Source organism: Martes martes (assembly GCF_963455335.1).
Source record: "Martes martes genome assembly, chromosome: 1".
Taxonomy (NCBI): domain Eukaryota; kingdom Metazoa; phylum Chordata; class Mammalia; order Carnivora; family Mustelidae; genus Martes; species Martes martes.
The window spans coordinates 157,375,457-157,445,183 of NC_137888.1; positions in this window are offsets into that span (position 1 = coordinate 157,375,457).

A 69,727-nucleotide genomic window follows, 5' to 3' on the forward strand; every position below is an offset into this window, starting at 1 on the left:
TCCTGCAGACCCAAGCCCTCAACTCAGCCTTCGGTAGAGGCCACGTCAGCGCGGGCAGCTCGGGCCGGCCGGGCCCCGTCGGCCTAACCCTAACCCTAGGCTGCTTCCTCGGACTTCCGTCCCCAGGGGCCTGGCCCGGCAGCCCTGCACTTGGGGGACTCCCGATTCACAGCGTCGGACTCTGGGTGCCCCCCCACGTGGAAACCGTGCCCTTTGGCCCCGTGGAGATCCCTCCTGGCGGCCCACACCTACATGCCCCCCCTTCCGACCCACACACCTCCGGAGGACACCCACACCAAAATCCCGCAGCCCGACGGACCGCCCGACCAACGCCCTCAACTCGGCCCTCCTCGGAGCCTCCCTGGGCACCGGCACTTCAGGCCTGCCTTGCTCCCAGGACCAAACCCTAACCCTAGGTGGCGTGTTCCGGACCCGGACCCCAGAGGCCTGCCACCCAATTCCTCCCGTGCATGGCGGCCTCCGACTGCCTTCCGGACTCAGCCTCTCAGCCAGGAACCCACGCTTGCATCGGGTGCAGTCTCCTGCCCTCGGAGTGGTGGGAAACAGCATGCTCCCTTGAGGCCATTGCCGCTCTCTTGGCCCCTGCAGGCCCCAAACCCAGGGCCCGAGGAGCCTCCTGAGTCCCGCCCTCAAGTCAGGCCCGGGGTGAGGCTACGACGGTGTTGCCAGATCAGACGTGCCTCGTCCCTCAGACCTAACCCTAACCCTAAGCCGAGCCCGAACCCTAAGCCTCAACCTGCCAAGAAGCACAGCCTGGGTGCTCAGGCTTCCGGCCGCAGAGGCCTGCTTCCCAAACTGTCCAGACGGGCGAGCCCTGAGCTTCAGCCCACAATGGCCTCTCCGCGTAGGAGGAAAGCACGCCCTTGGAGATGAGCTGAATCCGCAGAGCGGGAGCCCCCTGCATGCCTCCCTGGGGCCACATCCCCGTCAGGCGCCCACCAGGACCGGGAACCAGGAGGCTGCCGATCCTGCCGACCCAAGCCCTCAACTCAGCCTTCGGTAGAGACCACGTCACCGCGGTTAGCTCGGGCCGGCCGGGCCCCGTCGGCCTAACCCTAACCCTAGGCTGCTTCCTCGGACTTCCGTCCCCAGGGGCCTGGCCCGGCAGCCCTGCACTTGGGGGACTCCCGATTCACAGCGTCGGACTCTGGGTGCCCCCCCACGTGGAAACCGTGCCCTTTGGCCCCGTGGAGAACCCTCCTGGCGGCCCACACCTACATGCCCCCCCTTCCGACCCACACACCTCCGGAGGACACCCACACCAAAATCCCGCAGCCCGACGGACCGCCCGACCAACACCCTCAACTCGGCCCTCCTCGGAGCCTCCCTGGGCACCGGCACTTCAGGCCTGCCCTGCTCCCAGGACCAAACCCTAACCCTAGGTGGCGTGTTCCGGACCCGGACCCCAGAGGCCTGCCACCCAATTCCTCCCGTGCATGGCGGCCTCCGACTGCCGGCCGGACTCAGCCTCTCAGCCAGGAGCCCACGCTTGCATCGGGTGCAGTCTCCTGCCCTCGGTGTGGTGGGAAACAGCATGCTCCCTTGAGGCCATTGCCGCTCTCTCGGCCCCTGCAGGCCCCAAACCCAGGGCCCGAGGAGCCTCCTGAGTCCCGCCCTCAAGTCAGGCCCGGGGTGAGGCCACGACGGTGTTGCCAGATCAGACATGCCTCGTCCCTCAGACCTAACCCGAACCCTAAGCCGAGCCCGAACCCTAAGCCTCAACCTGCCCCGAAGCCCAGCCTGGGTGCTCAGGCTTCCGGCCGCAGAGGCCTGCTTCCCAAACTGTCCAGACGGGCGAGCCCTGAGCTTCAGCCCACAATGGCCTCTCCGCGTAGGAGGAAAGCACGCCCTTGGAGATGAGCTGAATCCGCAGAGCGGGAGCCCCCTGCATGCCTCCCTGGGGCCACATCCCCGTCAGGCGCCCACCAGGACCGGGAACCAGGAGGCTGCCGATCCTGCAGACCCAAGCCCTCAACTCAGCCTTCGGTAGAGGCCACGTCAGCGCGGGCAGCTCGGGCCGGCCGGGCCCCGTCGGCCTAACCCTAACCCTAGGCTGCTTCCTCGGACTTCCGTCCCCAGGGGCCTGGCCCGGCAGCCCTGCACTTGGGGGACTCCCGATTCACAGCGTCGGACTCTGGGTGCCCCCCCACGTGGAAACCGTGCCCTTTGGCCACGTGGAGATCCCTCCTGGCGGCCCACACCTACATGCCCCCCCTTCCGACCCACACACCACCGGAGGACACCCACACCAAAATCCCGCAGCCCGACGGACCGCCCGACCAACGCCCTCAACTCGGCCCTCCTCGGAGCCTCCCTGGGCACCGGCACTTCAGGCCTGCCCTGCTCCCAGGACCAAACCCTAACCCTAGGTGGCGTGTTCCGGACCCGGACCCCAGAGGCCTGCCACCCAATTCCTCCCGGGCATGGCGGCCTCCGACTGCCGGCCGGACTCAGCCTCTCAGCCAGGAGCCCACGCTTGCATCGGGTGCAGTCTCCTGCCCTCGGAGTGGTGGGAAACAGCATGCTCCCTTGAGGCCATTGCCGCTCTCTTGGCCCCTGCAGGCCCCAAACCCAGGGCCCGATGAGCCTCCTGAGTCCGGCCCTCAAGTCAGGCCCGGGGTGAGGCCACGACGGTGTTGCCAGATCAGACGTGCCTCGTCCCTCAGACCTAACCCGAACCCTAAGCCGAGCCCGAACCCTAAGCCTCAACCTGCCCCGAAGCCCAGCCTGGGTGCTCAGGCTTCCGGCCGCAGAGGCCAGCTTCCCAAACTGTCCAGACGGGCGAGCCCTGAGCTTCAGCCCACAATGGCCTCTCCGCGTAGGAGGAAAGCACGCCCATGGAGATGAGCTGAATCCGCAGAGCGGGAGCCCCCTGCATGCCTCCCTGGGGCCACATCCCCGTCAGGCGCCCACCAGGACCGGGAACCAGGAGGCTGCCGATCCTGCAGACCCAAGCCCTCAACTCAGCCTTCGGTAGAGGCCACGTCAGCGCGGGCAGCTCGGGCCGGCCGGGCCCCGTCGGCCTAACCCTAACCCTAGGCTGCTTCCTCGGACTTCCGTCCCCAGGGGCCTGGCCCGGCAGCCCTGCACTTGGGGGACTCCCGATTCACAGCGTCGGACTCTGGGTGCCCCCCCACGTGGAAACCGTGCCCTTTGGCCCCGTGGAGATCCCTCCTGGCGGCCCACACCTACATGCCCCCCCTTCCGACCCACACACCTCCGGAGGACACCCACACCAAAATCCCGCAGCCCGACGGACCGCCCGACCAACGCCCTCAACTCGGCCCTCCTCGGAGCCTCCCTGGGCACCGGCACTTCAGGCCTGCCTTGCTCCCAGGACCAAACCCTAACCCTAGGTGGCGTGTTCCGGACCCGGACCCCAGAGGCCTGCCACCCAATTCCTCCCGTGCATGGCGGCCTCCGACTGCCTTCCGGACTCAGCCTCTCAGCCAGGAACCCACGCTTGCATCGGGTGCAGTCTCCTGCCCTCGGAGTGGTGGGAAACAGCATGCTCCCTTGAGGCCATTGCCGCTCTCTTGGCCCCTGCAGGCCCCAAACCCAGGGCCCGAGGAGCCTCCTGAGTCCCGCCCTCAAGTCAGGCCCGGGGTGAGGCTACGACGGTGTTGCCAGATCAGACGTGCCTCGTCCCTCAGACCTAACCCTAACCCTAAGCCGAGCCCGAACCCTAAGCCTCAACCTGCCAAGAAGCACAGCCTGGGTGCTCAGGCTTCCGGCCGCAGAGGCCTGCTTCCCAAACTGTCCAGACGGGCGAGCCCTGAGCTTCAGCCCACAATGGCCTCTCCGCGTAGGAGGAAAGCACGCCCTTGGAGATGAGCTGAATCCGCAGAGCGGGAGCCCCCTGCATGCCTCCCTGGGGCCACATCCCCGTCAGGCGCCCACCAGGACCGGGAACCAGGAGGCTGCCGATCCTGCCGACCCAAGCCCTCAACTCAGCCTTCGGTAGAGACCACGTCACCGCGGTTAGCTCGGGCCGGCCGGGCCCCGTCGGCCTAACCCTAACCCTAGGCTGCTTCCTCGGACTTCCGTCCCCAGGGGCCTGGCCCGGCAGCCCTGCACTTGGGGGACTCCCGATTCACAGCGTCGGACTCTGGGTGCCCCCCCACGTGGAAACCGTGCCCTTTGGCCCCGTGGAGAACCCTCCTGGCGGCCCACACCTACATGCCCCCCCTTCCGACCCACACACCTCCGGAGGACACCCACACCAAAATCCCGCAGCCCGACGGACCGCCCGACCAACGCCCTCAACTCGGCCCTCCTCGGAGCCTCCCTGGGCACCGGCACTTCAGGCCTGCCCTGCTCCCAGGACCAAACCCTAACCCTAGGTGGCGTGTTCCGGACCCGGACCCCAGAGGCCTGCCACCCAATTCCTCCCGTGCATGGCGGCCTCCGACTGCCGGCCGGACTCAGCCTCTCAGCCAGGAGCCCACGCTTGCATCGGGTGCAGTCTCCTGCCCTCGGTGTGGTGGGAAACAGCATGCTCCCTTGAGGCCATTGCCGCTCTCTTGGCCCCTGCAGGCCCCAAACCCAGGGCCCGAGGAGCCTCCTGAGTCCCGCCCTCAAGTCAGGCCCGGGGTGAGGCCACGACGGTGTTGCCAGATCAGACATGCCTCGTCCCTCAGACCTAACCCGAACCCTAAGCCGAGCCTGAACCCTAAGCCTCAACCTGCCCCGAAGCCCAGCCTGGGTGCTCAGGCTTCCGGCCGCAGAGGCCTGCTTCCCAAACTGTCCAGACGGGCGAGCCCTGAGCTTCAGCCCACAATGGCCTCTCCGCGTAGGAGGAAAGCACGCCCTTGGAGATGAGCTGAATCCGCAGAGCGGGAGCCCCCTGCATGCCTCCCTGGGGCCACATCCCCGTCAGGCGCCCACCAGGACCGGGAACCAGGAGGCTGCCGATCCTGCAGACCCAAGCCCTCAACTCAGCCTTCGGTAGAGGCCACGTCAGCGCGGGCAGCTCGGGCCGGCCGGGCCCCGTCGGCCTAACCCTAACCCTAGGCTGCTTCCTCGGACTTCCGTCCCCAGGGGCCTGGCCCGGCAGCCCTGCACTTGGGGGACTCCCGATTCACAGCGTCGCACTCTGGGTGCCCCCCCACGTGAAAACCGTGCCCTTTGGCCACGTGGAGATCCCTCCTGGCGGCCCACACCTACATGCCCCCCCTTCCGACCCACACACCTCCGGAGGACACCCACACCAAAATCCCGCAGCCCGACGGACCGCCCGACCAACGCCCTCAACTCGGCCCTCCTCGGAGCCTCCCTGGGCACCGGCACTTCAGGCCTGCCCTGCTCCCAGGACCAAACCCTAACCCTAGGTGGCGTGTTCCGGACCCGGACCCCAGAGGCCTGCCACCCAATTCCTCCCGGGCATGGCGGCCTCCGACTGCCGGCCGGACTCAGCCTCTCAGCCAGGAGCCCACGCTTGCATCGGGTGCAGTCTCCTGCCCTCGGAGTGGTGGGAAACAGCATGCTCCCTTGAGGCCATTGCCGCTCTCTTGGCCCCTGCAGGCCCCAAACCCAGGGCCCGATGAGCCTCCTGAGTCCGGCCCTCAAGTCAGGCCCGGGGTGAGGCCACGACGGTGTTGCCAGATCAGACGTGCCTCGTCCCTCAGACCTAACCCGAACCCTAAGCCGAGCCCGAACCCTAAGCCTCAACCTGCCCCGAAGCCCAGCCTGGGTGCTCAGGCTTCCGGCCGCAGAGGCCAGCTTCCCAAACTGTCCAGACGGGCGAGCCCTGAGCTTCAGCCCACAATGGCCTCTCCGCGTAGGAGGAAAGCACGCCCATGGAGATGAGCTGAATCCGCAGAGCGGGAGCCCCCTGCATGCCTCCCTGGGGCCACATCCCCGTCAGGCGCCCACCAGGACCGGGAACCAGGAGGCTGCCGATCCTGCAGACCCAAGCCCTCAACTCAGCCTTCGGTAGAGGCCACGTCAGCGCGGGCAGCTCGGGCCGGCCGGGCCCCGTCGGCCTAACCCTAACCCTAGGCTGCTTCCTCGGACTTCCGTCCCCAGGGGCCTGGCCCGGCAGCCCTGCACTTGGGGGACTCCCGATTCACAGCGTCGGACTCTGGGTGCCCCCCCACGTGGAAACCGTGCCCTTTGGCCCCGTGGAGATCCCTCCTGGCGGCCCACACCTACATGCCCCCCCTTCCGACCCACACACCTCCGGAGGACACCCACACCAAAATCCCGCAGCCCGACGGACCGCCCGACCAACGCCCTCAACTCGGCCCTCCTCGGAGCCTCCCTGGGCACCGGCACTTCAGGCCTGCCTTGCTCCCAGGACCAAACCCTAACCCTAGGTGGCGTGTTCCGGACCCGGACCCCAGAGGCCTGCCACCCAATTCCTCCCGTGCATGGCGGCCTCCGACTGCCTTCCGGACTCAGCCTCTCAGCCAGGAACCCACGCTTGCATCGGGTGCAGTCTCCTGCCCTCGGAGTGGTGGGAAACAGCATGCTCCCTTGAGGCCATTGCCGCTCTCTTGGCCCCTGCAGGCCCCAAACCCAGGGCCCGAGGAGCCTCCTGAGTCCCGCCCTCAAGTCAGGCCCGGGGTGAGGCTACGACGGTGTTGCCAGATCAGACGTGCCTCGTCCCTCAGACCTAACCCTAACCCTAAGCCGAGCCCGAACCCTAAGCCTCAACCTGCCAAGAAGCACAGCCTGGGTGCTCAGGCTTCCGGCCGCAGAGGCCTGCTTCCCAAACTGTCCAGACGGGCGAGCCCTGAGCTTCAGCCCACAATGGCCTCTCCGCGTAGGAGGAAAGCACGCCCTTGGAGATGAGCTGAATCCGCAGAGCGGGAGCCCCCTGCATGCCTCCCTGGGGCCACATCCCCGTCAGGCGCCCACCAGGACCGGGAACCAGGAGGCTGCCGATCCTGCCGACCCAAGCCCTCAACTCAGCCTTCGGTAGAGACCACGTCACCGCGGTTAGCTCGGGCCGGCCGGGCCCCGTCGGCCTAACCCTAACCCTAGGCTGCTTCCTCGGACTTCCGTCCCCAGGGGCCTGGCCCGGCAGCCCTGCACTTGGGGGACTCCCGATTCACAGCGTCGGACTCTGGGTGCCCCCCCACGTGGAAACCGTGCCCTTTGGCCCCGTGGAGAACCCTCCTGGCGGCCCACACCTACATGCCCCCCCTTCCGACCCACACACCTCCGGAGGACACCCACACCAAAATCCCGCAGCCCGACGGACCGCCCGACCAACGCCCTCAACTCGGCCCTCCTCGGAGCCTCCCTGGGCACCGGCACTTCAGGCCTGCCCTGCTCCCAGGACCAAACCCTAACCCTAGGTGGCGTGTTCCGGACCCGGACCCCAGAGGCCTGCCACCCAATTCCTCCCGTGCATGGCGGCCTCCGACTGCCGGCCGGACTCAGCCTCTCAGCCAGGAGCCCACGCTTGCATCGGGTGCAGTCTCCTGCCCTCGGTGTGGTGGGAAACAGCATGCTCCCTTGAGGCCATTGCCGCTCTCTTGGCCCCTGCAGGACCCAAACCCAGGGCCCGAGGAGCCTCCTGAGTCCCGCCCTCAAGTCAGGCCCGGGGTGAGGCCACGACGGTGTTGCCAGATCAGACATGCCTCGTCCCTCAGACCTAACCCGAACCCTAAGCCGAGCCCGAACCCTAAGCCTCAACCTGCCCCGAAGCCCAGCCTGGGTGCTCAGGCTTCCGGCCGCAGAGACCTGCTTCCCAAACTGTCCAGACGGGCGAGCCCTGAGCTTCAGCCCACAATGGCCTCTCCGCGTAGGAGGAAAGCACGCCCTTGGAGATGAGCTGAATCCGCAGAGCGGGAGCCCCCTGCATGCCTCCCTGGGGCCACATCCCCGTCAGGCGCCCACCAGGACCGGGAACCAGGAGGCTGCCGATCCTGCAGACCCAAGCCCTCAACTCAGCCTTCGGTAGAGGCCACGTCAGCGCGGGCAGCTCGGGCCGGCCGGGCCCCGTCGGCCTAACCCTAACCCTAGGCTGCTTCCTCGGACTTCCGTCCCCAGGGGCCTGGCCCGGCAGCCCTGCACTTGGGGGACTCCCGATTCACAGCGTCGCACTCTGGGTGCCCCCCCACGTGAAAACCGTGCCCTTTGGCCACGTGGAGATCCCTCCTGGCGGCCCACACCTACATGCCCCCCCTTCCGACCCACACACCTCCGGAGGACACCCACACCAAAATCCCGCAGCCCGACGGACCGCCCGACCAACGCCCTCAACTCGGCCCTCCTCGGAGCCTCCCTGGGCACCGGCACTTCAGGCCTGCCCTGCTCCCAGGACCAAACCCTAACCCTAGGTGGCGTGTTCCGGACCCGGACCCCAGAGGCCTGCCACCCAATTCCTCCCGGGCATGGCGGCCTCCGACTGCCGGCCGGACTCAGCCTCTCAGCCAGGAGCCCACGCTTGCATCGGGTGCAGTCTCCTGCCCTCGGAGTGGTGGGAAACAGCATGCTCCCTTGAGGCCATTGCCGCTCTCTTGGCCCCTGCAGGCCCCAAACCCAGGGCCCGATGAGCCTCCTGAGTCCGGCCCTCAAGTCAGGCCCGGGGTGAGGCCACGACGGTGTTGCCAGATCAGACGTGCCTCGTCCCTCAGACCTAACCCGAACCCTAAGCCGAGCCCGAACCCTAAGCCTCAACCTGCCCCGAAGCCCAGCCTGGGTGCTCAGGCTTCCGGCCGCAGAGGCCAGCTTCCCAAACTGTCCAGACGGGCGAGCCCTGAGCTTCAGCCCACAATGGCCTCTCCGCGTAGGAGGAAAGCACGCCCATGGAGATGAGCTGAATCCGCAGAGCGGGAGCCCCCTGCATGCCTCCCTGGGGCCACATCCCCGTCAGGCGCCCACCAGGACCGGGAACCAGGAGGCTGCCGATCCTGCAGACCCAAGCCCTCAACTCAGCCTTCGGTAGAGGCCACGTCAGCGCGGGCAGCTCGGGCCGGCCGGGCCCCGTCGGCCTAACCCTAACCCTAGGCTGCTTCCTCGGACTTCCGTCCCCAGGGGCCTGGCCCGGCAGCCCTGCACTTGGGGGACTCCCGATTCACAGCGTCGGACTCTGGGTGCCCCCCCACGTGGAAACCGTGCTCTTTGGCCCCGTGGAGATCCCTCCTGGCGGCCCACACCTACATGCCCCCCCTTCCGACCCACACACCTCCGGAGGACACCCACACCAAAATCCCGCAGCCCGACGGACCGCCCGACCAACGCCCTCAACTCGGCCCTCCTCGGAGCCTCCCTGGGCACCGGCACTTCAGGCCTGCCCTGCTCCCAGGACCAAACCCTAACCCTAGGTGGCGTGTTCCGGACCCGGACCCCAGAGGCCTGCCACCCAATTCCTCCCGTGCATGGCGGCCTCCGACTGCCGGCCGGACTCAGCCTCTCAGCCAGGAGCCCACGCTTGCATCGGGTGCAGTCTCCTGCCCTCGGTGTGGTGGGAAACAGCATGCTCCCTTGAGGCCATTGCCGCTCTCTTGGCCCCTGCAGGACCCAAACCCAGGGCCCGAGGAGCCTCCTGAGTCCCGCCCTCAAGTCAGGCCCGGGGTGAGGCCACGACGGTGTTGCCAGATCAGACATGCCTCGTCCCTCAGACCTAACCCGAACCCTAAGCCGAGCCCGAACCCTAAGCCTCAACCTGCCCCGAAGCCCAGCCTGGGTGCTCAGGCTTCCGGCCGCAGAGGCCTGCTTCCCAAACTGTCCAGACGGGCGAGCCCTGAGCTTCAGCCCACAATGGCCTCTCCGCGTAGGAGGAAAGCACGCCCTTGGAGATGAGCTGAATCCGCAGAGCGGGAGCCCCCTGCATGCCTCCCTGGGGCCACATCCCCGTCAGGCGCCCACCAGGACCGGGAACCAGGAGGCTGCCGATCCTGCAGACCCAAGCCCTCAACTCAGCCTTCGGTAGAGGCCACGTCAGCGCGGGCAGCTCGGGCCGGCCGGGCCCCGTCGGCCTAACCCTAACATTAGGCTGCTTCCTCGGACTTCCGTCCCCAGGGGCCTGGCCCGGCAGCCCTGCACTTGGGGGACTCCCGATTCACAGCGTCGCACTCTGGGTGCCCCCCCACGTGAAAACCGTGCCCTTTGGCCACGTGGAGATCCCTCCTGGCGGCCCACACCTACATGCCCCCCCTTCCGACCCACACACCTCCGGAGGACACCCACACCAAAATCCCGCAGCCCGACGGACCGCCCGACCAACGCCCTCAACTCGGCCCTCCTCGGAGCCTCCCTGGGCACCGGCACTTCAGGCCTGCCCTGCTCCCAGGACCAAACCCTAACCCTAGGTGGCGTGTTCCGGACCCGGACCCCAGAGGCCTGCCACCCAATTCCTCCCGGGCATGGCGGCCTCCGACTGCCGGCCGGACTCAGCCTCTCAGCCAGGAGCCCACGCTTGCATCGGGTGCAGTCTCCTGCCCTCGGAGTGGTGGGAAACAGCATGCTCCCTTGAGGCCATTGCCGCTCTCTTGGCCCCTGCAGGCCCCAAACCCAGGGCCCGATGAGCCTCCTGAGTCCGGCCCTCAAGTCAGGCCCGGGGTGAGGCCACGACGGTGTTGCCAGATCAGACGTGCCTCGTCCCTCAGACCTAACCCGAACCCTAAGCCGAGCCCGAACCCTAAGCCTCAACCTGCCCCGAAGCCCAGCCTGGGTGCTCAGGCTTCCGGCCGCAGAGGCCAGCTTCCCAAACTGTCCAGACGGGCGAGCCCTGAGCTTCAGCCCACAATGGCCTCTCCGCGTAGGAGGAAAGCACGCCCATGGAGATGAGCTGAATCCGCAGAGCGGGAGCCCCCTGCATGCCTCCCTGGGGCCACATCCCCGTCAGGCGCCCACCAGGACCGGGAACCAGGAGGCTGCCGATCCTGCAGACCCAAGCCCTCAACTCAGCCTTCGGTAGAGGCCACGTCAGCGCGGGCAGCTCGGGCCGGCCGGGCCCCGTCGGCCTAACCCTAACCCTAGGCTGCTTCCTCGGACTTCCGTCCCCAGGGGCCTGGCCCGGCAGCCCTGCACTTGGGGGACTCCCGATTCACAGCGTCGGACTCTGGGTGCCCCCCCACGTGGAAACCGTGCTCTTTGGCCCCGTGGAGATCCCTCCTGGCGGCCCACACCTACATGCGCCCCCTTCCGACCCACACACCTCCGGAGGACACCCACACCAAAATCCCGCAGCCCGACGGACCGCCCGACCAACGCCCTCAACTCGGCCCTCCTCGGAGCCTCCCTGGGCACCGGCACTTCAGGCCTGCCCTGCTCCCAGGACCAAACCCTAACCCTAGGTGGCGTGTTCCGGACCCGGACCCCAGAGGCCTGCCACCCAATTCCTCCCGGGCATGGCGGCCTCCGACTGCCGGCCGGACTCAGCCTCTCAGCCAGGAGCCCACGCTTGCATCGGGTGCAGTCTCCTGCCCTCGGAGTGGTGGGAAACAGCATGCTCCCTTGAGGCCATTGCCGCTCTCTTGGCCCCTGCAGGCCCCAAACCCAGGGCCCGAGGAGCCTCCTGAGTCCCGCCCTCAAGTCAGGCCCGGGGTGAGGCCACGACGGTGTTGCCAGATCAGACGGGCCTCGTCCCTCAGACCTAACCCGAACCCTAAGCCGAGCCCGAACCCTAAGCCTCAACCTGCCCCGAAGCCCAGCCTGGGTGCTCAGGCTTCCGGCCGCAGAGGCCTGCTTCCCAAACTGTCCAGACGGGCGAGCCCTGAGCTTCAGCCCACAATGGCCTCTCCGCGTAGGAGGAAAGCACGCCCTTGGAGATGAGCTGAATCCGCAGAGCGGGAGCCCCCTGCATGCCTCCCTGGGGCCACATCCCCGTCAGGCGCCCACCAGGACCGGGAACCAGGAGGCTGCCGATCCTGCAGACCCAAGCCCTCAACTCAGCCTTCGGTAGAGGCCACGTCAGCGCGGGCAGCTCGGGCCGGCCGGGCCCCGTCGGCCTAACCCTAACCCTAGGCTGCTTCCTCGGACTTCCGTCCCCAGGGGCCTGGCCCGGCAGCCCTGCACTTGGGGGACTCCCGATTCACAGCGTCGCACTCTGGGTGCCCCCCCACGTGGAAACCGTGCCCTTTGGCCACGTGGAGATCCCTCCTGGCGGCCCACACCTACATGCCCCCCCTTCCGACCCACACACCTCCGGAGGACACCCACACCAAAATCCCGCAGCCCGACGGACCGCCCGACCAACGCCCTCAACTCGGCCCTCCTCGGAGCCTCCCTGGGCACCGGCACTTCAGGCCTGCCCTGCTCCCAGGACCAAACCCTAACCCTAGGTGGCGTGTTCCGGACCCGGACCCCAGAGGCCTGCCACCCAATTCCTCCCGGGCATGGCGGCCTCCGACTGCCGGCCGGACTCAGCCTCTCAGCCAGGAGCCCACGCTTGCATCGGGTGCAGTCTCCTGCCCTCGGAGTGGTGGGAAACAGCATGCTCCCTTGAGGCCATTGCCGCTCTCTTGGCCCCTGCAGGCCCCAAACCCAGGGCCCGAGGAGCCTCCTGAGTCCCGCCCTCAAGTCAGGCCCGGGGTGAGGCCACGACGGTGTTGCGAGATCAGACGTGCCTCGTCCCTCAGACCTAACCCGAACCCTAAGCCGAGCCCGAACCCTAAGCCTCAACCTGCCCCGAAGCCCAGCCTGGGTGCTCAGGCTTCCGGCCGCAGAGGCCAGCTTCCCAAACTGTCCAGACGGGCGAGCCCTGAGCTTCAGCCCACAATGGCCTCTCCGCGTAGGAGGAAAGCACGCCCATGGAGATGAGCTGAATCCGCAGAGCGGGAGCCCCCTGCATGCCTCCCTGGGGCCACATCCCCGTCAGGCGCCCACCAGGACCGGGAACCAGGAGGCTGCCGATCCTGCAGACCCAAGCCCTCAACTCAGCCTTCGGTAGAGGCCACGTCAGCGCGGGCAGCTCGGGCCGGCCGGGCCCCGTCGGCCTAACCCTAACCCTAGGCTGCTTCCTCGGACTTCCGTCCCCAGGGGCCTGGCCCGGCAGCCCTGCACTTGGGGGACTCCCGATTCACAGCGTCGGACTCTGGGTGCCCCCCCACGTGGAAACCGTGCTCTTTGGCCCCGTGGAGATCCCTCCTGGCGGCCCACACCTACATGCCCCCCCTTCCGACCCACACACCTCCGGAGGACACCCACACCAAAATCCCGCAGCCCGACGGACCGCCCGACCAACGCCCTCAACTCGGCCCTCCTCGGAGCCTCCCTGGGCACCGGCACTTCAGGCCTGCCCTGCTCCCAGGACCAAACCCTAACCCTAGGTGGCGTGTTCCGGACCCGGACCCCAGAGGCCTGCCACCCAATTCCTCCCGGGCATGGCGGCCTCCGACTGCCGGCCGGACTCAGCCTCTCAGCCAGGAGCCCACGCTTGCATCGGGTGCAGTCTCCTGCCCTCGGAGTGGTGGGAAACAGCATGCTCCCTTGAGGCCATTGCCGCTCTCTTGGCCCCTGCAGGCCCCAAACCCAGGGCCCGAGGAGCCTCCTGAGTCCCGCCCTCAAGTCAGGCCCGGGGTGAGGCCACGACGGTGTTGCCAGATCAGACGGGCCTCGTCCCTCAGACCTAACCCGAACCCTAAGCCGAGCCCGAACCCTAAGCCTCAACCTGCCCCGAAGCCCAGCCTGGGTGCTCAGGCTTCCGGCCGCAGAGGCCTGCTTCCCAAACTGTCCAGACGGGCGAGCCCTGAGCTTCAGCCCACAATGGCCTCTCCGCGTAGGAGGAAAGCACGCCCTTGGAGATGAGCTGAATCCGCAGAGCGGGAGCCCCCTGCATGCCTCCCTGGGGCCACATCCCCGTCAGGCGCCCACCAGGACCGGGAACCAGGAGGCTGCCGATCCTGCAGACCCAAGCCCTCAACTCAGCCTTCGGTAGAGGCCACGTCAGCGCGGGCAGCTCGGGCCGGCCGGGCCCCGTCGGCCTAACCCTAACCCTAGGCTGCTTCCTCGGACTTCCGTCCCCAGGGGCCTGGCCCGGCAGCCCTGCACTTGGGGGACTCCCGATTCACAGCGTCGGACTCTGGGTGCCCCCCCACGTGGAAACCGTGCCCTTTGGCCCCGTGGAGAACCCTCCTGGCGGCCCACACCTACATGCCCCCCCTTCCGACCCACACACCTCCGGAGGACACCCACACCAAAATCCCGCAGCCCGACGGACCGCCCGACCAACGCCCTCAACTCGGCCCTCCTCGGAGCCTCCCTGGGCACCGGCACTTCAGGCCTGCCCTGCTCCCAGGACCAAACCCTAACCCTAGGTGGCGTGTTCCGGACCCGGACCCCAGAGGCCTGCCACCCAATTCCTCCCGGGCATGGCGGCCTCCGACTGCCGGCCGGACTCAGCCTCTCAGCCAGGAGCCCACGCTTGCATCGGGTGCAGTCTCCTGCCCTCGGAGTGGTGGGAAACAGCATGCTCCCTTGAGGCCATTGCTGCTCTCTTGGCCCCTGCAGGCCCCAAACCCAGGGCCCGATGAGCCTCCTGAGTCCCGCCCTCAAGTCAGGCCCGGGGTGAGGCCACGACGGTGTTGCCAGATCAGACGTGCCTCGTCCCTCAGACCTAACCCGAACCCTAAGCCGAGCCCGAACCCTAAGCCTCAACCTGCCCCGAAGCCCAGCCTGGGTGCTCAGGCTTCCGTCCGCAGAGGCCTGCTTCCCAAACTGTCCAGACGGGCGAGCCCTGAGCTTCAGCCCACAATGGCCTCTCCGCGTAGGAGGAAAGCACGCCCTTGGAGATGAGCTGAATCCGCAGAGCGGGAGCCCCCTGCATGCCTCCCTGGGGCCACATCCCCGTCAGGCGCCCACCAGGACCGGGAACCAGGAGGCTGCCGATCCTGCAGACCCAAGCCCTCAACTCAGCCTTCGGTAGAGGCCACGTCAGCGCGGGCAGCTCGGGCCGGCCGGGCCCCGTCGGCCTAACCCTAACCCTAGGCTGCTTCCTCGGACTTCCGTCCCCAGGGGCCTGGCCCGGCAGCCCTGCACTTGGGGGACTCCCGATTCACAGCGTCGGACTCTGGGTGCCCCCCCACGTGGAAACCGTGCCCTTTGGCCCCGTGGAGAACCCTCCTGGCGGCCCACACCTACATGCCCCCCCTTCCGACCCACACACCTCCGGAGGACACCCACACCAAAATCCCGCAGCCCGACGGACCGCCCGACCAACGCCCTCAACTCGGCCCTCCTCGGAGCCTCCCTGGGCACCGGCACTTCAGGCCTGCCTTGCTCCCAGGACCAAACCCTAACCCTAGGTGGCGTGTTCCGGACCCGGACCCCAGAGGCCTGCCACCCAATTCCTCCCGGGCATGGCGGCCTCCGACTGCCTTCCGGACTCAGCCTCTCAGCCAGGAGCCCTCGCTTGCATCGGGTGCAGTCTCCTGCCCTCGGAGTGGTGGGAAACAGCATGCTCCCTTGAGGCCATTGCCACTCTCTTGGCCCCTGCAGGCCCCAAACCCAGGGCCCGAGGAGCCTCCTGAGTCCCGCCCTCAAGTCAGGCCCGGGGTGAGGCCACGACGGTGTTGCCAGATCAGACGTGCCTCGTCCCTCAGACCTAACCCTAACCCTAAGCCGAGCCCGAACCCTAAGCCTCAACCTGCCAAGAAGCACAGCCTGGGTGCTCAGGCTTCCGTCCGCAGAGGCCTGCTTCCCAAACTGTCCAGACGGGCGAGCCCTGAGCTTCAGCCCACAATGGCCTCTCCGCGTAGGAGGAAAGCACGCCCTTGGAGATGAGCTGAATCCGCAGAGCGGGAGCCCCCTGCATGCCTCCCTGGGGCCACATCCCCGTCAGGCGCCCACCAGGACCGGGAACCAGGAGGCTGCCGATCCTGCAGACCCAAGCCCTCAACTCAGCCTTCGGTAGAGGCCACGTCAGCGCGGGCAGCTCGGGCCGGCCGGGCCCCGTCGGCCTAACCCTAACCCTAGGCTGCTTCCTCGGACTTCCGTCCCCAGGGGCCTGGCCCGGCAGCCCTGCACTTGGGGGACTCCCGATTCACAGCGTCGCACTCTGGGTGCCCCCCCACGTGGAAACCGTGCCCTTTGGGGACGTGGAGATCCCTCCTGGCGGCCCACACCTACATGGCCCCCCTTCCGACCCACACACCTCCGGAGGACACCCACACCAAAATCCCGCAGCCCGACGGACCGCCCGACCAACGCCCTCAACTCGGCCCTCCTCGGAGCCTCCCTGGGCACCGGCACTTCAGGCCTGCCCTGCTCCCAGGACCAAACCCTAACCCTAGGTGGCGTGTTCCGGACCCGGACCCCAGAGGCCTGCCACCCAATTCCTCCCGTGCATGGCGGCCTCCGACTGCCGGCCGGACTCAGCCTCTCAGCCAGGAGCCCACGCTTGCATCGGGTGCAGTCTCCTGCCCTCGGAGTGGTGGGAAACAGCATGCTCCCTTGAGGCCATTGCCGCTCTCTTGGCCCCTGCAGGCCCCAAACCCAGGGCCCGAGGAGCCTCCTGAGTCCGGCCCTCAAGTCAGGCCCGGGGTGAGGCCACGACGGTGTTGCCAGATCAGACGTGCCTCGTCCCTCAGACCTAACCCGAACCCTAAGCCGAGCCCGAACCCTAAGCCTCAACCTGCCCCGAAGCCCAGCCTGGGTGCTCAGGCTTCCGGCCGCAGAGGCCTGCTTCCCAAACTGTCCAGACGGGCGAGCCCTGAGCTTCAGCCCACAATGGCCTCTCCGCGTAGGAGGAAAGCACGCCCTTGGAGATGAGCTGAATCCGCAGAGCGGGAGCCCCCTGCATGCCTCCCTGGGGCCACATCCCCGTCAGGCGCCCACCAGGACCGGGAACCAGGAGGCTGCCGATCCTGCAGACCCAAGCCCTCAACTCAGCCTTCGGTAGAGGCCACGTCAGCGCGGGCAGCTCGGGCCGGCCGGGCCCCGTCGGCCTAACCCTAACCCTAGGCTGCTTCCTCGGACTTCCGTCCCCAGGGGCCTGGCCCGGCAGCCCTGCACTTGGGGGACTCCCGATTCACAGCGTCGCACTCTGGGTGCCCCCCCACGTGGAAACCGTGCCCTTTGGCCACGTGGAGATCCCTCCTGGCGGCCCACACCTACATGCCCCCCCTTCCGACCCACACACCTCCGGAGGACACCCACACCAAAATCCCGCAGCCCGACGGACCGCCCGACCAACGCCCTCAACTCGGCCCTCCTCGGAGCCTCCCTGGGCACCGGCACTTCAGGCCTGCCCTGCTCCCAGGACCAAACCCTAACCCTAGGTGGCGTGTTCCGGACCCGGACCCCAGAGGCCTGCCACCCAATTCCTCCCGGGCATGGCGGCCTCCGACTGCCGGCCGGACTCAGCCTCTCAGCCAGGAGCCCACGCTTGCATCGGGTGCAGTCTCCTGCCCTCGGAGTGGTGGGAAACAGCATGCTCCCTTGAGGCCATTGCCGCTCTCTTGGCCCCTGCAGGCCCCAAACCCAGGGCCCGAGGAGCCTCCTGAGTCCCGCCCTCAAGTCAGGCCCGGGGTGAGGCCACGACGGTGTTGCGAGATCAGACGTGCCTCGTCCCTCAGACCTAACCCGAACCCTAAGCCGAGCCCGAACCCTAAGCCTCAACCTGCCCCGAAGCCCAGCCTGGGTGCTCAGGCTTCCGGCCGCAGAGGCCAGCTTCCCAAACTGTCCAGACGGGCGAGCCCTGAGCTTCAGCCCACAATGGCCTCTCCGCGTAGGAGGAAAGCACGCCCATGGAGATGAGCTGAATCCGCAGAGCGGGAGCCCCCTGCATGCCTCCCTGGGGCCACATCCCCGTCAGGCGCCCACCAGGACCGGGAACCAGGAGGCTGCCGATCCTGCAGACCCAAGCCCTCAACTCAGCCTTCGGTAGAGGCCACGTCAGCGCGGGCAGCTCGGGCCGGCCGGGCCCCGTCGGCCTAACCCTAACCCTAGGCTGCTTCCTCGGACTTCCGTCCCCAGGGGCCTGGCCCGGCAGCCCTGCACTTGGGGGACTCCCGATTCACAGCGTCGGACTCTGGGTGCCCCCCCACGTGGAAACCGTGCTCTTTGGCCCCGTGGAGATCCCTCCTGGCGGCCCACACCTACATGCCCCCCCTTCCGACCCACACACCTCCGGAGGACACCCACACCAAAATCCCGCAGCCCGACGGACCGCCCGACCAACGCCCTCAACTCGGCCCTCCTCGGAGCCTCCCTGGGCACCGGCACTTCAGGCCTGCCCTGCTCCCAGGACCAAACCCTAACCCTAGGTGGCGTGTTCCGGACCCGGACCCCAGAGGCCTGCCACCCAATTCCTCCCGGGCATGGCGGCCTCCGACTGCCGGCCGGACTCAGCCTCTCAGCCAGGAGCCCACGCTTGCATCGGGTGCAGTCTCCTGCCCTCGGAGTGGTGGGAAACAGCATGCTCCCTTGAGGCCATTGCCGCTCTCTTGGCCCCTGCAGGCCCCAAACCCAGGGCCCGAGGAGCCTCCTGAGTCCCGCCCTCAAGTCAGGCCCGGGGTGAGGCCACGACGGTGTTGCCAGATCAGACGGGCCTCGTCCCTCAGACCTAACCCGAACCCTAAGCCGAGCCCGAACCCTAAGCCTCAACCTGCCCCGAAGCCCAGCCTGGGTGCTCAGGCTTCCGGCCGCAGAGGCCTGCTTCCCAAACTGTCCAGACGGGCGAGCCCTGAGCTTCAGCCCACAATGGCCTCTCCGCGTAGGAGGAAAGCACGCCCTTGGAGATGAGCTGAATCCGCAGAGCGGGAGCCCCCTGCATGCCTCCCTGGGGCCACATCCCCGTCAGGCGCCCACCAGGACCGGGAACCAGGAGGCTGCCGATCCTGCAGACCCAAGCCCTCAACTCAGCCTTCGGTAGAGGCCACGTCAGCGCGGGCAGCTCGGGCTGGCCGGGCCCCGTCGGCCTAACCCTAACCCTAGGCTGCTTCCTCGGACTTCCGTCCCCAGGGGCCTGGCCCGGCAGCCCTGCACTTGGGGGACTCCCGATTCACAGCGTCGGACTCTGGGTGCCCCCCCACGTGGAAACCGTGCCCTTTGGCCCCGTGGAGAACCCTCCTGGCGGCCCACACCTACATGCCCCCCCTTCCGACCCACACACCTCCGGAGGACACCCACACCAAAATCCCGCAGCCCGACGGACCGCCCGACCAACGCCCTCAACTCGGCCCTCCTCGGAGCCTCCCTGGGCACCGGCACTTCAGGCCTGCCCTGCTCCCAGGACCAAACCCTAACCCTAGGTGGCGTGTTCCGGACCCGGACCCCAGAGGCCTGCCACCCAATTCCTCCCGGGCATGGCGGCCTCCGACTGCCGGCCGGACTCAGCCTCTCAGCCAGGAGCCCACGCTTGCATCGGGTGCAGTCTCCTGCCCTCGGAGTGGTGGGAAACAGCATGCTCCCTTGAGGCCATTGCTGCTCTCTTGGCCCCTGCAGGCCCCAAACCCAGGGCCCGATGAGCCTCCTGAGTCCCGCCCTCAAGTCAGGCCCGGGGTGAGGCCACGACGGTGTTGCCAGATCAGACGTGCCTCGTCCCTCAGACCTAACCCGAACCCTAAGCCGAGCCCGAACCCTAAGCCTCAACCTGCCCCGAAGCCCAGCCTGGGTGCTCAGGCTTCCGTCCGCAGAGGCCTGCTTCCCAAACTGTCCAGACGGGCGAGCCCTGAGCTTCAGCCCACAATGGCCTCTCCGCGTAGGAGGAAAGCACGCCCTTGGAGATGAGCTGAATCCGCAGAGCGGGAGCCCCCTGCATGCCTCCCTGGGGCCACATCCCCGTCAGGCGCCCACCAGGACCGGGAACCAGGAGGCTGCCGATCCTGCAGACCCAAGCCCTCAACTCAGCCTTCGGTAGAGGCCACGTCAGCGCGGGCAGCTCGGGCCGGCCGGGCCCCGTCGGCCTAACCCTAACCCTAGGCTGCTTCCTCGGACTTCCGTCCCCAGGGGCCTGGCCCGGCAGCCCTGCACTTGGGGGACTCCCGATTCACAGCGTCGGACTCTGGGTGCCCCCCCACGTGGAAACCGTGCCCTTTGGCCCCGTGGAGAACCCTCCTGGCGGCCCACACCTACATGCCCCCCCTTCCGACCCACACACCTCCGGAGGACACCCACACCAAAATCCCGCAGCCCGACGGACCGCCCGACCAACGCCCTCAACTCGGCCCTCCTCGGAGCCTCCCTGGGCACCGGCACTTCAGGCCTGCCTTGCTCCCAGGACCAAACCCTAACCCTAGGTGGCGTGTTCCGGACCCGGACCCCAGAGGCCTGCCACCCAATTCCTCCCGGGCATGGCGGCCTCCGACTGCCTTCCGGACTCAGCCTCTCAGCCAGGAGCCCTCGCTTGCATCGGGTGCAGTCTCCTGCCCTCGGAGTGGTGGGAAACAGCATGCTCCCTTGAGGCCATTGCCACTCTCTTGGCCCCTGCAGGCCCCAAACCCAGGGCCCGAGGAGCCTCCTGAGTCCCGCCCTCAAGTCAGGCCCGGGGTGAGGCCACGACGGTGTTGCCAGATCAGACGTGCCTCGTCCCTCAGACCTAACCCTAACCCTAAGCCGAGCCCGAACCCTAAGCCTCAACCTGCCAAGAAGCACAGCCTGGGTGCTCAGGCTTCCGTCCGCAGAGGCCTGCTTCCCAAACTGTCCAGACGGGCGAGCCCTGAGCTTCAGCCCACAATGGCCTCTCCGCGTAGGAGGAAAGCACGCCCTTGGAGATGAGCTGAATCCGCAGAGCGGGAGCCCCCTGCATGCCTCCCTGGGGCCACATCCCCGTCAGGCGCCCACCAGGACCGGGAACCAGGAGGCTGCCGATCCTGCAGACCCAAGCCCTCAACTCAGCCTTCGGTAGAGGCCACGTCAGCGCGGGCAGCTCGGGCCGGCCGGGCCCCGTCGGCCTAACCCTAACCCTAGGCTGCTTCCTCGGACTTCCGTCCCCAGGGGCCTGGCCCGGCAGCCCTGCACTTGGGGGACTCCCGATTCACAGCGTCGCACTCTGGGTGCCCCCCCACGTGGAAACCGTGCCCTTTGGGGACGTGGAGATCCCTCCTGGCGGCCCACACCTACATGGCCCCCCTTCCGACCCACACACCTCCGGAGGACACCCACACCAAAATCCCGCAGCCCGACGGACCGCCCGACCAACGCCCTCAACTCGGCCCTCCTCGGAGCCTCCCTGGGCACCGGCACTTCAGGCCTGCCCTGCTCCCAGGACCAAACCCTAACCCTAGGTGGCGTGTTCCGGACCCGGACCCCAGAGGCCTGCCACCCAATTCCTCCCGTGCATGGCGGCCTCCGACTGCCGGCCGGACTCAGCCTCTCAGCCAGGAGCCCACGCTTGCATCGGGTGCAGTCTCCTGCCCTCGGAGTGGTGGGAAACAGCATGCTCCCTTGAGGCCATTGCCGCTCTCTTGGCCCCTGCAGGCCCCAAACCCAGGGCCCGAGGAGCCTCCTGAGTCCGGCCCTCAAGTCAGGCCCGGGGTGAGGCCACGACGGTGTTGCCAGATCAGACGTGCCTCGTCCCTCAGACCTAACCCGAACCCTAAGCCGAGCCCGAACCCTAAGCCTCAACCTGCCCCGAAGCCCAGCCTGGGTGCTCAGGCTTCCGGCCGCAGAGGCCTGCTTCCCAAACTGTCCAGACGGGCGAGCCCTGAGCTTCAGCCCACAATGGCCTCTCCGCGTAGGAGGAAAGCACGCCCTTGGAGATGAGCTGAATCCGCAGAGCGGGAGCCCCCTGCATGCCTCCCTGGGGCCACATCCCCGTCAGGCGCCCACCAGGACCGGGAACCAGGAGGCTGCCGATCCTGCAGACCCAAGCCCTCAACTCAGCCTTCGGTAGAGGCCACGTCAGCGCGGGCAGCTCGGGCCGGCCGGGCCCCGTCGGCCTAACCCTAACCCTAGGCTGCTTCCTCGGACTTCCGTCCCCAGGGGCCTGGCCCGGCAGCCCTGCACTTGGGGGACTCCCGATTCACAGCGTCGGACTCTGGGTGCCCCCCCACGTGGAAACCGCGCCCTTTGGCCCCGTGGAGAACCCTCCTGGCGGCCCACACCTACATGCCCCCCCTTCCGACCCACACACCTCCGGAGGACACCCACACCAAAATCCCGCAGCCCGACGGACCGCCCGACCAACGCCCTCAACTCGGCCCTCCTCGGAGCCTCCCTGGGCACCGGCACTTCAGGCCTGCCCTGCTCCCAGGACCAAACCCTAACCCTAGGTGGCGTGTTCCGGACCCGGACCCCAGAGGCCTGCCACCCAATTCCTCCCGGGCATGGCGGCCTCCGACTGCCTTCCGGACTCAGCCTCTCAGCCAGGAGCCCTCGCTTGCATCGGGTGCAGTCTCCTGCCCTCGGAGTGGTGGGAAACAGCATGCTCCCTTGAGGCCATTGCCAGTCTCTTGGCCCCTGCAGGCCCCAAACCCAGGGCCCGAGGAGCCTCCTGAGTCCCGCCCTCAAGTCAGGCCCGGGGTGAGGCCACGACGGTGTTGCCAGATCAGACGTGCCTCGTCCCTCAGACCTAACCCTAACCCTAAGCCGAGCCCGAACCCTAAGCCTCAACCTGCCAAGAAGCACAGCCTGGGTGCTCAGGCTTCCGTCCGCAGAGGCCTGCTTCCCAAACTGTCCAGACGGGCGAGCCCTGAGCTTCAGCCCACAATGGCCTCTCCGCGTAGGAGGAAAGCACGCCCTTGGAGATGAGCTGAATCCGCAGAGCGGGAGCCCCCTGCATGCCTCCCTGGGGCCACATCCCCGTCAGGCGCCCACCAGGACCGGGAACCAGGAGGCTGCCGATCCTGCAGACCCAAGCCCTCAACTCAGCCTTCGGTAGAGGCCACGTCAGCGCGGGCAGCTCGGGCCGGCCGGGCCCCGTCGGCCTAACCCTAACCCTAGGCTGCTTCCTCGGACTTCCGTCCCCAGGGGCCTGGCCCGGCAGCCCTGCACTTGGGGGACTCCCGATTCACAGCGTCGGACTCTGGGTGCCCCCCCACGTGGAAACCGTGTCCTTTGGCCCCGTGGAGAACCCTCCTGGTGGCCCACACCTACATGCCCCCCCTTCCGACCCACACACCTCCGGAGGACACCCACACCAAAATCCCGCAGCCCGACGGACCGCCCGACCAACGCCCTCAACTCGGCCCTCCTCGGAGCCTCCCTGGGCACCGGCACTTCAGGCCTGCCCTGCTCCCAGGACCAAACCCTAACCCTAGGTGGCGTGTTCCGGACCCGGACCCCAGAGGCCTGCCACCCAATTCCTCCCGGGCATGGCGGCCTCCGACTGCCGGCCGGACTCAGCCTCTCAGCCAGGAGCCCACGCTTGCATCGGGTGCAGTCTCCTGCCCTCGGAGTGGTGGGAAACAGCATGCTCCCTTGAGGCCATTGCCGCTCTCTTGGCCCCTGCAGGCCCCAAACCCAGGGCCCGAGGAGCCTCCTGAGTCCCGCCCTCAAGTCAGGCCCGGGGTGAGGCCACGACGGTGTTGCGAGATCAGACGTGCCTCGTCCCTCAGACCTAACCCGAACCCTAAGCCGAGCCCGAACCCTAAGCCTCAACCTGCCCCGAAGCCCAGCCTGGGTGCTCAGGCTTCCGGCCGCAGAGGCCAGCTTCCCAAACTGTCCAGACGGGCGAGCCCTGAGCTTCAGCCCACAATGGCCTCTCCGCGTAGGAGGAAAGCACGCCCATGGAGATGAGCTGAATCCGCAGAGCGGGAGCCCCCTGCATGCCTCCCTGGGGCCACATCCCCGTCAGGCGCCCACCAGGACCGGGAACCAGGAGGCTGCCGATCCTGCAGACCCAAGCCCTCAACTCAGCCTTCGGTAGAGGCCACGTCAGCGCGGGCAGCTCGGGCCGGCCGGGCCCCGTCGGCCTAACCCTAACCCTAGGCTGCTTCCTCGGACTTCCGTCCCCAGGGGCCTGGCCCGGCAGCCCTGCACTTGGGGGACTCCCGATTCACAGCGTCGGACTCTGGGTGCCCCCCCACGTGGAAACCGTGCTCTTTGGCCCCGTGGAGATCCCTCCTGGCGGCCCACACCTACATGCCCCCCCTTCCGACCCACACACCTCCGGAGGACACCCACACCAAAATCCCGCAGCCCGACGGACCGCCCGACCAACGCCCTCAACTCGGCCCTCCTCGGAGCCTCCCTGGGCACCGGCACTTCAGGCCTGCCCTGCTCCCAGGACCAAACCCTAACCCTAGGTGGCGTGTTCCGGACCCGGACCCCAGAGGCCTGCCACCCAATTCCTCCCGGGCATGGCGGCCTCCGACTGCCGGCCGGACTCAGCCTCTCAGCCAGGAGCCCACGCTTGCATCGGGTGCAGTCTCCTGCCCTCGGAGTGGTGGGAAACAGCATGCTCCCTTGAGGCCATTGCCGCTCTCTTGGCCCCTGCAGGCCCCAAACCCAGGGCCCGAGGAGCCTCCTGAGTCCCGCCCTCAAGTCAGGCCCGGGGTGAGGCCACGACGGTGTTGCCAGATCAGACGGGCCTCGTCCCTCAGACCTAACCCGAACCCTAAGCCGAGCCCGAACCCTAAGCCTCAACCTGCCCCGAAGCCCAGCCTGGGTGCTCAGGCTTCCGGCCGCAGAGGCCTGCTTCCCAAACTGTCCAGACGGGCGAGCCCTGAGCTTCAGCCCACAATGGCCTCTCCGCGTAGGAGGAAAGCACGCCCTTGGAGATGAGCTGAATCCGCAGAGCGGGAGCCCCCTGCATGCCTCCCTGGGGCCACATCCCCGTCAGGCGCCCACCAGGACCGGGAACCAGGAGGCTGCCGATCCTGCAGACCCAAGCCCTCAACTCAGCCTTCGGTAGAGGCCACGTCAGCGCGGGCAGCTCGGGCCGGCCGGGCCCCGTCGGCCTAACCCTAACCCTAGGCTGCTTCCTCGGACTTCCGTCCCCAGGGGCCTGGCCCGGCAGCCCTGCACTTGGGGGACTCCCGATTCACAGCGTCGGACTCTGGGTGCCCCCCCACGTGGAAACCGTGCCCTTTGGCCCCGTGGAGAACCCTCCTGGCGGCCCACACCTACATGCCCCCCCTTCCGACCCACACACCTCCGGAGGACACCCACACCAAAATCCCGCAGCCCGACGGACCGCCCGACCAACGCCCTCAACTCGGCCCTCCTCGGAGCCTCCCTGGGCACCGGCACTTCAGGCCTGCCCTGCTCCCAGGACCAAACCCTAACCCTAGGTGGCGTGTTCCGGACCCGGACCCCAGAGGCCTGCCACCCAATTCCTCCCGGGCATGGCGGCCTCCGACTGCCGGCCGGACTCAGCCTCTCAGCCAGGAGCCCACGCTTGCATCGGGTGCAGTCTCCTGCCCTCGGAGTGGTGGGAAACAGCATGCTCCCTTGAGGCCATTGCCGCTCTCTTGGCCCCTGCAGGCCCCAAACCCAGGGCCCGAGGAGCCTCCTGAGTCCCGCCCTCAAGTCAGGCCCGGGGTGAGGCCACGACGGTGTTGCCAGATCAGACGGGCCTCGTCCCTCAGACCTAACCCGAACCCTAAGCCGAGCCCGAACCCTAAGCCTCAACCTGCCCCGAAGCCCAGCCTGGGTGCTCAGGCTTCCGGCCGCAGAGGCCTGCTTCCCAAACTGTCCAGACGGGCGAGCCCTGAGCTTCAGCCCACAATGGCCTCTCCGCGTAGGAGGAAAGCATGCCCTTGGAGATGAGCTGAATCCGCAGAGCGGGAGCCCCCTGCATGCCTCCCTGGGGCCACATCCCCGTCAGGCGCCCACCAGGACCGGGAACCAGGAGGCTGCCGATCCTGCAGACCCAAGCCCTCAACTCAGCCTTCGGTAGAGGCCACGTCAGCGCGGGCAGCTCGGGCCGGCCGGGCCCCGTCGGCCTAACCCTAACCCTAGGCTGCTTCCTCGGACTTCCGTCCCCAGGGGCCTGGCCCGGCAGCCCTGCACTTGGGGGACTCCCGATTCACAGCGTCGGACTCTGGGTGCCCCCCCACGTGGAAACCGTGCCCTTTGGCCCCGTGGAGATCCCTCCTGGCGGCCCACACCTACATGCCCCCCCTTCCGACCCACACACCTCCGGAGGACACCCACACCAAAATCCCGCAGCCCGACGGACCGCCCGACCAACGCCCTCAACTCGGCCCTCCTCGGAGCCTCCCTGGGCACCGGCACTTCAGGCCTGCCCTGCTCCCAGGACCAAACCCTAACCCTAGGTGGCGTGTTCCGGACCCGGACCCCAGAGGCCTGCCACCCAATTCCTCCCGTGCATGGCCTCCTCCACTGCCGGCCGGACTCAGCCTCTCAGCCAGGAGCCCATGCTTGCATCGGGTGCAGTCTCCTGCCCTCGGAGTGGTGGGAAACAGCATGCTCCCTTGAGGCCATTGCCGCTCTCTTGGCCCCTGCAGGCCCCAAACCCAGGGCCCGAGGAGCCTCCTGAGTCCGGCCCTCAAGTCAGGCCCGGGGTGAGGCCACGACGGTGTTGCCAGATCAGACGTGCCTCGTCCCTCAGACCTAACCCGAACCCTAAGCCGAGCCCGAACCCTAAGCCTCAACCTGCCCCGAAGCCCAGCCTGGGTGCTCAGGCTTCCGGCCGCAGAGGCCTGCTTCCCAAACTGTCCAGACGGGCGAGCCCTGAGCTTCAGCCCACAATGGCCTCTCCGCGTAGGAGGAAAGCACGCCCTTGGAGATGAGCTGAATCCGCAGAGCGGGAGCCCCCTGCATGCCTCCCTGGGGCCACATCCCCGTCAGGCGCCCACCAGGACCGGGAACCAGGAGGCTGCCGATCCTGCAGACCCAAGCCCTCAACTCAGCCTTCGGTAGAGGCCACGTCAGCGCGGGCAGCTCGGGCCGGCCGGGCCCCGTCGGCCTAACCCTAACCCTAGGCTGCTTCCTCGGACTTCCGTCCCCAGGGGCCTGGCCCGGCAGCCCTGCACTTGGGGGACTCCCGATTCACAGCGTCGGACTCTGGGTGCCCCCCCACGTGGAAACCGTGCCCTTTGGCCCCGTGGAGAACCCTCCTGGCGGCCCACACCTACATGCCCCCCCTTCCGACCCACACACCTCCGGAGGACACCCACACCAAAATCCCGCAGCCCGACGGACCGCCCGACCAACGCCCTCAACTCGGCCCTCCTCGGAGCCTCCCTGGGCACCGGCACTTCAGGCCTGCCCTGCTCCCAGGACCAAACCCTAACCCTAGGTGGCGTGTTCCGGACCCGGACCCCAGAGGCCTGCCACCCAATTCCTCCCGTGCATGGCGGCCTCCGACTGCCGGCCGGACTCAGCCTCTCAGCCAGGAGCCCACGCTTGCATCGGGTGCAGTCTCCTGCCCTCGGAGTGGTGGGAAACAGCATGCTCCCTTGAGGCCATTGCCGCTCTCTTGGCCCCTGCAGGCCCCAAACCCAGGGCCCGAGGAGCCTCCTGAGTCCGGTCCTCAAGTCAGGCCCGGGGTGAGGCCACGACGGTGTTGCCAGATCAGACGTGCCTCGTCCCTCAGACCTAACCCGAACCCTAAGCCGAGCCCGAACCCTAAGCCTCAACCTGCCCCGAAGCCCAGCCTGGGTGCTCAGGCTTCCGGCCGCAGAGGCCTGCTTCCCAAACTGTCCAGACGGGCGAGCCCTGAGCTTCAGCCCACAATGGCCTCTCCGCGTAGGAGGAAAGCACGCCCTTGGAGATGAGCTGAATCCGCAGAGCGGGAGCCCCCTGCATGCCTCCCTGGGGCCACATCCCCGTCAGGCACCCACCAGGACCGGGAACCAGGAGGCTGCCAATCCTGCCGACCCAAGCCCTCAACTCAGCCTTCGGTAGAGACCACGTCACCGCGGGCAGCTCGGGCCGGCCGGGCCCCGTCGGCCTAACCCTAACCCTAGGCTGCTTCCTCGGACTTCCGTCCCCAGGGGCCTGGCCCGGCAGCCCTGCACTTGGGGGACTCCCGATTCACAGCGTCGGACTCTGGGTGCCCCCCCACGTGGAAACCGTGCCCTTTGGCCCCGTGGAGAACCCTCCTGGCGGCCCACACCTACATGCCCCCCCTTCCGACCCACACACCTCCGGAGGACACCCACACCAAAATCCCGCAGCCCGACGGACCGCCCGACCAACGCCCTCAACTCGGCCCTCCTCGGAGCCTCCCTGGGCACCGGCACTTCAGGCCTGCCCTGCTCCCAGGACCAAACCCTAACCCTAGGTGGCGTGTTCCGGACCCGGACCCCAGAGGCCTGCCACCCAATTCCTCCCGGGCATGGCGGCCTCCGACTGCCGGCCGGACTCAGCCTCTCAGCCAGGAGCCCACGCTTGCATCGGGTGCAGTCTCCTGCCCTCGGTGTGGTGGGAAACAGCATGCTCCCTTGAGGCCATTGCCGCTCTCTTGGCCCCTGCAGGCCCCAAACCCAGGGCCCGAGGAGCCTCCTGAGTCCCGCCCTCAAGTCAGGCCCGGGGTGAGGCCACGACGGTGTTGCGAGATCAGACGTGCCTCGTCCCTCAGACCTAACCCGAACCCTAAGCCGAGCCCGAACCCTAAGCCTCAACCTGCCCCGAAGCCCAGCCTGGGTGCTCAGGCTTCCGGCCGCAGAGGCCTGCTTCCCAAACTGTCCAGACGGGCGAGCCCTGAGCTTCAGCCCACAATGGCCTCTCCGCGTAGGAGGAAAGCACGCCCTTGGAGATGAGCTGAATCCGCAGAGCGGGAGCCCCCTGCATGCCTCCCTGGGGCCACATCCCCGTCAGGCGCCCACCAGGACCGGGAACCAGGAGGCTGCCGATCCTGCAGACCCAAGCCCTCAACTCAGCCTTCGGTAGAGGCCACGTCAGCGCGGGCAGCTCGGGCCGGCCGGGCCCCGTCGGCCTAACCCTAACCCTAGGCTGCTTCCTCGGACTTCCGTCCCCAGGGGCCTGGCCCGGCAGCCCTGCACTTGGGGGACTCCCGATTCACAGCGTCGCACTCTGGGTGCCCCCCCACGTGGAAACCGTGCCCTTTGGCCCCGTGGAGATCCCTCCTGGCGGCCCACACCTACATGCCCCCCCTTCCGACCCACACACCTCCGGAGGACACCCACACCAAAATCCCGCAGCCCGACGGACCGCCCGACCAACGCCCTCAACTCGGCCCTCCTCGGAGCCTCCCTGGGCACCGGCACTTCAGGCCTGCCCTGCTCCCAGGACCAAACCCTAACCCTAGGTGGCGTGTTCCGGACCCGGACCCCAGAGGCCTGCCACCCAATTCCTCCCGGGCATGGCGGCCTCCGACTGCCGGCCGGACTCAGCCTCTCAGCCAGGAGCCCACGCTTGCATCGGGTGCAGTCTCCTGCCCTCGGAGTGGTGGGAAACAGCATGCTCCCCTGAGGCCATTGCCGCTCTCTTGGCCCCTGCAGGCCCCAAACCCAGGGCCCGATGAGCCTCCTGAGTCCGGCCCTCAAGTCAGGCCCGGGGTGAGGCCACGACGGTGTTGCCAGATCAGACGTGCCTCGTCCCTCAGACCTAACCCGAACCCTAAGCCGAGCCCGAACCCTAAGCCTCAACCTGCCCCGAAGCCCAGCCTGGGTGCTCAGGCTTCCGGCCGCAGAGGCCAGCTTCCCAAACTGTCCAGACGGGCGAGCCCTGAGCTTCAGCCCACAATGGCCTCTCCGCGTAGGAGGAAAGCACGCCCATGGAGATGAGCTGAATCCGCAGAGCGGGAGCCCCCTGCATTCCTCCCTGGGGCCACATCCCCGTCAGGCGCCCACCAGGACCGGGAACCAGGAGGCTGCCGATCCTGCAGACCCAAGCCCTCAACTCAGCCTTCGGTAGAGGCCACGTCAGCGCGGGCAGCTCGGGCCGGCCGGGCCCCGTCGGCCTAACCCTAACCCTAGGCTGCTTCCTCGGACTTCCGTCCCCAGGGGCCTGGCCCGGCAGCCCTGCACTTGGGGGACTCCCGATTCACAGCGTCGGACTCTGGGTGCCCCCCCACGTGGAAACCGTGCTCTTTGGCCCCGTGGAGATCCCTCCTGGCGGCCCACACCTACATGCCCCCCCTTCCGACCCACACACCTCCGGAGGACACCCACACCAAAATCCCGCAGCCCGACGGACCGCCCGACCAACGCCCTCAACTCGGCCCTCCTCGGAGCCTCCCTGGGCACCGGCACTTCAGGCCTGCCCTGCTCCCAGGACCAAACCCTAACCCTAGGTGGCGTGTTCCGGACCCGGACCCCAGAGGCCTGCCACCCAATTCCTCCCGGGCATGGCGGCCTCCGACTGCCGGCCGGACTCAGCCTCTCAGCCAGGAGCCCACGCTTGCATCGGGTGTAGTCTCCTGCCCTCGGAGTGGTGGGAAACAGCATGCTCCCTTGAGGCCATTGCCGCTCTCTTGGCCCCTGCAGGCCCCAAACCCAGGGCCCGAGGAGCCTCCTGAGTCCCGCCCTCAAGTCAGGCCCGGGGTGAGGCCACGACGGTGTTGCCAGATCAGACGGGCCTCGTCCCTCAGACCTAACCCGAACCCTAAGCCGAGCCCGAACCCTAAGCCTCAACCTGCCCCGAAGCCCAGCCTGGGTGCTCAGGCTTCCGTCCGCAGAGGCCTGCTTCCCAAACTGTCCAGACGGGCGAGCCCTGAGCTTCAGCCCACAATGGCCTCTCCGCGTAGGAGGAAAGCACGCCCTTGGAGATGAGCTGAATCCGCAGAGCGGGAGCCCCCTGCATGCCTCCCTGGGGCCACATCCCCGTCAGGCGCCCACCAGGACCGGGAACCAGGAGGCTGCCGATCCTGCAGACCCAAGCCCTCAACTCAGCCTTCGGTAGAGGCCACGTCAGCGCGGGCAGCTCGGGCCGGCCGGGCCCCGTCGGCCTAACCCTAACCCTAGGCTGCTTCCTCGGACTTCCGTCCCCAGGGGCCTGGCCCGGCAGCCCTGCACTTGGGGGACTCCCGATTCACAGCGTCGGACTCTGGGTGCCCCCCCACGTGGAAACCGTGCCCTTTGGCCCCGTGGAGAACCCTCCTGGCGGCCCACACCTACATGCCCCCCCTTCCGACCCACACACCTCCGGAGGACACCCACACCAAAATCCCGCAGCCCGACGGACCGCCCGACCAACGCCCTCAACTCGGCCCTCCTCGGAGCCTCCCTGGGCACCGGCACTTCAGGCCTGCCCTGCTCCCAGGACCAAACCCTAACCCTAGGTGGCGTGTTCCGGACCCGGACCCCAGAGGCCTGCCACCCAATTCCTCCCGGGCATGGCGGCCTCCGACTGCCGGCCGGACTCAGCCTCTCAGCCAGGAGCCCACGCTTGCATCGGGTGCAGTCTCCTGCCCTCGGAGTGGTGGGAAACAGCATGCTCCCTTGAGGCCATTGCCGCTCTCTTGGCCCCTGCAGGCCCCAAACCCAGGGCCCGAGGAGCCTCCTGAGTCCCGCCCTCAAGTCAGGCCCGGGGTGAGGCCACGACGGTGTTGCCAGATCAGACGTGCCTCGTCCCTCAGACCTAACCCGAACCCTAAGCCGAGCCCGAACCCTAAGCCTCAACCTGCCCCGAAGCCCAGCCTGGGTGCTCAGGCTTCCGGCCGCAGAGGCCTGCTTCCCAAACTGTCCAGACGGGCGAGCCCTGAGCTTCAGCCCACAATGGCCTCTCCGCGTAGGAGGAAAGCACGCCCTTGGAGATGAGCTGAATCCGCAGAGCGGGAGCCCCCTGCATGCCTCCCTGGGGCCACATCCCCGTCAGGCGCCCACCAGGACCGGGAACCAGGAGGCTGCCGATCCTGCAGACCCAAGCCCTCAACTCAGCCTTCGGTAGAGGCCACGTCAGCGCGGGCAGCTCGGGCCGGCCGGGCCCCGTCGGCCTAACCCTAACCCTAGGCTGCTTCCTCGGACTTCCGTCCCCAGGGGCCTGGCCCGGCAGCCCTGCACTTGGGGGACTCCCGATTCACAGCGTCGGACTCTGGGTGCCCCCCCACGTGGAAACCGTGCCCTTTGGCCCCGTGGAGAACCCTCCGGGCGGCCCACACCTACATGCCCCCCCTTCCGACCCACACACCTCCGGAGGACACCCACACCAAAATCCCGCAGCCCGACGGACCGCCCGACCAACGCCCTCAACTCGGCCCTCCTCGGAGCCTCCCTGGGCACCGGCACTTCAGGCCTGCCCTGCTCCCAGGACCAAACCCTAACCCTAGGTGGCGTGTTCCGGACCCGGACCCCAGAGGCCTGCCACCCAATTCCTCCCGGGCATGGCGGCCTCCGACTGCCGGCCGGACTCAGCCTCTCAGCCAGGAGCCCACGCTTGCATCGGGTGCAGTCTCCTGCCCTCGGAGTGGTGGGAAACAGCATGCTCCCTTGAGGCCATTGCCGCTCTCTTGGCCCCTGCAGGCCCCAAACCCAGGGCCCGAGGAGCCTCCTGAGTCCCGCCCTCAAGTCAGGCCCGGGGTAAGGCCACGACGGTGTTGCCAGATCAGACGGGCCTCGTCCCTCAGACCTAACCCGAACCCTAAGCCGAGCCCGAACCCTAAGCCTCAACCTGCCCCGAAGCCCAGCCTGGGTGCTCAGGCTTCCGGCCGCAGAGGCCTGCTTCCCAAACTGTCCAGACGGGCGAGCCCTGAGCTTCAGCCCACAATGGCCTCTCCGCGTAGGAGGAAAGCACGCCCTTGGAGATGAGCTGAATCCGCAGAGCGGGAGCCCCCTGCATGCCTCCCTGGGGCCACATCCCCGTCAGGAGCCCACCAGGACCGGGAACCAGGAGGCTGCCGATCCTGCAGACCCAAGCCCTCAACTCAGCCTTCGGTAGAGGCCACGTCAGCGCGGGCAGCTCGGGCCGGCCGGGCCCCGTCGGCCTAACCCTAACCCAAGGCTGCTTCCTCGGACTTCCGTCCCCAGGGGCCTGGCCCGGCAGCCCTGCACTTGGGGGACTCCCGATTCACAGCGTCGGACTCTGGGTGCCCCCCCACGTGGAAACCGTGCCCTTTGGCCCCGTGGAGAACCCTCCTGGCGGCCCACACCTACATGCCCCCCCTTCCGACCCACACACCTCCGGAGGACACCCACACCAAAATCCCGCAGCCCGACGGACCGCCCGACCAACGCCCTCAACTCGGCCCTCCTCGGAGCCTCCCTGGGCACCGGCACTTCAGGCCTGCCCTGCTCCCAGGACCAAACCCTAACCCTAGGTGGCGTGTTCCGGACCCGGACCCCAGAGGCCTGCCACCCAATTCCTCCCGGGCATGGCGGCCTCCGACTGCCGGCCGGACTCAGCCTCTCAGCCAGGAGCCCACGCTTGCATCGGGTGCAGTCTCCTGCCCTCGGAGTGGTGGGAAACAGCATGCTCCCTTGAGGCCATTGCTGCTCTCTTGGCCCCTGCAGGCCCCAAACCCAGGGCCCGATGAGCCTCCTGAGTCCCGCCCTCAAGTCAGGCCCGGGGTGAGGCCACGACGGTGTTGCCAGATCAGACGTGCCTCGTCCCTCAGACCTAACCCGAACCCTAAGCCGAGCCCGAACCCTAAGCCTCAACCTGCCCCGAAGCCCAGCCTGGGTGCTCAGGCTTCCGGCCGCAGAGGCCTGCTTCCCAAACTGTCCAGACGGGCGAGCCCTGAGCTTCAGCCCACAATGGCCTCTCCGCGTAGGAGGAAAGCACGCCCTTGGAGATGAGCTGAATCCGCAGAGCGGGAGCCCCCTGCATGCCTCCCTGGGGCCACATCCCCGTCAGGCGCCCACCAGGACCGGGAACCAGGAGGCTGCCGATCCTGCAGACCCAAGCCCTCAACTCAGCCTTCGGTAGAGGCCACGTCAGCGCGGGCAGCTCGGGCCGGCCGGGCCCCGTCGGCCTAACCCTAACCCTAGGCTGCTTCCTCGGACTTCCGTCCCCAGGGGCCTGGCCCGGCAGCCCTGCACTTGGGGGACTCCCGATTCACAGCGTCGGACTCTGGGTGCCCCCCCACGTGGAAACCGTGCCCTTTGGCCCCGTGGAGAACCCTCCTGGCGGCCCACACCTACATGCCCCCCCTTCCGACCCACACACCTCCGGAGGACACCCACACCAAAATCCCGCAGCCCGACGGACCGCCCGACCAACGCCCTCAACTCGGCCCTCCTTGGAGCCTCCCTGGGCACCGGCACTTCAGGCCTGCCCTGCTCCCAGGACCAAACCCTAACCCTAGGTGGCGTGTTCCGGACCCGGACCCCAGAGGCCTGCCACCCAATTCCTCCCGTGCATGGCGGCCTCCACTGCCGGCCGGACTCAGCCTCTCAGCCAGGAGCCCACGCTTGCATCGGGTGCAGTCTCCTGCCCTCGGAGTGGTGGGAAACAGCATGCTCCCTTGAGGCCATTGCCGCTCTCTTGGCCCCTGCAGGCCCCAAACCCAGGGCCCGAGGAGCCTCCTGAGTCCCGCCCTCAAGTCAGGCCCGGGGTGAGGCCACGACGGTGTTGCCAGATCAGACGGGCCTCGTCCCTCAGACCTAACCCGAACCCTAAGCCGAGCCCGAACCCTAAGCCTCAACCTGCCCCGAAGCCCAGCCTGGGTGCTCAGGCTTCCGGCCGCAGAGGCCTGCTTCCCAAACTGTCCAGACGGGCGAGCCCTGAGCTTCAGCCCACAATGGCCTCTCCGCGTAGGAGGAAAGCACGCCCTTGGAGATGAGCTGAATCCGCAGAGCGGGAGCCCCCTGCATGCCTCCCTGGGGCCACATCCCCGTCAGGCGCCCACCAGGACCGGGAACCAGGAGGCTGCCGATCCTGCAGACCCAAGCCCTCAACTCAGCCTTCGGTAGAGGCCACGTCAGCGCGGGCAGCTCGGGCCGGCCGGGCCCCGTCGGCCTAACCCTAACCCTAGGCTGCTTCCTCGGACTTCCGTCCCCAGGGGCCTGGCCCGGCAGCCCTGCACTTGGGGGACTCCCGATTCACAGCGTCGGACTCTGGGTGCCCCCCCACGTGGAAACCGTGCCCTTTGGCCCCGTGGAGAACCCTCCTGGCGGCCCACACCTACATGCCCCCCCTTCCGACCCACACACCTCCGGAGGACACCCACACCAAAATCCCGCAGCCCGACGGACCGCCCGACCAACGCCCTCAACTCGGCCCTCCTCGGAGCCTCCCTGGGCACCGGCACTTCAGGCCTGCCCTGCTCCCAGGACCAAACCCTAACCCTAGGTGGCGTGTTCCGGACCCGGACCCCAGAGGCCTGCCACCCAATTCCTCCCGGGCATGGCGGCCTCCGACTGCCGGCCGGACTCAGCCTCTCAGCCAGGAGCCCACGCTTGCATCGGGTGCAGTCTCCTGCCCTCGGTGTGGTGGGAAACAGCATGCTCCCTTGAGGCCATTGCCGCTCTCTTGGCCCCTGCAGGCCCCAAACCCAGGGCCCGAGGAGCCTCCTGAGTCCCGCCCTCAAGTCAGGCCCGGGGTGAGGCCACGACGGTGTTGCCAGATCAGACGTGCCTCGTCCCTCAGACCTAACCCTAACCCTAAGCCGAGCCCGAACCCTAAGCCTCAACCTGCCAAGAAGCACAGCCTGGGTGCTCAGGCTTCCGTCCGCAGAGGCCTGCTTCCCAAACTGTCCAGACGGGCGAGCCCTGAGCTTCAGCCCACAATGGCCTCTCCGCGTAGGAGGAAAGCACGCCCTTGGAGATGAGCTGAATCCGCAGAGCGGGAGCCCCCTGCATGCCTCCCTGGGGCCACATCCCCGTCAGGCGCCCACCAGGACCGGGAACCAGGAGGCTGCCGATCCTGCAGACCCAAGCCCTCAACTCAGCCTTCGGTAGAGGCCACGTCAGCGCGGGCAGCTCGGGCCGGCCGGGCCCCGTCGGCCTAACCCTAACCCTAGGCTGCTTCCTCGGACTTCCGTCCCCAGGGGCCTGGCCCGGCAGCCCTGCACTTGGGGGACTCCCGATTCACAGCGTCGGACTCTGGGTGCCCCCCCACGTGGAAACCGTGCCCTTTGGCCCCGTGGAGAACCCTCCTGGCGGCCCACACCTACATGCCCCCCCTTCCGACCCACACACCTCCGGAGGACACCCACACCAAAATCCCGCAGCCCGACGGACCGCCCGACCAACGCCCTCAACTCGGCCCTCCTCGGAGCCTCCCTGGGCACCGGCACTTCAGGCCTGCCCTGCTCCCAGGACCAAACCCTAACCCTAGGTGGCGTGTTCCGGACCCGGACCCCAGACGCCTGCCACCCAATTCCTCCCGGGCATGGCAGCCTCCGACTGCCGGCCGGACTCAACTTCTCAGCCAGGAGCCCACGCTTGCATCGGGTGCAGTCTCCTGCCCTCGGAGTGGTGGGAAACAGCATGCTCCCTTGAGGCCATTGCTGCTCTCTTGGCCCCTGCAGGCCCCAAACCCAGGGCCCGATGAGCCTCCTGAGTCCCGCCCTCAAGTCAGGCCCGGGGTGAGGCCACGACGGTGTTGCCAGATCAGACGTGCCTCGTCCCTCAGACCTAACCCGAACCCTAAGCCGAGCCCGAACCCTAAGCCTCAACCTGCCCCGAAGCCCAGCCTGGGTGCTCAGGCTTCCGGCCGCAGAGGCCTGCTTCCCAAACTGTCCAGACGGGCGAGCCCTGAGCTTCAGCCCACAATGGCCTCTCCGCGTAGGAGGAAAGCACGCCCTTGGAGATGAGCTGAATCCGCAGAGCGGGAGCCCCCTGCATGCCTCCCTGGGGCCACATCCCCGTCAGGCGCCCACCAGGACCGGGAACCAGGAGGCTGCCGATCCTGCAGACCCAAGCCCTCAACTCAGCCTTCGGTAGAGGCCACGTCAGCGCGGGCAGCTCGGGCCGGCCGGGCCCCGTCGGCCTAACCCTAACCCTAGGCTGCTTCCTCGGACTTCCGTCCCCAGGGGCCTGGCCCGGCAGCCCTGCACTTGGGGGACTCCCGATTCACAGCGTCGGACTCTGGGTGCACCCCCACGTGGAAACCGTGCCCTTTGGCCCCGTGGAGAACCCTCCTGGCGGCCCACACCTACATGCCCCCCCTTCCGACCCACACACCTCCGGAGGACACCCACACCAAAATCCCGCAGCCCGACGGACCGCCCGACCAACGCCCTCAACTCGGCCCTCCTCGGAGCCTCCCTGGGCACCGGCACTTCAGGCCTGCCCTGCTCCCAGGACCAAACCCTAACCCTAGGTGGCGTGTTCCGGACCCGGACCCCAGACGCCTGCCACCCAATTCCTCCCGGGCATGGCGGCCTCCGACTGCCGGCCGGACTCAGCCTCTCAGCCAGGAGCCCACGCTTGCATCGGGTGCAGTCTCCTGCCCTCGGAGTGGTGGGAAACAGCATGCTCCCTTGAGGCCATTGCCACTCTCTTGGCCCCTGCAGGCCCCAAACCCAGGGCCCGAGGAGCCTCCTGAGTCCCGCCCTCAAGTCAGGCCCGGGGTGAGGCCACGACGGTGTTGCCAGATCAGACGTGCCTCGTCCCTCAGACCTAACCCGAACCCTAAGCCGAGCCCGAACCCTAAGCCTCAACCTGCCCCGAAGCCCAGCCTGGGTGCTCAGGCTTCCGGCCGCAGAGGCCTGCTTCCCAAACTGTCCAGACGGGCGAGCCCTGAGCTTCAGCCCACAATGGCCTCTCCGCGTAGGAGGAAAGCACGCCCTTGGAGATGAGCTGAATCCGCAGAGCGGGAGCCCCCTGCATGCCTCCCTGGGGCCACATCCCCGTCAGGCACCCACCAGGACCGGGAACCAGGAGGCTGCCAATCCTGCCGACCCAAGCCCTCAACTCAGCCTTCGGTAGAGACCACGTCACCGCGGGCAGCTCGGGCCGGCCGGGCCCCGTCGGCCTAACCCTAACCCTAGGCTGCTTCCTCGGACTTCCGTCCCCAGGGGCCTGGCCCGGCAGCCCTGCACTTGGGGGACTCCCGATTCACAGCGTCGGACTCTGGGTGCCCCCCCACGTGGAAACCGTGCCCTTTGGCCCCGTGGAGAACCCTCCTGGCGGCCCACACCTACATGCCCCCCCTTCCGACCCACACACCTCCGGAGGACACCCACACCAAAATCCCGCAGCCCGACGGACCGCCCGACCAACGCCCTCAACTCGGCCCTCCTCGGAGCCTCCCTGGGCACCGGCACTTCAGGCCTGCCCTGCTCCCAGGACCAAACCCTAACCCTAGGTGGCGTGTTCCGGACCCGGACCCCAGAGGCCTGCCACCCAATTCCTCCCGGGCATGGCGGCCTCCGACTGCCGGCCGGACTCAGCCTCTCAGCCAGGAGCCCACGCTTGCATCGGGTGCAGTCTCCTGCCCTCGGTGTGGTGGGAAACAGCATGCTCCCTTGAGGCCATTGCCGCTCTCTTGGCCCCTGCAGGCCCCAAACCCAGGGCCCGAGGAGCCTCCTGAGTCCCGCCCTCAAGTCAGGCCCGGGGTGAGGCCACGACGGTGTTGCGAGATCAGACGTGCCTCGTCCCTCAGACCTAACCCGAACCCTAAGCCGAGCCCGAACCCTAAGCCTCAACCTGCCCCGAAGCCCAGCCTGGGTGCTCAGGCTTCCGGCCGCAGAGGCCTGCTTCCCAAACTGTCCAGACGGGCGAGCCCTGAGCTTCAGCCCACAATGGCCTCTCCGCGTAGGAGGAAAGCACGCCCTTGGAGATGAGCTGAATCCGCAGAGCGGGAGCCCCCTGCATGCCTCCCTGGGGCCACATCCCCGTCAGGCGCCCACCAGGACCGGGAACCAGGAGGCTGCCGATCCTGCAGACCCAAGCCCTCAACTCAGCCTTCGGTAGAGGCCACGTCAGCGCGGGCAGCTCGGGCCGGCCGGGCCCCGTCGGCCTAACCCTAACCCTAGGCTGCTTCCTCGGACTTCCGTCCCCAGGGGCCTGGCCCGGCAGCCCTGCACTTGGGGGACTCCCGATTCACAGCGTCGCACTCTGGGTGCCCCCCCACGTGGAAACCGTGCCCTTTGGCCCCGTGGAGATCCCTCCTGGCGGCCCACACCTACATGCCCCCCCTTCCGACCCACACACCTCCGGAGGACACCCACACCAAAATCCCGCAGCCCGACGGACCGCCCGACCAACGCCCTCAACTCGGCCCTCCTCGGAGCCTCCCTGGGCACCGGCACTTCAGGCCTGCCCTGCTCCCAGGACCAAACCCTAACCCTAGGTGGCGTGTTCCGGACCCGGACCCCAGAGGCCTGCCACCCAATTCCTCCCGGGCATGGCGGCCTCCGACTGCCGGCCGGACTCAGCCTCTCAGCCAGGAGCCCACGCTTGCATCGGGTGCAGTCTCCTGCCCTCGGAGTGGTGGGAAACAGCATGCTCCCCTGAGGCCATTGCCGCTCTCTTGGCCCCTGCAGGCCCCAAACCCAGGGCCCGATGAGCCTCCTGAGTCCGGCCCTCAAGTCAGGCCCGGGGTGAGGCCACGACGGTGTTGCCAGATCAGACGTGCCTCGTCCCTCAGACCTAACCCGAACCCTAAGCCGAGCCCGAACCCTAAGCCTCAACCTGCCCCGAAGCCCAGCCTGGGTGCTCAGGCTTCCGGCCGCAGAGGCCAGCTTCCCAAACTGTCCAGACGGGCGAGCCCTGAGCTTCAGCCCACAATGGCCTCTCCGCGTAGGAGGAAAGCACGCCCATGGAGATGAGCTGAATCCGCAGAGCGGGAGCCCCCTGCATTCCTCCCTGGGGCCACATCCCCGTCAGGCGCCCACCAGGACCGGGAACCAGGAGGCTGCCGATCCTGCAGACCCAAGCCCTCAACTCAGCCTTCGGTAGAGGCCACGTCAGCGCGGGCAGCTCGGGCCGGCCGGGCCCCGTCGGCCTAACCCTAACCCTAGGCTGCTTCCTCGGACTTCCGTCCCCAGGGGCCTGGCCCGGCAGCCCTGCACTTGGGGGACTCCCGATTCACAGCGTCGGACTCTGGGTGCCCCCCCACGTGGAAACCGTGCTCTTTGGCCCCGTGGAGATCCCTCCTGGCGGCCCACACCTACATGCCCCCCCTTCCGACCCACACACCTCCGGAGGACACCCACACCAAAATCCCGCAGCCCGACGGACCGCCCGACCAACGCCCTCAACTCGGCCCTCCTCGGAGCCTCCCTGGGCACCGGCACTTCAGGCCTGCCCTGCTCCCAGGACCAAACCCTAACCCTAGGTGGCGTGTTCCGGACCCGGACCCCAGAGGCCTGCCACCCAATTCCTCCCGGGCATGGCGGCCTCCGACTGCCGGCCGGACTCAGCCTCTCAGCCAGGAGCCCACGCTTGCATCGGGTGTAGTCTCCTGCCCTCGGAGTGGTGGGAAACAGCATGCTCCCTTGAGGCCATTGCCGCTCTCTTGGCCCCTGCAGGCCCCAAACCCAGGGCCCGAGGAGCCTCCTGAGTCCCGCCCTCAAGTCAGGCCCGGGGTGAGGCCACGACGGTGTTGCCAGATCAGACGGGCCTCGTCCCTCAGACCTAACCCGAACCCTAAGCCGAGCCCGAACCCTAAGCCTCAACCTGCCCCGAAGCCCAGCCTGGGTGCTCAGGCTTCCGGCCGCAGAGGCCTGCTTCCCAAACTGTCCAGACGGGCGAGCCCTGAGCTTCAGCCCACAATGGCCTCTCCGCGTAGGAGGAAAGCACGCCCTTGGAGATGAGCTGAATCCGCAGAGCGGGAGCCCCCTGCATGCCTCCCTGGGGCCACATCCCCGTCAGGCGCCCACCAGGACCGGGAACCAGGAGGCTGCCGATCCTGCAGACCCAAGCCCTCAACTCAGCCTTCGGTAGAGGCCACGTCAGCGCGGGCAGCTCGGGCCGGCCGGGCCCCGTCGGCCTAACCCTAACCCTAGGCTGCTTCCTCGGACTTCCGTCCCCAGGGGCCTGGCCCGGCAGCCCTGCACTTGGGGGACTCCCGATTCACAGCGTCGGACTCTGGGTGCCCCCCCACGTGGAAACCGTGCCCTTTGGCCCCGTGGAGAACCCTCCTGGCGGCCCACACCTACATGCCCCCCCTTCCGACCCACACACCTCCGGAGGACACCCACACCAAAATCCCGCAGCCCGACGGACCGCCCGACCAACGCCCTCAACTCGGCCCTCCTCGGAGCCTCCCTGGGCACCGGCACTTCAGGCCTGCCCTGCTCCCAGGACCAAACCCTAACCCTAGGTGGCGTGTTCCGGACCCGGACCCCAGAGGCCTGCCACCCAATTCCTCCCGGGCATGGCGGCCTCCGACTGCCGGCCGGACTCAGCCTCTCAGCCAGGAGCCCACGCTTGCATCGGGTGCAGTCTCCTGCCCTCGGAGTGGTGGGAAACAGCATGCTCCCTTGAGGCCATTGCCGCTCTCTTGGCCCCTGCAGGCCCCAAACCCAGGGCCCGAGGAGCCTCCTGAGTCCCGCCCTCAAGTCAGGCCCGGGGTGAGGCCACGACGGTGTTGCCAGATCAGACGTGCCTCGTCCCTCAGACCTAACCCGAACCCTAAGCCGAGCCCGAACCCTAAGCCTCAACCTGCCCCGAAGCCCAGCCTGGGTGCTCAGGCTTCCGGCCGCAGAGGCCTGCTTCCCAAACTGTCCAGACGGGCGAGCCCTGAGCTTCAGCCCACAATGGCCTCTCCGCGTAGGAGGAAAGCACGCCCTTGGAGATGAGCTGAATCCGCAGAGCGGGAGCCACCTGCATGCCTCCCTGGGGCCACATCCCCGTCAGGCGCCCACCAGGACCGGGAACCAGGAGGCTGCCGATCCTGCAGACCCAAGCCCTCAACTCAGCCTTCGGTAGAGGCCACGTCAGCGCGGGCAGCTTGGGTCGGCCGGGCCCCGTCGGCCTAACCCTAACCCTAGGCTGCTTCCTCGGACTTCCGTCCCCAGGGGCCTGGCCCGGCAGCCCTGCACTTGGGGGACTCCCGATTCACAGCGTCGGACTCTGGGTGCCCCCCCACGTGGAAACCGTGCCCTTTGGCCCCGTGGAGATCCCTCCTGGCGGCCCACACCTACATGCCCCCCCTTCCGACCCACACACCTCCGGAGGACACCCACACCAAAATCCCGCAGCCCGACGGACCGCCCGACCAACGCCCTCAACTCGGCCCTCCTCGGAGCCTCCCTGGGCACCGGCACTTCAGGCCTGCCCTGCTCCCAGGACCAAACCCTAACCCTAGGTGGCGTGTTCCGGACCCGGACCCCAGAGGCCTGCCACCCAATTCCTCCCGGGCATGGCGGCCTCCGACTGCCTTCCGGACTCAGCCTCTCAGCCAGGAGCCCTCGCTTGCATCGGGTGCAGTCTCCTGCCCTCGAAGTGGTGGGAAACAGCATGCTCCCTTGAGGCCATTGCCGCTCTCTTGGCCCCTGCAGGCCCCAAACCCAGGGCCCGAGGAGCCTCCTGAGTCCCGCCCTCAAGTCAGGCCCGGGGTGAGGCCACGACGGTGTTGCCAGATCAGACGTGCCTCGTCCCTCAGACCTAACCCGAACCCTAAGCCGAGCCCGAACCCTAAGCCTCAACCTGCCAAGAAGCACAGCCTGGGTGCTCAGGCTTCCGTCCGCAGAGGCCTGCTTCCCAAACTGTCCAGACGGGCGAGCCCTGAGCTTCAGCCCACAATGGCCTCTCCGCGTAGGAGGAAAGCACGCCCTTGGAGATGAGCTGAATCCGCAGAGCGGGAGCCCCCTGCATGCCTCCCTGGGGCCACATCCCCGTCAGGCGCCCACCAGGACCGGGAACCAGGAGGCTGCCGATCCTGCAGACCCAAGCCCTCAACTCAGCCTTCGGTAGAGGCCACGTCAGCGCGGGCAGCTCGGGCCGGCCGGGCCCCGTCGGCCTAACCCTAACCCTAGGCTGCTTCCTCGGACTTCCGTCCCCAGGGGCCTGGCCCGGCAGCCCTGCACTTGGGGGACTCCCGATTCACAGCGTCGGACTCTGGGTGCCCCCCCACGTGGAAACCGTGCCCTTTGGCCCCGTGGAGAACCCTCCGGGCGGCCCACACCTACATGCCCCCCCTTCCGACCCACACACCTCCGGAGGACACCCACACCAAAATCCCGCAGCCCGACGGACCGCCCGACCAACGCCCTCAACTCGGCCCTCCTCGGAGCCTCCCTGGGCACCGGCACTTCAGGCCTGCCCTGCTCCCAGGACCAAACCCTAACCCTAGGTGGCGTGTTCCGGACCCGGACCCCAGAGGCCTGCCACCCAATTCCTCCCGGGCATGGCGGCCTCCGACTGCCGGCCGGACTCAGCCTCTCAGCCAGGAGCCCACGCTTGCATCGGGTGCAGTCTCCTGCCCTCGGAGTGGTGGGAAACAGCATGCTCCCTTGAGGCCATTGCCGCTCTCTTGGCCCCTGCAGGCCCCAAACCCAGGGCCCGAGGAGCCTCCTGAGTCCCGCCCTCAAGTCAGGCCCGGGGTAAGGCCACGACGGTGTTGCCAGATCAGACGGGCCTCGTCCCTCAGACCTAACCCGAACCCTAAGCCGAGCCCGAACCCTAAGCCTCAACCTGCCCCGAAGCCCAGCCTGGGTGCTCAGGCTTCCGGCCGCAGAGGCCTGCTTCCCAAACTGTCCAGACGGGCGAGCCCTGAGCTTCAGCCCACAATGGCCTCTCCGCGTAGGAGGAAAGCACGCCCTTGGAGATGAGCTGAATCCGCAGAGCGGGAGCCCCCTGCATGCCTCCCTGGGGCCACATCCCCGTCAGGAGCCCACCAGGACCGGGAACCAGGAGGCTGCCGATCCTGCAGACCCAAGCCCTCAACTCAGCCTTCGGTAGAGGCCACGTCAGCGCGGGCAGCTCGGGCCGGCCGGGCCCCGTCGGCCTAACCCTAACCCAAGGCTGCTTCCTCGGACTTCCGTCCCCAGGGGCCTGGCCCGGCAGCCCTGCACTTGGGGGACTCCCGATTCACAGCGTCGGACTCTGGGTGCCCCCCCACGTGGAAACCGTGCCCTTTGGCCCCGTGGAGAACCCTCCTGGCGGCCCACACCTACATGCCCCCCCTTCCGACCCACACACCTCCGGAGGACACCCACACTAAAATCCCGCAGCCCGACGGACCGCCCGACCAACGCCCTCAACTCGGCCCTCCTCGGAGCCTCCCTGGGCACCGGCACTTCAGGCCTGCCCTGCTCCCAGGACCAAACCCTAACCCGAGGTGGCGTGTTCCGGACCCGGACCCCAGAGGCCTGCCACCCAATTCCTCCCGGGCATGGCGGCCTCCGACTGCCTTCCGGACTCAGCCTCTCAGCCAGGAGCCCTCGCTTGCATCGGGTGCAGTCTCCTGCCCTCGAAGTGGTGGGAAACAGCATGCTCCCTTGAGGCCATTGCCGCTCTCTTGGCCCCTGCAGGCCCCAAACCCAGGGCCCGAGGAGCCTCCTGAGTCCCGCCCTCAAGTCAGGCCCGGGGTGAGGCCACGACGGTGTTGCCAGATCAGACGGGCCTCGTCCCTCAGACCTAACCCGAACCCTAAGCCGAGCCCGAACCCTAAGCCTCAACCTGCCAAGAAGCACAGCCTGGGTGCTCAGGCTTCCGTCCGCAGAGGCCTGCTTCCCAAACTGTCCAGACGGGCGAGCCCTGAGCTTCAGCCCACAATGGCCTCTCCGCGTAGGAGGAAAGCACGCCCTTGGAGATGAGCTGAATCCGCAGAGCGGGAGCCCCCTGCATGCCTCCCTGGGGCCACATCCCCGTCAGGCGCCCACCAGGACCGGGAACCAGGAGGCTGCCGATCCTGCAGACCCAAGCCCTCAACTCAGCCTTCGGTAGAGGCCACGTCAGCGCGGGCAGCTCGGGCCGGCCGGGCCCCGTCGGCCTAACCCTAACCCTAGGCTGCTTCCTCGGACTTCCGTCCCCAGGGGCCTGGCCCGGCAGCCCTGCACTTGGGGGACTCCCGATTCACAGCGTCGGACTCTGGGTGCCCCCCCACGTGGAAACCGTGCCCTTTGGCCCCGTGGAGAACCCTCCGGGCGGCCCACACCTACATGCCCCCCCTTCCGACCCACACACCTCCGGAGGACACCCACACCAAAATCCCGCAGCCCGACGGACCGCCCGACCAACGCCCTCAACTCGGCCCTCCTCGGAGCCTCCCTGGGCACCGGCACTTCAGGCCTGCCCTGCTCCCAGGACCAAACCCTAACCCTAGGTGGCGTGTTCCGGACCCGGACCCCAGAGGCCTGCCACCCAATTCCTCCCGGGCATGGCGGCCTCCGACTGCCGGCCGGACTCAGCCTCTCAGCCAGGAGCCCACGCTTGCATCGGGTGCAGTCTCCTGCCCTCGGAGTGGTGGGAAACAGCATGCTCCCTTGAGGCCATTGCCGCTCTCTTGGCCCCTGCAGGCCCCAAACCCAGGGCCCGAGGAGCCTCCTGAGTCCCGCCCTCAAGTCAGGCCCGGGGTAATGCCACGACGGTGTTGCCAGATCAGACGGGCCTCGTCCCTCAGACCTAACCCGAACCCTAAGCCGAGCCCGAACCCTAAGCCTCAACCTGCCCCGAAGCCCAGCCTGGGTGCTCAGGCTTCCGGCCGCAGAGGCCTGCTTCCCAAACTGTCCAGACGGGCGAGCCCTGAGCTTCAGCCCACAATGGCCTCTCCGCGTAGGAGGAAAGCACGCCCTTGGAGATGAGCTGAATCCGCAGAGCGGGAGCCCCCTGCATGCCTCCCTGGGGCCACATCCCCGTCAGGAGCCCACCAGGACCGGGAACCAGGAGGCTGCCGATCCTGCAGACCCAAGCCCTCAACTCAGCCTTCGGTAGAGGCCACGTCAGCGCGGGCAGCTCGGGCCGGCCGGGCCCCGTCGGCCTAACCCTAACCCAAGGCTGCTTCCTCGGACTTCCGTCCCCAGGGGCCTGGCCCGGCAGCCCTGCACTTGGGGGACTCCCGATTCACAGCGTCGGACTCTGGGTGCCCCCCCACGTGGAAACCGTGCCCTTTGGCCCCGTGGAGAACCCTCCTGGCGGCCCACACCTACATGCCCCCCCTTCCGACCCACACACCTCCGGAGGACACCCACACTAAAATCCCGCAGCCCGACGGACCGCCCGACCAACGCCCTCAACTCGGCCCTCCTCGGAGCCTCCCTGGGCACCGGCACTTCAGGCCTGCCCTGCTCCCAGGACCAAACCCTAACCCGAGGTGGCGTGTTCCGGACCCGGACCCCAGAGGCCTGCCACCCAATTCCTCCCGGGCATGGCGGCCTCCGACTGCCGGCCGGACTCAGCCTCTCAGCCAGGAGCCCACGCTTGCATCGGGTGCAGTCTCCTGCCCTCGGAGTGGTGGGAAACAGCATGCTCCCTTGAGGCCATTGCCGCTCTCTTGGCCCCTGCAGGCCCCAAACCCAGGGCCCGAGGAGCCTCCTGAGTCCCGCCCTCAAGTCAGGCCCGGGGTGAGGCCACGACGGTGTTGCCAGATCAGACGGGCCTCGTCCCTCAGACCTAACCCGAACCCTAAGCCGAGCCCGAACCCTAAGCCTCAACCTGCCCCGAAGCCCAGCCTGGGTGCTCAGGCTTCCGGCCGCAGAGGCCTGCTTCCCAAACTGTCCAGACGGGCGAGCCCTGAGCTTCAGCCCACAATGGCCTCTCCGCGTAGGAGGAAAGCACGCCCTTGGAGATGAGCTGAATCCGCAGAGCGGGAGCCCCCTGCATGCCTCCCTGGGGCCACATCCCCGTCAGGCACCCACCAGGACCGGGAACCAGGAGGCTGCCAATCCTGCCGACCCAAGCCCTCAACTCAGCCTTCGGTAGAGACCACGTCACCGCGGGCAGCTCGGGCCGGCCGGGCCCCGTCGGCCTAACCCTAACCCTAGGCTGCTTCCTCGGACTTCCGTCCCCAGGGGCCTGGCCCGGCAGCCCTGCACTTGGGGGACTCCCGATTCACAGCGTCGGACTCTGGGTGCCCCCCCACGTGGAAACCGTGCCCTTTGGCCCCGTGGAGAACCCTCCTGGCGGCCCACACCTACATGCCCCCCCTTCCGACCCACACACCTCCGGAGGACACCCACACCAAAATCCCGCAGCCCGACGGACCGCCCGACCAACGCCCTCAACTCGGCCCTCCTCGGAGCTTCCCTGGGCACCGGCACTTCAGGCCTGCCCTGCTCCCAGGACCAAACCCTAACCCTAGGTGGCGTGTTCCGGACCCGGACCCCAGAGGCCTGCCACCCAATTCCTCCCGGGCATGGCGGCCTCCGACTGCCGGCCGGACTCAGCCTCTCAGCCAGGAGCCCACGCTTGCATCGGGTGCAGTCTCCTGCCCTCGGTGTGGTGGGAAACAGCATGCTCCCTTGAGGCCATTGCCGCTCTCTTGGCCCCTGCAGGCCCCAAACCCAGGGCCCGAGGAGCCTCCTGAGTCCCGCCCTCAAGTCAGGCCCGGGGTGAGGCCACGACGGTGTTGCGAGATCAGACGTGCCTCGTCCCTCAGACCTAACCCGAACCCTAAGCCGAGCCCGAACCCTAAGCCTCAACCTGCCCCGAAGCCCAGCCTGGGTGCTCAGGCTTCCGGCCGCAGAGGCCTGCTTCCCAAACTGTCCAGACGGGCGAGCCCTGAGCTTCAGCCCACAATGGCCTCTCCGCGTAGGAGGAAAGCACGCCCTTGGAGATGAGCTGAATCCGCAGAGCGGGAGCCCCCTGCATGCCTCCCTGGGGCCACATCCCCGTCAGGCGCCCACCAGGACCGGGAACCAGGAGGCTGCCGATCCTGCAGACCCAAGCCCTCAACTCAGCCTTCGGTAGAGGCCACGTCAGCGCGGGCAGCTCGGGCCGGCCGGGCCCCGTCGGCCTAACCCTAACCCTAGGCTGCTTCCTCGGACTTCCGTCCCCAGGGGCCTGGCCCGGCAGCCCTGCACTTGGGGGACTCCCGATTCACAGCGTCGCACTCTGGGTGCCCCCCCACGTGGAAACCGTGCCCTTTGGCCCCGTGGAGATCCCTCCTGGCGGCCCACACCTACATGCCCCCCCTTCCGACCCACACACCTCCGGAGGACACCCACACCAAAATCCCGCAGCCCGACGGACCGCCCGACCAACGCCCTCAACTCGGCCCTCCTCGGAGCCTCCCTGGGCACCGGCACTTCAGGCCTGCCCTGCTCCCAGGACCAAACCCTAACCCTAGGTGGCGTGTTCCGGACCCGGACCCCAGAGGCCTGCCACCCAATTCCTCCCGGGCATGGCGGCCTCCGACTGCCGGCCGGACTCAGCCTCTCAGCCAGGAGCCCACGCTTGCATCGGGTGCAGTCTCCTGCCCTCGGAGTGGTGGGAAACAGCATGCTCCCCTGAGGCCATTGCCGCTCTCTTGGCCCCTGCAGGCCCCAAACCCAGGGCCCGATGAGCCTCCTGAGTCCGGCCCTCAAGTCAGGCCCGGGGTGAGGAGACGACGGTGTTGCCAGATCAGACGTGCCTCGTCCCTCAGACCTAACCCGAACCCTAAGCCGAGCCCGAACCCTAAGCCTCAACCTGCCCCGAAGCCCAGCCTGGGTGCTCAGGCTTCCGGCCGCAGAGGCCAGCTTCCCAAACTGTCCAGACGGGCGAGCCCTGAGCTTCAGCCCACAATGGCCTCTCCGCGTAGGAGGAAAGCACGCCCATGGAGATGAGCTGAATCCGCAGAGCGGGAGCCCCCTGCATTCCTCCCTGGGGCCACATCCCCGTCAGGCGCCCACCAGGACCGGGAACCAGGAGGCTGCCGATCCTGCAGACCCAAGCCCTCAACTCAGCCTTCGGTAGAGGCCACGTCAGCGCGGGCAGCTCGGGCCGGCCGGGCCCCGTCGGCCTAACCCTAACCCTAGGCTGCTTCCTCGGACTTCCGTCCCCAGGGGCCTGGCCCGGCAGCCCTGCACTTGGGGGACTCCCGATTCACAGCGTCGGACTCTGGGTGCCCCCCCACGTGGAAACCGTGCTCTTTGGCCCCGTGGAGATCCCTCCTGGCGGCCCACACCTACATGCCCCCCCTTCCGACCCACACACCTCCGGAGGACACCCACACCAAAATCCCGCAGCCCGACGGACCGCCCGACCAACGCCCTCAACTCGGCCCTCCTCGGAGCCTCCCTGGGCACCGGCACTTCAGGCCTGCCCTGCTCCCAGGACCAAACCCTAACCCTAGGTGGCGTGTTCCGGACCCGGACCCCAGAGGCCTGCCACCCAATTCCTCCCGGGCATGGCGGCCTCCGACTGCCGGCCGGACTCAGCCTCTCAGCCAGGAGCCCACGCTTGCATCGTGTGTAGTCTCCTGCCCTCGGAGTGGTGGGAAACAGCATGCTCCCTTGAGGCCATTGCCGCTCTCTTGGCCCCTGCAGGCCCCAAACCCAGGGCCCGAGGAGCCTCCTGAGTCCCGCCCTCAAGTCAGGCCCGGGGTGAGGCCACGACGGTGTTGCCAGATCAGACGGGCCTCGTCCCTCAGACCTAACCCTAACCCTAAGCCGAGCCCGAACCCTAAGCCTCAACCTGCCCCGAAGCCCAGCCTGGGTGCTCAGGCTTCCGGCCGCAGAGGCCTGCTTCCCAAACTGTCCAGACGGGCGAGCCCTGAGCTTCAGCCCACAATGGCCTCTCCGCGTAGGAGGAAAGCACGCCCTTGGAGATGAGCTGAATCCGCAGAGCGGGAGCCCCCTGCATGCCTCCCTGGGGCCACATCCCCGTCAGGCGCCCACCAGGACCGGGAACCAGGAGGCTGCCGATCCTGCAGACCCAAGCCCTCAACTCAGCCTTCGGTAGAGGCCACGTCAGCGCGGGCAGCTCGGGCCGGCCGGGCCCCGTCGGCCTAACCCTAACCCTAGGCTGCTTCCTCGGACTTCCGTCCCCAGGGGCCTGGCCCGGCAGCCCTGCACTTGGGGGACTCCCGATTCACAGCGTCGGACTCTGGGTGCCCCCCCACGTGGAAACCGTGCCCTTTGGCCCCGTGGAGAACCCTCCGGGCGGCCCACACCTACATGCCCCCCCTTCCGACCCACACACCTCCGGAGGACACCCACACCAAAATCCCGCAGCCCGACGGACCGCCCGACCAACGCCCTCAACTCGGCCCTCCTCGGAGCCTCCCTGGGCACCGGCACTTCAGGCCTGCCCTGCTCCCAGGACCAAACCCTAACCCTAGGTGGCGTGTTCCGGACCCGGACCCCAGAGGCCTGCCACCCAATTCCTCCCGGGCATGGCGGCCTCCGACTGCCGGCCGGACTCAGCCTCTCAGCCAGGAGCCCACGCTTGCATCGGGTGCAGTCTCCTGCCCTCGGAGTGGTGGGAAACAGCATGCTCCCTTGAGGCCATTGCCGCTCTCTTGGCCCCTGCAGGCCCCAAACCCAGGGCCCGAGGAGCCTCCTGAGTCCCGCCCTCAAGTCAGGCCCGGGGTAAGGCCACGACGGTGTTGCCAGATCAGACGGGCCTCGTCCCTCAGACCTAACCCGAACCCTAAGCCGAGCCCGAACCCTAAGCCTCAACCTGCCCCGAAGCCCAGCCTGGGTGCTCAGGCTTCCGGCCGCAGAGGCCTGCTTCCCAAACTGTCCAGACGGGCGAGCCCTGAGCTTCAGCCCACAATGGCCTCTCCGCGTAGGAGGAAAGCACGCCCTTGGAGATGAGCTGAATCCGCAGAGCGGGAGCCCCCTGCATGCCTCCCTGGGGCCACATCCCCGTCAGGAGCCCACCAGGACCGGGAACCAGGAGGCTGCCGATCCTGCAGACCCAAGCCCTCAACTCAGCCTTCGGTAGAGGCCACGTCAGCGCGGGCAGCTCGGGCCGGCCGGGCCCCGTCGGCCTAACCCTAACCCAAGGCTGCTTCCTCGGACTTCCGTCCCCAGGGGCCTGGCCCGGCAGCCCTGCACTTGGGGGACTCCCGATTCACAGCGTCGGACTCTGGGTGCCCCCCCACGTGGAAACCGTGCCCTTTGGCCCCGTGGAGAACCCTCCTGGCGGCCCACACCTACATGCCCCCCCTTCCGACCCACACACCTCCGGAGGACACCCACACTAAAATCCCGCAGCCCGACGGACCGCCCGACCAACGCCCTCAACTCGGCCCTCCTCGGAGCCTCCCTGGGCACCGGCACTTCAGGCCTGCCCTGCTCCCAGGACCAAACCCTAACCCGAGGTGGCGTGTTCCGGACCCGGACCCCAGAGGCCTGCCACCCAATTCCTCCCGGGCATGGCGGCCTCCGACTGCCGGCCGGACTCAGCCTCTCAGCCAGGAGCCCACGCTTGCATCGGGTGCAGTCTCCTGCCCTCGGAGTGGTGGGAAACAGCATGCTCCCTTGAGGCCATTGCCGCTCTCTTGGCCCCTGCAGGCCCCAAACCCAGGGCCCGAGGAGCCTCCTGAGTCCCGCCCTCAAGTCAGGCCCGGGGTGAGGCCACGACGGTGTTGCCAGATCAGACGGGCCTCGTCCCTCAGACCTAACCCGAACCCTAAGCCGAGCCCGAACCCTAAGCCTCAACCTGCCCCGAAGCCCAGCCTGGGTGCTCAGGCTTCCGGCCGCAGAGGCCTGCTTCCCAAACTGTCCAGACGGGCGAGCCCTGAGCTTCAGCCCACAATGGCCTCTCCGCGTAGGAGGAAAGCACGCCCTTGGAGATGAGCTGAATCCGCAGAGCGGGAGCCCCCTGCATGCCTCCCTGGGGCCACATCCCCGTCAGGCACCCACCAGGACCGGGAACCAGGAGGCTGCCAATCCTGCCGACCCAAGCCCTCAACTCAGCCTTCGGTAGAGACCACGTCACCGCGGGCAGCTCGGGCCGGCCGGGCCCCGTCGGCCTAACCCTAACCCTAGGCTGCTTCCTCGGACTTCCGTCCCCAGGGGCCTGGCCCGGCAGCCCTGCACTTGGGGGACTCCCGATTCACAGCGTCGGACTCTGGGTGCCCCCCCACGTGGAAACCGTGCCCTTTGGCCCCGTGGAGAACCCTCCTGGCGGCCCACACCTACATGCCCCCCCTTCCGACCCACACACCTCCGGAGGACACCCACACCAAAATCCCGCAGCCCGACGGACCGCCCGACCAACGCCCTCAACTCGGCCCTCCTCGGAGCTTCCCTGGGCACCGGCACTTCAGGCCTGCCCTGCTCCCAGGACCAAACCCTAACCCTAGGTGGCGTGTTCCGGACCCGGACCCCAGAGGCCTGCCACCCAATTCCTCCCGGGCATGGCGGCCTCCGACTGCCGGCCGGACTCAGCCTCTCAGCCAGGAGCCCACGCTTGCATCGGGTGCAGTCTCCTGCCCTCGGTGTGGTGGGAAACAGCATGCTCCCTTGAGGCCATTGCCGCTCTCTTGGCCCCTGCAGGCCCCAAACCCAGGGCCCGAGGAGCCTCCTGAGTCCCGCCCTCAAGTCAGGCCCGGGGTGAGGCCACGACGGTGTTGCGAGATCAGACGTGCCTCGTCCCTCAGACCTAACCCGAACCCTAAGCCGAGCCCGAACCCTAAGCCTCAACCTGCCCCGAAGCCCAGCCTGGGTGCTCAGGCTTCCGGCCGCAGAGGCCTGCTTCCCAAACTGTCCAGACGGGCGAGCCCTGAGCTTCAGCCCACAATGGCCTCTCCGCGTAGGAGGAAAGCACGCCCTTGGAGATGAGCTGAATCCGCAGAGCGGGAGCCCCCTGCATGCCTCCCTGGGGCCACATCCCCGTCAGGCGCCCACCAGGACCGGGAACCAGGAGGCTGCCGATCCTGCAGACCCAAGCCCTCAACTCAGCCTTCGGTAGAGGCCACGTCAGCGCGGGCAGCTCGGGCCGGCCGGGCCCCGTCGGCCTAACCCTAACCCTAGGCTGCTTCCTCGGACTTCCGTCCCCAGGGGCCTGGCCCGGCAGCCCTGCACTTGGGGGACTCCCGATTCACAGCGTCGCACTCTGGGTGCCCCCCCACGTGGAAACCGTGCCCTTTGGCCCCGTGGAGATCCCTCCTGGCGGCCCACACCTACATGCCCCCCCTTCCGACCCACACACCTCCGGAGGACACCCACACCAAAATCCCGCAGCCCGACGGACCGCCCGACCAACGCCCTCAACTCGGCCCTCCTCGGAGCCTCCCTGGGCACCGGCACTTCAGGCCTGCCCTGCTCCCAGGACCAAACCCTAACCCTAGGTGGCGTGTTCCGGACCCGGACCCCAGAGGCCTGCCACCCAATTCCTCCCGGGCATGGCGGCCTCCGACTGCCGGCCGGACTCAGCCTCTCAGCCAGGAGCCCACGCTTGCATCGGGTGCAGTCTCCTGCCCTCGGAGTGGTGGGAAACAGCATGCTCCCCTGAGGCCATTGCCGCTCTCTTGGCCCCTGCAGGCCCCAAACCCAGGGCCCGATGAGCCTCCTGAGTCCGGCCCTCAAGTCAGGCCCGGGGTGAGGAGACGACGGTGTTGCCAGATCAGACGTGCCTCGTCCCTCAGACCTAACCCGAACCCTAAGCCGAGCCCGAACCCTAAGCCTCAACCTGCCCCGAAGCCCAGCCTGGGTGCTCAGGCTTCCGGCCGCAGAGGCCAGCTTCCCAAACTGTCCAGACGGGCGAGCCCTGAGCTTCAGCCCACAATGGCCTCTCCGCGTAGGAGGAAAGCACGCCCATGGAGATGAGCTGAATCCGCAGAGCGGGAGCCCCCTGCATTCCTCCCTGGGGCCACATCCCCGTCAGGCGCCCACCAGGACCGGGAACCAGGAGGCTGCCGATCCTGCAGACCCAAGCCCTCAACTCAGCCTTCGGTAGAGGCCACGTCAGCGCGGGCAGCTCGGGCCGGCCGGGCCCCGTCGGCCTAACCCTAACCCTAGGCTGCTTCCTCGGACTTCCGTCCCCAGGGGCCTGGCCCGGCAGCCCTGCACTTGGGGGACTCCCGATTCACAGCGTCGGACTCTGGGTGCCCCCCCACGTGGAAACCGTGCTCTTTGGCCCCGTGGAGATCCCTCCTGGCGGCCCACACCTACATGCCCCCCCTTCCGACCCACACACCTCCGGAGGACACCCACACCAAAATCCCGCAGCCCGACGGACCGCCCGACCAACGCCCTCAACTCGGCCCTCCTCGGAGCCTCCCTGGGCACCGGCACTTCAGGCCTGCCCTGCTCCCAGGACCAAACCCTAACCCTAGGTGGCGTGTTCCGGACCCGGACCCCAGAGGCCTGCCACCCAATTCCTCCCGGGCATGGCGGCCTCCGACTGCCGGCCGGACTCAGCCTCTCAGCCAGGAGCCCACGCTTGCATCGTGTGTAGTCTCCTGCCCTCGGAGTGGTGGGAAACAGCATGCTCCCTTGAGGCCATTGCCGCTCTCTTGGCCCCTGCAGGCCCCAAACCCAGGGCCCGAGGAGCCTCCTGAGTCCCGCCCTCAAGTCAGGCCCGGGGTGAGGCCACGACGGTGTTGCCAGATCAGACGGGCCTCGTCCCTCAGACCTAACCCTAACCCTAAGCCGAGCCCGAACCCTAAGCCTCAACCTGCCCCGAAGCCCAGCCTGGGTGCTCAGGCTTCCGGCCGCAGAGGCCTGCTTCCCAAACTGTCCAGACGGGCGAGCCCTGAGCTTCAGCCCACAATGGCCTCTCCGCGTAGGAGGAAAGCACGCCCTTGGAGATGAGCTGAATCCGCAGAGCGGGAGCCCCCTGCATGCCTCCCTGGGGCCACATCCCCGTCAGGCGCCCACCAGGACCGGGAACCAGGAGGCTGCCGATCCTGCAGACCCAAGCCCTCAACTCAGCCTTCGGTAGAGGCCACGTCAGCGCGGGCAGCTCGGGCCGGCCGGGCCCCGTCGGCCTAACCCTAACCCTAGGCTGCTTCCTCGGACTTCCGTCCCCAGGGGCCTGGCCCGGCAGCCCTGCACTTGGGGGACTCCCGATTCACAGCGTCGGACTCTGGGTGCCCCCCCACGTGGAAACCGTGCCCTTTGGCCCCGTGGAGAACCCTCCTGGCGGCCCACACCTACATGCCCCCCCTTCCGACCCACACACCTCCGGAGGACACCCACACCAAAATCCCGCAGCCCGACGGACCGCCCGACCAACGCCCTCAACTCGGCCCTCCTCGGAGCCTCCCTGGGCACCGGCACTTCAGGCCTGCCCTGCTCCCAGGACCAAACCCTAACCCTAGGTGGCGTGTTCCGGACCCGGACCCCAGAGGCCTGCCACCCAATTCCTCCCGGGCATGGCGGCCTCCGACTGCCGGCCGGACTCAGCCTCTCAGCCAGGAGCCCACGCTTGCATCGGGTGCAGTCTCCTGCCCTCGGAGTGGTGGGAAACAGCATGCTCCCTTGAGGCCATTGCCGCTCTCTTGGCCCCTGCAGGCCCCAAACCCAGGGCCCGAGGAGCCTCCTGAGTCCCGCCCTCAAGTCAGGCCCGGGGTAAGGCCACGACGGTGTTGCCAGATCAGACGGGCCTCGTCCCTCAGACCTAACCCGAACCCTAAGCCGAGCCCGAACCCTAAGCCTCAACCTGCCCCGAAGCCCAGCCTGGGTGCTCAGGCTTCCGGCCGCAGAGGCCTGCTTCCCAAACTGTCCAGACGGGCGAGCCCTGAGCTTCAGCCCACAATGGCCTCTCCGCGTAGGAGGAAAGCACGCCCTTGGAGATGAGCTGAATCCGCAGAGCGGGAGCCCCCTGCATGCCTCCCTGGGGCCACATCCCCGTCAGGAGCCCACCAGGACCGGGAACCAGGAGGCTGCCGATCCTGCAGACCCAAGCCCTCAACTCAGCCTTCGGTAGAGGCCACGTCAGCGCGGGCAGCTCGGGCCGGCCGGGCCCCGTCGGCCTAACCCTAACCCAAGGCTGCTTCCTCGGACTTCCGTCCCCAGGGGCCTGGCCCGGCAGCCCTGCACTTGGGGGACTCCCGATTCACAGCGTCGGACTCTGGGTGCCCCCCCACGTGGAAACCGTGCCCTTTGGCCCCGTGGAGAACCCTCCTGGCGGCCCACACCTACATGCCCCCCCTTCCGACCCACACACCTCCGGAGGACACCCACACTAAAATCCCGCAGCCCGACGGACCGCCCGACCAACGCCCTCAACTCGGCCCTCCTCGGAGCCTCCCTGGGCACCGGCACTTCAGGCCTGCCCTGCTCCCAGGACCAAACCCTAACCCGAGGTGGCGTGTTCCGGACCCGGACCCCAGAGGCCTGCCACCCAATTCCTCCCGGGCATGGCGGCCTCCGACTGCCTTCCGGACTCAGCCTCTCAGCCAGGAGCCCTCGCTTGCATCGGGTGCAGTCTCCTGCCCTCGAAGTGGTGGGAAACAGCATGCTCCCTTGAGGCCATTGCCGCTCTCTTGGCCCCTGCAGGCCCCAAACCCAGGGCCCGAGGAGCCTCCTGAGTCCCGCCCTCAAGTCAGGCCCGGGGTGAGGCCACGACGGTGTTGCCAGATCAGACGTGCCTCGTCCCTCAGACCTAACCCGAACCCTAAGCCGAGCCCGAACCCTAAGCCTCAACCTGCCAAGAAGCACAGCCTGGGTGCTCAGGCTTCCGGCCGCAGAGGCCTGCTTCCCAAACTGTCCAGACGGGCGAGCCCTGAGCTTCAGCCCACAATGGCCTCTCCGCGTAGGAGGAAAGCACGCCCTTGGAGATGAGCTGAATCCGCAGAGCGGGAGCCCCCTGCATGCCTCCCTGGGGCCACATCCCCGTCAGGCGCCCACCAGGACCGGGAACCAGGAGGCTGCCGATCCTGCAGACCCAAGCCCTCAACTCAGCCTTCGGTAGAGGCCACGTCAGCGCGGGCAGCTCGGGCCGGCCGGGCCCCGTCGGCCTAACCCTAACCCTAGGCTGCTTCCTCGGACTTCCGTCCCCAGGGGCCTGGCCCGGCAGCCCTGCACTTGGGGGACTCCCGATTCACAGCGTCGGACTCTGGGTGCCCCCCCACGTGGAAACCGTGCCCTTTGGCCCCGTCGAGAACCCTCCGGGCGGCCCACACCTACATGCCCCCCCTTCCGACCCACACACCTCCGGAGGACACCCACACCAAAATCCCGCAGCCCGACGGACCGCCCGACCAACGCCCTCAACTCGGCCCTCCTCGGAGCCTCCCTGGGCACCGGCACTTCAGGCCTGCCCTGCTCCCAGGACCAAACCCTAACCCTAGGTGGCGTGTTCCGGACCCGGACCCCAGAGGCCTGCCACCCAATTCCTCCCGGGCATGGCGGCCTCCGACTGCCGGCCGGACTCAGCCTCTCAGCCAGGAGCCCACGCTTGCATCGGGTGCAGTCTCCTGCCCTCGGAGTGGTGGGAAACAGCATGCTCCCTTGAGGCCATTGCCGCTCTCTTGGCCCCTGCAGGCCCCAAACCCAGGGCCCGAGGAGCCTCCTGAGTCCCGCCCTCAAGTCAGGCCCGGGGTGAGGCCACGACGGTGTTGCCAGATCAGACGGGCCTCGTCCCTCAGACCTAACCCGAACCCTAAGCCGAGCCCGAACCCTAAGCCTCAACCTGCCCCGAAGCCCAGCCTGGGTGCTCAGGCTTCCGGCCGCAGAGGCCTGCTTCCCAAACTGTCCAGACGGGCGAGCCCTGAGCTTCAGCCCACAATGGCCTCTCCGCGTAGGAGGAAAGCACGCCCTTGGAGATGAGCTGAATCCGCAGAGCGGGAGCCCCCTGCATGCCTCCCTGGGGCCACATCCCCGTCAGGCGCCCACCAGGACCGGGAACCAGGAGGCTGCCGATCCTGCAGACCCAAGCCCTCAACTCAGCCTTCGGTAGAGGCCACGTCAGCGCGGGCAGCTCGGGCCGGCCGGGCCCCGTCGGCCTAACCCTAACCCTAGGCTGCTTCCTCGGACTTCCGTCCCCAGGGGCCTGGCCCGGCAGCCCTGCACTTGGGGGACTCCCGATTCACAGCGTCGGACTCTGGGTGCCCCCCCACGTTGAAACCGTGCCCTTTGGCCCCGTGGTGAACCCTCCGGGCGGCCCACACCTACATGCCCCCCCTTCCGACCCACACACCTCCGGAGGACACCCACACCAAAATCCCGCAGCCCGACGGACCGCCCGACCAACGCCCTCAACTCGGCCCTCCTCGGAGCCTCCCTGGGCACCGGCACTTCAGGCCTGCCCTGCTCCCAGGACCAAACCCTAACCCTAGGTGGCGTGTTCCGGACCCGGACCCCAGAGGCCTGCCACCCAATTCCTCCCGGGCATGGCGGCCTCCGACTGCCTTCCGGACTCAGCCTCTCAGCCAGGAGCCCACGCTTGCATCGGGTGCAGTCTCCTGCCCTCGGAGTGGTGGGAAACAGCATGCTCCCTTGAGGCCATTGCCGCTCTCTTGGCCCCTGCAGGCCCCAAACCCAGGGCCCGAGGAGCCTCCTGAGTCCCGCCCTCAAGTCAGGCCCGGGGTGAGGCCACGACGGTGTTGCCAGATCAGACGTGCCTCGTCCCTCAGACCTAACCCGAACCCTAAGCCGAGCCCGAACCCTAAGCCTCAACCTGCCCCGAAGCCCAGCCTGGGTGCTCAGGCTTCCGGCCGCAGAGGCCTGCTTCCCAAACTGTCCAGACGGGCGAGCCCTGAGCTTCAGCCCACAATGGCCTCTCCGCGTAGGAGGAAAGCACGCCCTTGGAGATGAGCTGAATCCGCAGAGCGGGAGCCCCCTGCATGCCTCCCTGGGGCCACATCCCCGTCAGGCGCCCACCAGGACCGGGAACCAGGAGGCTGCCGATCCTGCAGACCCAAGCCCTCAACTCAGCCTTCGGTAGAGGCCACGTCAGCGCGGGCAGCTCGGGCCGGCCGGGCCCCGTCGGCCTAACCCTAACCCTAGGCTGCTTCCTCGGACTTCCGTCCCCAGGGGCCTGGCCCGGCAGCCCTGCACTTGGGGGACTCCCGATTCACAGCGTCGGACTCTGGGTGCCCCCCCACGTGGAAACCGTGCCCTTTGGCCCCGTGGAGAACCCTCCGGGCGGCCCACACCTACATGCCCCCCCTTCCGACCCACACACCTCCGGAGGACACCCACACCAAAATCCCGCAGCCCGACGGACCGCCCGACCAACGCCCTCAACTCGGCCCTCCTCGGAGCCTCCCTGGGCACCGGCACTTCAGGCCTGCCCTGCTCCCAGGACCAAACCCTAACCCTAGGTGGCGTGTTCCGGACCCGGACCCCAGAGGCCTGCCACCCAATTCCCCCGGGCATGGCGGCCTCCGACTGCCGGCCGGACTCAGCCTCTCAGCCAGGAGCCCACGCTTGCATCGGGTGCAGTCTCCTGCCCTCGGAGTGGTGGGAAACAGCATGCTCCCTTGAGGCCATTGCCGCTCTCTTGGCCCCTGCAGGCCCCAAACCCAGGGCCCGAGGAGCCTCCTGAGTCCCGCCCTCAAGTCAGGCCCGGGGTGAGGCCACGACGGTGTTGCCAGATCAGACGTGCCTCGTCCCTCAGACCTAACCCGAACCCTAAGCCGAGCCCGAACCCTAAGCCTCAACCTGCCCCGAAGCCCAGCCTGGGTGCTCAGGCTTCCGGCCGCAGAGGCCTGCTTCCCAAACTGTCCAGACGGGCGAGCCCTGAGCTTCAGCCCACAATGGCCTCTCCGCGTAGGAGGAAAGCATGCCCTTGGAGATGAGCTGAATCCGCAGAGCGGGAGCCCCCTGCATGCCTCCCTGGGGCCACATCCCCGTCAGGCGCCCACCAGGACCGGGAACCAGGAGGCTGCCGATCCTGCAGACCCAAGCCCTCAACTCAGCCTTCGGTAGAGGCCACGTCAGCGCGGGCAGCTCGGGCCGGCCGGGCCCCGTCGGCCTAACCCTAACCCTAGGCTGCTTCCTCGGACTTCCGTCCCCAGGGGCCTGGCCCGGCAGCCCTGCACTTGGGGGACTCCCGATTCACAGCGTCGGACTCTGGGTGCCCCCCCACGTGGAAACCGTGCCCTTTGGCCCCGTGGAGATCCCTCCTGGCGGCCCACACCTACATGCCCCCCCTTCCGACCCACACACCTCCGGAGGACACCCACACCAAAATCCCGCAGCCCGACGGACCGCCCGACCAACGCCCTCAACTCGGCCCTCCTCGGAGCCTCCCTGGGCACCGGCACTTCAGGCCTGCCTTGCTCCCAGGACCAAACCCTAACCCTAGGTGGCGTGTTCCGGACCCGGACCCCAGAGGCCTGCCACCCAATTCCTCCCGGGCATGGCGGCCTCCGACTGCCTTCCGGACTCAGCCTCTCAGCCAGGAGCCCTCGCTTGCATCGGGTGCAGTCTCCTGCCCTCGGAGTGGTGGGAAACAGCATGCTCCCTTGAGGCCATTGCCGCTCTCTTGGCCCCTGCAGGGCCCCAAACCCAGGGCCCGAGGAGCCTCCTGAGTCCCGCCCTCAAGTCAGGCCCGGGGTGAGGCCACGACGGTGTTGCCAGATCAGACGTGCCTCGTCCCTCAGACCTAACCCTAACCCTAAGCCGAGCCCGAACCCTAAGCCTCAACCTGCCAAGAAGCACAGCCTGGGTGCTCAGGCTTCCGGCCGCAGAGGCCTGCTTCCCAAACTGTCCAGACGGGCGAGCCCTGAGCTTCAGCCCACAATGGCCTCTCCGCGTAGGAGGAAAGCACGCCCTTGGAGATGAGCTGAATCCGCAGAGCGGGAGCCCCCTGCATGCCTCCCTGGGGCCACATCCCCGTCAGGCGCCCACCAGGACCGGGAACCAGGAGGCTGCCGATCCTGCAGACCCAAGCCCTCAACTCAGCCTTCGGTAGAGGCCACGTCAGCGCGGGCAGCTCGGGCCGGCCGGGCCCCGTCGGCCTAACCCTAACCCTAGGCTGCTTCCTCGGACTTCCGTCCCCAGGGGCCTGGCCCGGCAGCCCTGCACTTGGGGGACTCCCGATTCACAGCGTCGGACTCTGGGTGCCCCCCCACGTGGAAACCGTGCCCTTTGGCCCCGTGGAGAACCCTCCTGGCGGCCCACACCTACATGCCCCCCCTTCCGACCCACACACCTCCGGAGGACACCCACACTAAAATCCCGCAGCCCGACGGACCGCCCGACCAACGCCCTCAACTCGGCCCTCCTCGGAGCCTCCCTGGGCACCGGCACTTCAGGCCTGCCCTGCTCCCAGGACCAAACCCTAACCCTAGGTGGCGTGTTCCGGACCCGGACCCCAGAGGCCTGCCACCCAATTCCTCCCGGGCATGGCGGCCTCCGACTGCCGGCCGGACTCAGCCTCTCAGCCAGGAGCCCACGCTTGCATCGGGTGCAGTCTCCTGCCCTCGGAGTGGTGGGAAACAGCATGCTCCCTTGAGGCCATTGCCGCTCTCTTGGCCCCTGCAGGCCCCAAACCCAGGGCCCGAGGAGCCTCCTGAGTCCCGCCCTCAAGTCAGGCCCGGGGTGAGGCCACGACGGTGTTGCCAGATCAGACGTGCCTCGTCCCTCAGACCTAACCCGAACCCTAAGCCGAGCCCGAACCCTAAGCCTCAACCTGCCCCGAAGCCCAGCCTGGGTGCTCAGGCTTCCGGCCGCAGAGGCCTGCTTCCCAAACTGTCCAGACGGGCGAGCCCTGAGCTTCAGCCCACAATGGCCTCTCCGCGTAGGAGGAAAGCACGCCCTTGGAGATGAGCTGAATCCGCAGAGCGGGAGCCCCCTGCATGCCTCCCTGGGGCCACATCCCCGTCAGGCGCCCACCAGGACCGGGAACCAGGAGGCTGCCGATCCTGCAGACCCAAGCCCTCAACTCAGCCTTCGGTAGAGGCCACGTCAGCGCGGGCAGCTCGGGCCGGCCGGGCCCCGTCGGCCTAACCCTAACCCTAGGCTGCTTCCTCGGACTTCCGTCCCCAGGGGCCTGGCCCGGCAGCCCTGCACTTGGGGGACTCCCGATTCACAGCGTCGGACTCTGGGTGCCCCCCCACGTTGAAACCGTGCCCTTTGGCCCCGTGGTGAACCCTCCGGGCGGCCCACACCTACATGCCCCCCCTTCCGACCCACACACCTCCGGAGGACACCCACACCAAAATCCCGCAGCCCGACGGACCGCCCGACCAACGCCCTCAACTCGGCCCTCCTCGGAGCCTCCCTGGGCACCGGCACTTCAGGCCTGCCCTGCTCCCAGGACCAAACCCTAACCCTAGGTGGCGTGTTCCGGACCCGGACCCCAGAGGCCTGCCACCCAATTCCTCCCGGGCATGGCGGCCTCCGACTGCCTTCCGGACTCAGCCTCTCAGCCAGGAGCCCACGCTTGCATCGGGTGCAGTCTCCTGCCCTCGGAGTGGTGGGAAACAGCATGCTCCCTTGAGGCCATTGCCGCTCTCTTGGCCCCTGCAGGCCCCAAACCCAGGGCCCGAGGAGCCTCCTGAGTCCCGCCCTCAAGTCAGGCCCGGGGTGAGGCCACGACGGTGTTGCCAGATCAGACGTGCCTCGTCCCTCAGACCTAACCCGAACCCTAAGCCGAGCCCGAACCCTAAGCCTCAACCTGCCCCGAAGCCCAGCCTGGGTGCTCAGGCTTCCGGCCGCAGAGGCCTGCTTCCCAAACTGTCCAGACGGGCGAGCCCTGAGCTTCAGCCCACAATGGCCTCTCCGCGTAGGAGGAAAGCATGCCCTTGGAGATGAGCTGAATCCGCAGAGCGGGAGCCCCCTGCATGCCTCCCTGGGGCCACATCCCCGTCAGGCGCCCACCAGGACCGGGAACCAGGAGGCTGCCGATCCTGCAGACCCAAGCCCTCAACTCAGCCTTCGGTAGAGGCCACGTCAGCGCGGGCAGCTCGGGCCGGCCGGGCCCCGTCGGCCTAACCCTAACCCTAGGCTGCTTCCTCGGACTTCCGTCCCCAGGGGCCTGGCCCGGCAGCCCTGCACTTGGGGGACTCCCGATTCACAGCGTCGGACTCTGGGTGCCCCCCCACGTGGAAACCGTGCCCTTTGGCCCCGTGGAGATCCCTCCTGGCGGCCCACACCTACATGCCCCCCCTTCCGACCCACACACCTCCGGAGGACACCCACACCAAAATCCCGCAGCCCGACGGACCGCCCGACCAACGCCCTCAACTCGGCCCTCCTCGGAGCCTCCCTGGGCACCGGCACTTCAGGCCTGCCTTGCTCCCAGGACCAAACCCTAACCCTAGGTGGCGTGTTCCGGACCCGGACCCCAGAGGCCTGCCACCCAATTCCTCCCGGGCATGGCGGCCTCCGACTGCCTTCCGGACTCAGCCTCTCAGCCAGGAGCCCTCGCTTGCATCGGGTGCAGTCTCCTGCCCTCGGAGTGGTGGGAAACAGCATGCTCCCTTGAGGCCATTGCCGCTCTCTTGGCCCCTGCAGGCCCCAAACCCAGGGCCCGAGGAGCCTCCTGAGTCCCGCCCTCAAGTCAGGCCCGGGGTGAGGCCACGACGGTGTTGCCAGATCAGACGTGCCTCGTCCCTCAGACCTAACCCGAACCCTAAGCCGAGCCCGAACCCTAAGCCTCAACCTGCCAAGAAGCACAGCCTGGGTGCTCAGGCTTCCGTCCGCAGAGGCCTGCTTCCCAAACTGTCCAGACGGGCGAGCCCTGAGCTTCAGCCCACAATGGCCTCTCCGCGTAGGAGGAAAGCACGCCCTTGGAGATGAGCTGAATCCGCAGAGCGGGAGCCCCCTGCATGCCTCCCTGGGGCCACATCCCCGTCAGGCGCCCACCAGGACCGGGAACCAGGAGGCTGCCGATCCTGCCGACCCAAGCCCTCAACTCAGCCTTCGGTAGAGGCCACGTCAGCGCGGGCAGCTCGGGCCGGCCGGGCCCCGTCGGCCTAACCCTAACCCTAGGCTGCTTCCTCGGACTTCCGTCCCCAGGGGCCTGGCCCGGCAGCCCTGCACTTGGGGGACTCCCGATTCACAGCGTCGGACTCTGGGTGCCCCCCCACGTGGAAACCGTGCCCTTTGGCCCCGTGGAGAACCCTCCGGGCGGCCCACACCTACATGCCCCCCCTTCCGACCCACACACCTCCGGAGGACACCCACACCAAAATCCCGCAGCCCGACGGACCGCCCGACCAACGCCCTCAACTCGGCCCTCCTCGGAGCCTCCCTGGGCACCGGCACTTCAGGCCTGCCCTGCTCCCAGGACCAAACCCTAACCCTAGGTGGCGTGTTCCGGACCCGGACCCCAGAGGCCTGCCACCCAATTCCTCCCGTGCATGGCGGCCTCCGACTGCCGGCCGGACTCAGCCTCTCAGCCAGGAGCCCACGCTTGCATCGGGTGCAGTCTCCTGCCCTCGGAGTGGTGGGAAACAGCATGCTCCCTTGAGGCCATTGCCGCTCTCTTGGCCCCTGCAGGCCCCAAACCCAGGGCCCGAGGAGCCTCCTGAGTCCGGCCCTCAAGTCAGGCCCGGGGTGAGGCCACGACGGTGTTGCCAGATCAGACGTGCCTCGTCCCTCAGACCTAACCCGAACCCTAAGCCGAGCCCGAACCCTAAGCCTCAACCTGCCCCGAAGCCCAGCCTGGGTGCTCAGGCTTCCGGCCGCAGAGGCCTGCTTCCCAAACTGTCCAGACGGGCGAGCCCTGAGCTTCAGCCCACAATGGCCTCTCCGCGTAGGAGGAAAGCATGCCCTTGGAGATGAGCTGAATCCGCAGAGCGGGAGCCCCCTGCATGCCTCCCTGGGGCCACATCCCCGTCAGGCGCCCACCAGGACCGGGAACCAGGAGGCTGCCGATCCTGTAGACCCAAGCCCTCAACTCAGCCTTCGGTAGAGGCCACGTCAGCGCGGGCAGCTCGGGCCGGCCGGGCCCCGTCGGCCTAACCCTAACCCTAGGCTGCTTCCTCGGACTTCCGTCCCCAGGGGCCTGGCCCGGCAGCCCTGCACTTGGGGGACTCCCGATTCACAGCGTCGGACTCTGGGTGCCCCCCCACGTGGAAACCGTGCCCTTTGGCCCCGTGGAGATCCCTCCTGGCGGCCCACACCTACATGCCCCCCCTTCCGACCCACACACCTCCGGAGGACACCCACACCAAAATCCCGCAGCCCGACGGACCGCCCGACCAACGCCCTCAACTCGGCCCTCCTCGGAGCCTCCCTGGGCACCGGCACTTCAGGCCTGCCTTGCTCCCAGGACCAAACCCTAACCCTAGGTGGCGTGTTCCGGACCCGGACCCCAGAGGCCTGCCACCCAATTCCTCCCGTGCATGGCGGCCTCCGACTGCCTTCCGGACTCAGCCTCTCAGCCAGGAACCCACGCTTGCATCGGGTGCAGTCTCCTGCCCTCGGAGTGGTGGGAAACAGCATGCTCCCTTGAGGCCATTGCCGCTCTCTTGGCCCCTGCAGGCCCCAAACCCAGGGCCCGAGGAGCCTCCTGAGTCCCGCCCTCAAGTCAGGCCCGGGGTGAGGCCACGACGGTGTTGCCAGATCAGACGTGCCTCGTCCCTCAGACCTAACCCTAACCCTAAGCCGAGCCCGAACCCTAAGCCTCAACCTGCCAAGAAGCACAGCCTGGGTGCTCAGGCTTCCGGCCGCAGAGGCCTGCTTCCAAACTGTCCAGACGGGCGAGCCCTGAGCTTCAGCCCACAATGGCCTCTCCGCGTAGGAGGAAAGCACGCCCTTGGAGATGAGCTGAATCCGCAGAGCGGGAGCCCCCTGCATGCCTCCCTGGGGCCACATCCCCGTCAGGCGCCCACCAGGACCGGGAACCAGGAGGCTGCCGATCCTGCCGACCCAAGCCCTCAACTCAGCCTTCGGTAGAGACCACGTCACCGCGGTTAGCTCGGGCCGGCCGGGCCCCGTCGGCCTAACCCTAACCCTAGGCTGCTTCCTCGGACTTCCGTCCCCAGGGGCCTGGCCCGGCAGCCCTGCACTTGGGGGACTCCCGATTCACAGCGTCGGACTCTGGGTGCCCCCCCACGTGGAAACCGTGCCCTTTGGCCCCGTGGAGAACCCTCCTGGCGGCCCACACCTACATGCCCCCCCTTCCGACCCACACACCTCCGGAGGACACCCACACCAAAATCCCGCAGCCCGACGGACCGCCCGACCAACGCCCTCAACTCGGCCCTCCTCGGAGCCTCCCTGGGCACCGGCACTTCAGGCCTGCCCTGCTCCCAGGACCAAACCCTAACCCTAGGTGGCGTGTTCCGGACCCGGACCCCAGAGGCCTGCCACCCAATTCCTCCCGGGCATGGCGGCCTCCGACTGCCGGCCGGACTCAGCCTCTCAGCCAGGAGCCCACGCTTGCATCGGGTGCAGTCTCCTGCCCTCGGTGTGGTGGGAAACAGCATGCTCCCTTGAGGCCATTGCCGCTCTCTTGGCCCCTGCAGGCCCCAAACCCAGGGCCCGAGGAGCCTCCTGAGTCCCGCCCTCAAGTCAGGCCCGGGGTGAGGCCACGACGGTGTTGCCAGATCAGACGTGCCTCGTCCCTCAGACCTAACCCGAACCCTAAGCCGAGCCCGAACCCTAAGCCTCAACCTGCCCCGAAGCCCAGCCTCGGTGCTCAGTCTTCCGGCCGCAGAGGCCTGCTTCCCAAACTGTCCAGACGGGCGAGCCCTGAGCTTCAGCCCACAATGGCCTCTCCGCGTAGGAGGAAAGCATGCCCTTGGAGATGAGCTGAATCCGCAGAGCGGGAGCCCCCTGCATGCCTCCCTGGGGCCACATCCCCGTCAGGCGCCCACCAGGACCGGGAACCAGGAGGCTGCCGATCCTGCAGACCCAAGCCCTCAACTCAGCCTTCGGTAGAGGCCACGTCAGCGCGGGCAGCTCGGGCCGGCCGAGCCCCGTCGGCCTAACCCTAACCCTAGGCTGCTTCCTCGGACTTCCGTCCCCAGGGGCCTGGCCCGGCAGCCCTGCACTTGGGGGACTCCCGATTCACAGCGTCGGACTCTGGGTGCCCCCCCACGTGGAAACCGTGCCCTTTGGCCCCGTGGAGATCCCTCCTGGCGGCCCACACCTACATGCCCCCCCTTCCGACCCACACACCTCCGGAGGACACCCACACCAAAATCCCGCAGCCCGACGGACCGCCCGACCAACGCCCTCAACTCGGCCCTCCTCGGAGCCTCCCTGGGCACCGGCACTTCAGGCCTGCCTTGCTCCCAGGACCAAACCCTAACCCTAGGTGGCGTGTTCCGGACCCGGACCCCAGAGGCCTGCCACCCAATTCCTCCCGTGCATGGCGGCCTCCGACTGCCTTCCGGACTCAGCCTCTCAGCCAGGAACCCACGCTTGCATCGGGTGCAGTCTCCTGCCCTCGGAGTGGTGGGAAACAGCATGCTCCCTTGAGGCCATTGCCGCTCTCTTGGCCCCTACAGGCCCCAAACCCAGGGCCCGAGGAGCCTCCTGAGTCCCGCCCTCAAGTCAGGCCCGGGGTGAGGCCACGACGGTGTTGCCAGATCAGACGTGCCTCGTCCCTCAGACCTAACCCTAACCCTAAGCCGAGCCCGAACCCTAAGCCTCAACCTGCCAAGAAGCACAGCCTGGGTGCTCAGGCTTCCGGCCGCAGAGGCCTGCTTCCCAAACTGTCCAGACGGGCGAGCCCTGAGCTTCAGCCCACAATGGCCTCTCCGCGTAGGAGGAAAGCATGCCCTTGGAGATGAGCTGAATCCGCAGAGCGGGAGCCCCCTGCATGCCTCCCTGGGGCCACATCCCCGTCAGGCGCCCACCAGGACCGGGAACCAGGAGGCTGCCGATCCTGCAGACCCAAGCCCTCAACTCAGCCTTCGGTAGAGGCCACGTCAGCGCGGGCAGCTCGGGCCGGCCGGGCCCCGTCGGCCTAACCCTAACCCTAGGCTGCTTCCTCGGACTTCCGTCCCCAGGGGCCTGGCCCGGCAGCCCTGCACTTGGGGGACTCCCGATTCACAGCGTCGGACTCTGGGTGCCCCCCCACGTGGAAACCGTGCCCTTTGGCCCCGTGGAGATCCCTCCTGGCGGCCCACACCTACATGCCCCCCCTTCCGACCCACACACCTCCGGAGGACACCCACACCAAAATCCCGCAGCCCGACGGACCGCCCGACCAACGCCCTCAACTCGGCCCTCCTCGGAGCCTCCCTGGGCACCGGCACTTCAGGCCTGCCTTGCTCCCAGGACCAAACCCTAACCCTAGGTGGCGTGTTCCGGACCCGGACCCCAGAGGCCTGCCACCCAATTCCTCCCGTGCATGGCGGCCTCCGACTGCCTTCCGGACTCAGCCTCTCAGCCAGGAACCCACGCTTGCATCGGGTGCAGTCTCCTGCCCTCGGAGTGGTGGGAAACAGCATGCTCCCTTGAGGCCATTGCCGCTCTCTTGGCCCCTGCAGGCCCCAAACCCAGGGCCCGAGGAGCCTCCTGAGTCCCGCCCTCAAGTCAGGCCCGGGGTGAGGCCACGACGGTGTTGCCAGATCAGACGTGCCTCGTCCCTCAGACCTAACCCGAACCCTAAGCCGAGCCCGAACCCTAAGCCTCAACCTGCCCCGAAGCCCAGCCTGGGTGCTCAGGCTTCCGGCCGCAGAGGCCTGCTTCCCAAACTGTCCAGACGGGCGAGCCCTGAGCTTCAGCCCACAATGGCCTCTCCGCGTAGGAGGAAAGCACGCCCTTGGAGATGAGCTGAATCCGCAGAGCGGGAGCCCCCTGCATGCCTCCCTGGGGCCACATCCCCGTCAGGCGCCCACCAGGACCGGGAACCAGGAGGCTGCCGATCCTGCAGACCCAAGCCCTCAACTCAGCCTTCGGTAGAGGCCACGTCAGCGCGGGCAGCTCGGGCCGGCCGGGCCCCGTCGGCCTAACCCTAACCCTAGGCTGCTTCCTCGGACTTCCGTCCCCAGGGGCCTGGCCCGGCAGCCCTGCACTTGGGGGACTCCCGATTCACAGCGTCGGACTCTGGGTGCCCCCCCACGTGGAAACCGTGCCCTTTGGCCCCGTGGAGAACCCTCCTGGCGGCCCACACCTACATGCCCCCCCTTCCGACCCACACACCTCCGGAGGACACCCACACCAAAATCCCGCAGCCCGACGGACCGCCCGACCAACGCCCTCAACTCGGCCCTCCTCGGAGCCTCCCTGGGCACCGGCACTTCAGGCCTGCCCTGCTCCCAGGACCAAACCCTAACCCTAGGTGGCGTGTTCCGGACCCGGACCCCAGAGGCCTGCCACCCAATTCCTCCCGGGCATGGCGGCCTCCGACTGCCGGCCGGACTCAGCCTCTCAGCCAGGAGCCCACGCTTGCATCGGGTGCAGTCTCCTGCCCTCGGAGTGGTGGGAAACAGCATGCTCCCTTGAGGCCATTGCCGCTCTCTTGGCCCCTGCAGGCCCCAAACCCAGGGCCCGAGGAGCCTCCTGAGTCCCGCCCTCAAGTCAGGCCCGGGGTGAGGCCACGACGGTGTTGCCAGATCAGACGTGCCTCGTCCCTCAGACCTAACCCGAACCCTAAGCCGAGCCCGAACCCTAAGCCTCAACCTGCCCCGAAGCCCAGCCTGGGTGCTCAGGCTTCCGGCCGCAGAGGACTGCTTCCCAAACTGTCCAGACGGGCGAGCCCTGAGCTTCAGCCCACAATGGCCTCTCCGCGTAGGAGGAAAGCATGCCCTTGGAGATGAGCTGAATCCGCAGAGCGGGAGCCCCCTGCATGCCTCCCTGGGGCCACATCCCCGTCAGGCGCCCACCAGGACCGGGAACCAGGAGGCTGCCGATCCTGCAGACCCAAGCCCTCAACTCAGCCTTCGGTAGAGGCCACGTCAGCGCGGGCAGCTCGGGCCGGCCGGGCCCCGTCGGCCTAACCCTAACCCTAGGCTGCTTCCTCGGACTTCCGTCCCCAGGGGCCTGGCCCGGCAGCCCTGCACTTGGGGGACTCCCGATTCACAGCGTCGGACTCTGGGTGCCCCCCCACGTGGAAACCGTGCCCTTTGGCCCCGTGGAGATCCCTCCTGGCGGCCCACACCTACATGCCCCCCCTTCCGACCCACACACCTCCGGAGGACACCCACACCAAAATCCCGCAGCCCGACGGACCGCCCGACCAACGCCCTCAACTCGGCCCTCCTCGGAGCCTCCCTGGGCACCGGCACTTCAGGCCTGCCTTGCTCCCAGGACCAAACCCTAACCCTAGGTGGCGTGTTCCGGACCCGGACCCCAGAGGCCTGCCACCCAATTCCTCCCGGGCATGGCGGCCTCCGACTGCCTTCCGGACTCAGCCTCTCAGCCAGGAGCCCTCGCTTGCATCGGGTGCAGTCTCCTGCCCTCGGAGTGGTGGGAAACAGCATGCTCCCTTGAGGCCATTGCCGCTCTCTTGGCCCCTGCAGGCCCCAAACCCAGGGCCCGAGGAGCCTCCTG